This window comes from Spea bombifrons, chromosome 2 (assembly GCF_027358695.1).
Source record: "Spea bombifrons isolate aSpeBom1 chromosome 2, aSpeBom1.2.pri, whole genome shotgun sequence".
Classification (NCBI taxonomy): Eukaryota; Metazoa; Chordata; class Amphibia; order Anura; family Pelobatidae; genus Spea; species Spea bombifrons.
In genome coordinates this window covers 125,421,261-125,493,349 of record NC_071088.1, presented here as the reverse complement: position 1 = coordinate 125,493,349, position 72,089 = coordinate 125,421,261, and the positions used below count along the sequence as shown (strand labels likewise).

General features: G+C 38.3%; 3 protein-coding genes across 3 annotated transcripts; 1 reads left to right on the top strand and 2 right to left on the bottom strand.

Moving 5' to 3' along the window:
- Window positions 1-704: 704 nt before the first annotated feature.
- Window positions 705-14,497, top strand: PDX1 (pancreatic and duodenal homeobox 1). Its single transcript, XM_053456398.1, has 2 exons — window positions 705-1,145; window positions 13,507-14,497. Exons 1-2 carry the CDS (start codon window positions 734-736, stop codon window positions 13,914-13,916), a joined length of 822 nt encoding a protein of 273 aa, XP_053312373.1. The 5' UTR covers window positions 705-733; the 3' UTR covers window positions 13,917-14,497.
- An 11,226-nt stretch (window positions 14,498-25,723) lies between these two features.
- CDX2 (caudal type homeobox 2) lies at window positions 25,724-33,154 on the bottom strand. The gene is made up of 3 exons (XM_053456399.1): window positions 32,525-33,154; window positions 28,555-28,703; window positions 25,724-27,175 (listed from the first exon to the last, which is right to left on the bottom strand). The coding sequence occupies exons 1-3, from the start codon at window positions 32,949-32,951 to the stop codon at window positions 26,996-26,998; spliced, it is 756 nt and encodes a 251-aa protein (XP_053312374.1). The 5' UTR covers window positions 32,952-33,154; the 3' UTR covers window positions 25,724-26,995.
- Window positions 33,155-42,555: 9,401 nt separating this feature from the next.
- On the bottom strand, window positions 42,556-55,806 carry URAD (ureidoimidazoline (2-oxo-4-hydroxy-4-carboxy-5-) decarboxylase). Its single transcript, XM_053456401.1, has 2 exons — window positions 55,628-55,806; window positions 42,556-42,966 (listed from the first exon to the last, which is right to left on the bottom strand). Exons 1-2 carry the CDS (start codon window positions 55,800-55,802, stop codon window positions 42,617-42,619), a joined length of 525 nt encoding a protein of 174 aa, XP_053312376.1. The 5' UTR covers window positions 55,803-55,806; the 3' UTR covers window positions 42,556-42,616.
- Between the last annotated feature and the right edge of the window lie 16,283 nt (window positions 55,807-72,089).

Sequence of the window (72,089 nt, the reverse complement as noted above, 5' to 3'; positions counted from 1 at the left end):
TAATAATAATAATAATAATAATAATCCCAATGAACTGAGCTGTAGAATATGCATTATATTAATCAATATAATAATAATAGTAATAATATTGATAATACTACTACTACTAATAATATTTTTTTCAAATCAGGTAAATTCAAAAATAAAAGAGAAATTTAATAGCTGACAGTTTTAACAAGGGGACAGCATGACTAAGTTCCAATAAGAGACTAAAGGGCAGAAATTGTATGATTTTATTTTTCCTTCTGTATCTGTAATATTTTTCATGCACAATAAGATCACTTTCACCAGCAGGTGTATCTCTGATCATGGCAGTAAGAAGTTAGAACTTCTCTCGTTGACAAGGATAGGAATCCTCACTTGAAAGTTCATCTTTTCTGGACCACAACTCCCATCAGATGCAACTAGCCTTCGGCTGAGCCTGATGGGAGTTGTGGTCATCAGAAGGCACCTGCTTCCTAGAAGGTGTAATACAGAGCAGTTTGCCTGCTGCATTTAAAGGTACAGAGAGTAGGGAAATGGTGAAACAGAAATAAGCAGCCAGCCTTATCTTTTTTGACCCAGCCCCTCCCATTCGATGCCCATTGCCAAATCACATGAGTCCCGGATCCACCAATCTGCCTGGAGAAGCAGGCTAGTCCCTGCAAGTAAAGCCTACCTGTCAACCAGGTGAGAAGACTTCTTGGAGAGGGACGCACTGAGAACCTTATGTGTCCCTGATCCACAATCCGCCATGAACACTGAGGAGCAATATTATTCCCCAGCTCAGATCTACAAGGAGTCCTGTGCATTCCAGAGAACCCAAGGACAGGACTATAACTCCAGCCCCCCAGCATGTCTCTACATGGGAAGGCAGCAGCCAGTCCCCTACTCCAACCCCCTGGTCGGTCTGGATCCAGGAAGCCCTCCAGATATTTCTCCTTACGAAGTGCCTCCTATATCGGAGGAACCGGTGCTACCCCACCTTCACCACCACCATCATCACCACCACCACCATCATCCAGGCATCTCTCACCCACACCAGCAATCCATGCCCTTCCCTGAAGACCCCGAGCCTGGAATGCTGGATGAGAGGAACCGAACCTTGTTACCTTTCCCGTGGATGAAATCTACCAAGTCCCACGCGTGGAAAGGCCAGTGGACAGGTGAGCCACACATTCTCCTGCATTCTACTGGGATGTCCCCGTTACACTTTCGCTTTAGCTACAGGCGATCAGCAGGGGTTAATATGTAAAGCTTTCCTCCAGCCTTAATACTAAATGTAACTTGCTTGTACTATTATTATTATTATTATTTATTATTAGTATTATTTTTATTAGTATTATTATATTGAAAATAAATCTGTTTATCTAAACTTGCTGTTTTGTTATATTGTTGTTTTGCAGATTAATCATTATTTTGTTAATAATTATATATGAAAAAGAAATTCCATTATGCCCTAAAATGTGTGTATCTATTCAAATACTTTTCGTTGCATTGTCGTTTTACAAAATTGTGTTTTATAATATGTTTTTGGAGATTATGTTTAGTAAATGTATAATTACAAATATATTTTTCTTTTTTTGTTTTAATGAAATTCTCATTTTACCATGAAGGAAGTTAATCTTTCCATTTTAAAAATCATCTTAAAGTAAAAAATTATTAATTTTAGAAATATAGTAATTTTGCATTCTTGCGCAATGAATCAATTGTGTGTTTAGACACTAAATTTATACTAGCAGGTACATAATATGTTTGAATTGTAGCGTAAATATATATTTATATTATGTATAAATATATATTTATGTTTTAAAAATGAATTTATTATTACTAATTTGATTACATTATTAATATATATATATATATATATATATATATATATATATATATATATATACTATTAATAAGCAATATTCTGATTAAATAGATGGTTATTAATAAATAAAAATGACATACATAAAACTATGACCATGAACCTGCGTGTAGGTATCCCTAGATACCATGTATGATACTTTCAGGAAATGATAAGCGTTATGCAGACATTGTCGCAGTGATTGGCAGTTTTCAGAAAAAAACCCACAATCTGTACAGAAAGTTCAGTTACAGAACAATATTTCTGTATCTTGCTGTACAATGTTATCTGTGGGCCCATTATGCAGCTTTTTTTGTCACGCCTGCAAAGTAAATATTTTATTAATCACTTTGCTCAAACAGACTGGTAAAAAATGTATATTCTAGTAATAATCTCAGAAAATGTTTTAGATATTCCCTGCCCTTTAACCCCGTCCAGACAACAAGAAAAGCACAACAGTACCTGGAAATTTACCGGCCCATTTAGGTAAAGGTTGACGTGTGACGCCGGATGCTGGCCACCGTAAAACTGGAACACGCGATATTTCCGCGTAAGATTTTATTTAAGCTTTACTGATTTGTACGGGGAGCCGGGTATTTTAGGCTTGAGGTCACGCAGTTGTATGGGGTGCAGAATTATTTTATATTATATTTTTATTATATATATAGTTTATTCCATCATAGCATCACCGCATGCAACCTCCTTTTCATTAATTTTTCTCACACACCCCCGGTCAGGGTGAACGTATTTACTGTAAGATCTTGGTTAAAATTCTCCAATTTTTCGTTATTCCTGGCCGTTTACACAGAGCGTGCGTGTAACACATATGAACGCAATAACATTAGACTGTATGTAAAGTGTTCCTGCAACCTTATCGCCCAAATTGTTCCCGGGTGCGTGTTATACCCAGGATTTTACAATGTTCCATGGTCTGGGACTAGAGGATAGACTTCCTTCCAACGCACCTATTTGTGTAACACAACAGGAAATACTTGTTGTGTTACAGTTTTATGAAGAAGTGAATATTTTTGGCTGCTTTATGTTTATCCATCACAGAATATTCCTCCTATAAGGCATTTTTTAGTCCTTTAGCTGTGTGGAGTAAATAATAATAAGTAAAGTTTTCACAGGCGTGTGGCACATACTATTTGTTTCGATTGTGCTACACAGTCGTGTGGCTCTTAAATATTTTTTTGATTGTCTTTTACTTAGTAGAGTTGCAGGGTTTTGTGGTCATACATTTGTGTTGTACACAAAATATTTTTTGTCGCTTGCGTCTCACAAATTTGTTGAGAACTGAATATTTCTCGTTACTTTTGTTTTTAAATTTTTTATAATGTTTTATACATAGCACATTTAGACACAGACTTAAAGAACATTTTAACATGTAAAGAACAATTGAATTATTAACCTGGTACATGTATTACATTTACACATTGTATTTGCATGGTTTTTTGCATACATATCATGCGAAAAATGAAATCTGTTGATATCTGGGGCACGTTGGATAATAATATTACAGAACTATGCACAGGTTCAGTTTCTATACAGAGAGGGCGAATTTTCCTTTTGCTTTATAAAGTGCAAATTTAGGAGCTCAGCACATGGCGAAAGTATAGCGTTAAATTGGACCCTTAGCGTGTTTGCATGTCAATAGCGTGTTCTTACAGTGGAAAATCTACACTATACAGGGAGAGATCAGAAACCACATATTGTTTTTAAAATATTTACAGGGATAAATGAGGGGTGCATATTTACAAATTGAGTTTGCAGTGGTTTATGTCCTGAAGTTTGCGTTAATTACAGCCTCAGATATCATAAAGTCAACTTAAAGTGCAGTTCTTGGAATAGTGCGGTGATGGACATATGTAAAATAGTAAAATGATATATTTATATGGATATATATATATATATATATATATATATATATACGGTATATAGGTACATATAAAATGTTGACATTAGTTATATGGTGAATACTATTCTAATTTATATATATATATATATATATTTCTGCTTGTTTCAATAAACACATCATTAGTTTGAAAGACCACATATGTTTTAACTGTTTCCTGTCCAAAGCACCACTGGAGGATAACACGTTATTTTATCTATAAAAATATGTATACATTTCCACACCAGAAACATTTTTTTTTTTCGTATCATAAAATGTTTGTTTCTAGTGGACTAATAAATAATGTGGTTTTAGCAGCACCCGGGCACTCTGGGCTTCTATTTATCGACAAGATGAGTGCATGACCTTTGGAGATATATATATATATATGTGTCATTTTGTTCATTATTTAGATCACCAAGGTGTACTCACTAAGATATGAGAACATTTCAACTCTCAAAAGTCACCCCGATGAGTTTCCTGGGGAAATTTCCTGGAAGTAATCTAACAGAGTTATACTTTATGCAGGGCCAACTCAACCCTTCTTCCAATTCACCCGAGTGTCTGTGGGTGGAAATGTTCAACTCCCCCCCAAACTTCTCATTTAGTGAATACACTCACACTTTTATTTGGTTCAAGTATATTCTGCATACTCAATAACTTTTTACTTTTTTACTTTTTAATTGAATTGTGCCTCCTAATATATATATATATATATATATATATATATATATATATATATATATATATATATATATATATATACAGCACATCCAAACGTATATATTTGGTATGTCTCCAGTCCTGCTGAACAAACCAAGTAGAGCCAAAATATTGTAACCAGAAAATTCAGAAATTTAGAAAGGCGAGAAATATAGCTTCATCATAAATCTTTAAGGAAGATATTCCGTAGAGTCGCTTCTAATGACCAATACAGTAGGTAAGAGTGCTGCACTCACACTCATTATGAGTCTAAATTGTGGGTCAATTCACTATTGCTCAGGAGGCACAAGGGGTTTCAGAGACGGTGATTTTACTTAAATTTAACAATTTAAATGTCTCAAACTCACCAGGGCAGGTTTAACTAATCTGAGTTTGAATTTATTTTTCCAAATTCCCAACGGGGTCTTCGAATTCTTTCCTAACGCGAATAATCCCTTTATGAGGCAATTTACGGCCTAGCGAAAAGTTAAAAAATCTACTACCTCTAAGCTCGCATTTATAGGGGTTCACCTCCCATCCTTCACCTCTAAGCGAACCTGGATGAGCCACAATCTGGAAAGGCAAGTCTCCGGATTCCTTTTTTTTCCCTACTACGATAAATGAGTTTCTAGGAAAAACATATAAAGAGAATTCTTTAATAGAGATAATTTATCGCTGCTTAGTGGGATTCTAAACAAACCTCCGGTGAGAAAAAGAATGCGTGGATAGGTGGCAAACAACTTTATATCAAATGAGAAGAGAATACACAAGGTGTGCGCTTTTTCCTGGTACTAATAAGTGGTGTCAGCGGGCGTTTATAAGAGTAAACAGGCCAATCTTTCTTTTTTTTTCCCCTAACAGATTACAGGCAGCCTGGAATCTCCAAGCAGAAAACCTAATAGAAAACCAGAGCAAATATTAGCACTGACTGTAAAGTTAGTTTCTGTGAAGGAATATTGGGTAATGAAACAACAAGTTTCATTCGCAAACGTCACTGTAATCATTTTAGTCGTAAAAATTGTAATAATACTCTAGCATTCGTACTTTATAAATAAAATAATACATAAATAGTAGTCTACCGATAAAATGTAATAATGTAAAAACAATAATAGTATAAAAGTTCTGTTAAGGAAATATTGGGCTATTGCTTTTCAGCACTTTATGGAACTTTTGGTGATATAGCGTAGAAAGTACAAAACAAATGAGAATAATTTACTAAACGCACAAAGAATAGTCAGTGAGAGTGGGAAAATATTTCCATGCATTGTAATCTTGATGGCCATGACATCATTTGCGTGAGCAAATGAAAACCGTGATTTCATAGTGCGGCACAATCGCCACCACAAGGACATCTTTTCTGAATCGCCACTGCGGCTAAAGGGACGTTATTGACATGCATATCAGATTTCATGGAGTTTCCATGAAATTGACTTTTTAGATGATGTCACCATAGTGGTCCATTACATATGTGTGCGTTTGGTAATAATAACAGCACCATAAATGATACACAGACACACGTCAGAAAGTATTCTATTGGCTGTTGCATGCCTTAAATATTTTAATATATATATATATATATATATTTTTTTTTATTATTTTTTTTTTAAATATAATATATTTTAATAGTGAGATTTTGGTGTGTGGTTATATTTACGGATTTCGTTTTTGAGAGCATAAAGATATTCTTCAGGAAAAGGCAAACGGTTACTGGTCTCGGGGGTAGGCAGAAACATTCTTTGTGAAGAAGCAATGACTTCTACAAGCCTTGAGACGCGGCACTTTGCCTACCTCTGGCTGATACTGAAATGCTGGAGACAGGATTGTTTTAAAAACGACATATAATAATAATAATGTTCACAGTATGTACTTATCCTGCAATGCGCTTCTACTTAGTCCTAATTGCTAATCATTTATTAATGTAATTATTCAAATGGTGAAGTTGTTATTAAAAGTTTTTGGCAATTGTAGTATGTTTAATACGCGTCACCTTTATATGTTTAATATCTGTTTTTTATGCATACAGTATATCACTGAAAAAATAAGAATAATGAAATGATGATTTTATAGGGACATTCAACCAAGGAAATTAATATAGAATTCTAGTGTGGCCTAGCTCAATTCAGGTTTAGGCATAACTGGTGTATAGTATACTTCTAAACGATATCCACAACGGTTTTCCATTTTTTAGTTGTTTTAGGAAATTTTTAGATGTCTGCGTACAGTAACCCCAATAACAAATACAACGGCCCATGGGAAGTTAAACAAATGAAATAACTGAAGATGTGTGCAGGTTGTTGAATTTTTAGGAATTTACCTTGTTTGAGTATGTTTTTAACTGCCAACATCAGCCATGAAATGTATGTTGATTATTGACAAGTTATATCAGCACAGTATAAAAAAACATTTAAAAGCCCCTTTCATACTCGGACACTGAATCAGTAGAATACAAAAAAAATCATGAGGCTCACAAACAGATTTCATGAAACCTTTTTTGTTTATGAAATCATATATATTACATTTACTTATCTCTAAAGGGAATTTAATTTTTAGGCAAGAAACGAATGCTCATTATTTGCAGTATGGCAAGACCTTGGTTGCTATCAGTTATTCTACAACTCTGTAAGACATTAACATATTTCTGCACTGTAGAGTCTGTAGTCACTCAAGAAACCTGGCCACATTTTCTTTTTTTAATTTTTTTTTAACTAAATTTGGATTCTACATAAGGTTTTTACTGTATTTAATTTGCATTTATTGGTTAACGCTGACTGTGGGGTACCATCTGATGGTAAATGTTCTCAGACGTGTCTTTAGTTAAAATATGGTGATGATATGTAGTGTTTTAAGTAAAACAAAAGCTTAACATGTTCCTTATTTACAAACAACCCCCATATAATTAAAGACTACTATTTTTTTTATACAGAATGTTGGAAAAATAAGCACACCAACCAAAGAATAATAATAAAAAAATATACAGCAGTAGCCTTTGAAATATCCTAATTCACAATTTATTCTGTTACCAATAAAGTATTTATCACCAATTGCATTTTACATTTTAAACCACAAATTTAATTGCCAAAATATTAAATTTATGGACATTTACAATTCTAATATCTCTTAAGATTGTTATATTTATTACAGGTATCATTGGGTTATACTGTGCTGTTTATTTTATGTGTAGTAATTTGGACTAACCTGTATAGTGGGTTTTGGATTGCACGATTATATATTATATCATACTACATGCTTTCAATAAGAGTATGTGTAACCAAACCAAATAAATATGTTGGCTCTGTATAATTATATAATAGTGATTAAAAAGTACTTTAAATATGGGACATGAAATGGAAACTGGAAACCTAGATTTGTGAATCCATTGTTAAACATGCAGAATCCAGGTATAGTCATAGCTAAAGTTGACATTGTGTACAATGATTTTTTTTGTATTTTTTTTAGATTAGGGTTTCTTTCTATCATTGATATGACGGCAGTATATGACCTAAACACAATTTTAAGGCCGAGATCAAATTCGGACTCTGGGCTTTTACTACATCATGGCCCCTCACGTTAAACTCCAGGGTGCCCTCTGTATTTAAAGAAAGTCTGCCACCTCTTCGTCCATGACCTCCCATCACCACCCCGAAGTGAAGCCCCCCATGCCCCCAGTCCAGTCCCTATCTTCAAAATGGTGCATTTATTCATAAATAAAGGGTCCCTTCAGGGGCTGAAACCCATACAGCTGTACTGGCTGTACCCTGGTGATGGCAACACTGCCACCATTATTCCTGGTTACCTACAAGATGGGTAGATACACCTTGGTTACTTAGTGCACTGCAACTGAAGTACCAAGAGTCCCAATCCCTGGTATTGTTTGTTGGTATTGTTAGCTGTTACTTATCTATTTTTGTTTCTTAAATACCCAAGATGCAACTTTTTCCACAAAAAATAAATTGTAAACAAACATCAAGCCAAGTTACCGCTTTATCCTGCATGTTTCAAATGGGTGACTATTTGTATTCTGTTTATTGATTTAATCATATTGCAGGTTTCCTGAATCAGGCCTTGTTTGGATCAAGGTTTTTTTTTTTAACCAACCTGCATAAACAAGTTATTGCTGGGAACTAACAATGAACTAAACTAAAAGGTCCAAAGTCCTAGTACGTGTATTGATCTGGGAAATGTTGCCCAAGGTGGCTACGATGCACCAACTTATTAGAAAGATATTAGACAATCTCTCTAGGTAATATAGTATTCAAGAACTTTGAACGGCTTACTATTGACTTTTTGATATCTTAACATACTTCTAAAAGATTCAGGAATATGCTTGAAGATTTTGGACCTCCATTAAGTATGCACATTTCCGATACTTTCTTAATTATAGCCTTATCCGAAATATATAGAGTTAACATACCAGGGGACAATACTGGACAATATTTGGAACCCCCAAATAGTGACTGTAACATGAATATACACTATTGTATGTTATGTATGGGTAAAACTGTTTAGACTATCCTATAGGAATTACTTCTAGACTTTTTTTTTTGTGGTATTCAGGATTGCTATCTTGTTTAAAGGAAAACCATATTTTAAGCCGACAGAAATGTTTAATATTGATAGTGTCTCTTGTCCCTGAGCCATGGTTACCTGTTCTGGGCCACCAGCAGAAGTTCCGTCTCTCTGCATAATGAGAGACTGGGTAGCAGCGCTGGTAGGGCAGTGTCTCTGCCTGACCATGTGGTAGTGTGAGAATGTAATAAAATTGTAGTAATTTGTATTGTTGCAAAAAAAAAAAATAACATAGAATTATATAACATGGGACGGCCAATAAATGGCGTACATGCAGCTGCCTGCTGAATACTGTACGCTACGCTGTTACATTAATAGATAGCAGTAAAAGTATGTCAGAGGTACAGTCCGACCTCTTCAACCTAAAAGCACAAGCCTCGACTCCAACATATCCCACAACCTATACTGTATATTATTATCATACTGGGGATGGTAGTCATCTTCTATCTGCAGTGGACGTTGAGGCTGGAATAGCAGGGCAGGAAGGCCAACACACAAATCGGGACATCTCTTTGCTGGAGGGGAAGGCAAGAGATGGGGAAGGATGGACCTCAGGAGTTGGTGTTGTGCAGTGTTGTGCAGGGCAGTGTTGTGCAGTGTTGTGCAGGGCAGTGTTGTGCAGGGCAGTGTTGTGCAGCGCAGTGTTGTGCAGGGCAGTGTTGTGCAGGGCAGTGTTGTGCAGGGTAGTGTTGTGCAGTGTTGTGCAGTGCAGTGTTGTGCAGGGCAGTGTTGTGCAGTGTTGTGCAGGGCAGTGTTGTGCAGGGCAGTGTTGTGCAGCGCAGTGTTGTGCAGGGCAGTGTTGTGCAGGGTAGTGTTGTGCAGTGTTGTGCAGTGCAGTGTTGTGCAGTGCAGTGTTGTGCAGGGTAGTGTTGTGCAGTGTTGTGCAGTGCAGTGTTGTGCAGTGTAGTGTTGTGCAGTGCAGTGTTGTGGCCACTTGGGAGCTACAATAGAGCTACATTGATCTTACAGCTCTCTGGGCCAGTCGAGGGAGACAAGAGGATCTCCACAATTGGACCGTAATCCCTGTTGCCTACAAAATAATACAGTGGGGCAGCTACCCGGGACAGTGCCTAAAAATTGAGGTATGTACACAGGTGTGACTTCACTGGTGAAGATTACCCTGTGTATTTATTCCTTTTCAGAAGATTTCAGACATTTTTCCAATTACTTACTAATATGGAATAATCAGTTCAGTAATCATTGATAATTCAAGTACTCAAATATCCAAAGCTTGCATCCTTAGAGCAGAAGGTAAGAGAGCCCACTTCTTCTGGAAAAACAAGGCTGAACTGCATGCTATTATAGAATGCTGACAAGGCAGAACTGGTTATTACTATTATTGCCGGTTGAATCATTTCATTCACTTTTAACCAAAATGTTGCCTATTTCACTGGTTAATAATCAGTAGAATCAGTGAATACGATGTTGAGTTCACTTTTAACCAGAGCTTTTCCACTTTCACGGGTTAATAATTAAAGGGCAAATATTTAGGAAGATCTAGCAATAGCATGCGGGAGGTGCTAGAGCAAGCAATAACTTCAGTGACAACAGTAGCTTATTATAAGTCTTGTCGATTGGTAACTGAGGTATTTACAATTGATGGTCTTATCTGTTCCTCATGCGCAAACATAAGATAGCAGCTGGAAAAAAAAATCTGGGATCCGACCAGAGTACCACCTTTGGATAAAGTACCCTCCAGCTCTAAATATCTAAATCTTTCTTAAAGTGGTTATGGTCCATTCAACAACTTATATAGAATGGAAATGTCTTACCTATATTATCTCTTTGATTTATTAAAGTTAAACAGGTGCAAAGTGAAGTTAGAACTTTTTTTCACGTTAAGTCGGTGGTTGTTGTCGTGTACACATCCACGGTCACTATATTAAAATGTATTGCATGAAAATCCATAAATACATACATTCTGTTTTCTTAGTCTGTCAATTCTAATTTTGTCATAACCCTTGAATAAATGGACTCTAAGAAACGCTGCATAAGTTATTGGTGCTATATAGATAATAATAATAATAATAATATATACACTGGAAGCAGGCTATCCAGCATATTGTATAGGTCACATATCTATTAATAATATTCCAGGAACTTCTGTTAATATCCAAATGCACTAGATAGACAATGGTTTAATTTATATTTTTTATGTATAATATAAGTGTCCACCTTAAATCCAAAAGTAAACTGCGTTTAAAGAGGATCTACCTCTTAAAAATGTTTATTAATGTAAGAGGGTCAGTTTAGGCCTCTTTACTAACTCCGTATGCAGTTTAAGATATTTTGGTTGTCAGCTTTTTTATTCAGGTAATGAGGCCTGCTAGGCTTTTCTGTGCCCCTGTGAGACCCTCTAGCCCAATCATACCTGAGTTTGAGGGGTCTGTGCATGACTAGAGCGACCACCACAGACCTCCCCACTAATGTGTCCTCCTTTGTGTTCTGCATGCCACCTGCTGCTGGTAACTAGGGATCTTGGGCACCTGGGCAGTTACCCCTCTTGCCCTATGGAAGTTTTGACTCTGCTACTGGCCCCCGGTATATGACCTCACATATTGACACTCTGCAACAGCAGTTGGTGCTCAGGCCACAAAGACCGCTGCTTGCACAGACCCCTATCTCCAGGCTATGGTGCCTGTGGAGAGTTCCTAAGGGACATCTGCTGTGGGCTCCGAAGATACACCTGGGCCCAGGGCAGTGTCCCAATTTGCCCTACATTAGTTACAGCCCTGTTTGTAGTCGGGAGACATTTCTACACTAGGCTGCATAAGTATTCACCACTTCGATGCCCCCTAGACATTTTCACGATTTATTTACAACTTGGAATTTAATTAGTTATTTTTTGGCTTACAAATTGAGTAGAATCTTCTTTATTGCTTGACCCCTTTTGCACCACTGCCTTCCAAAATCAAATAGATTTAATGCAGAAGCAGGTTTGATTGCAGGTGTTTTAGGTGTGAGGCATATGTATAGCCATACCTTGGCTAACTTGACAGGCCCCACTGCCCGCCCATTTGCCCTTTATATCGGGGTGTTTCCCGCAATGTCAGCGGGACCGCCCACCGACATCAGCTGGACCGCCCACTAATGTCAGTGGGCGGCCCTGGCTGCGTCCTGCAAGGGCAGGCTCCAGGTAGCCGAAGCTCAGAAGCTCCCAGCTATCCATTAACATGGATATATATATGTATAGATTATTATATATATGGAGTCTCAGTTTTACGTATCCTTTTGAACAGAGTTGCTTAATATGATGGCTCTTTATAAATCAATAAATAATGATAATCAAAGGCTGCCCCAGTCACATATTTTAATATAAATAAATGAATGATTTAATTTACAAGTACATATCATTGGTGGGGGGTTGTCTTCAATGTAATTGTTTTGGTAATATTAATTTCAAAAGATAAGATCATGCAAACCCTATTTAGAGTAATTTACTTAAAAAACACCTTGCAGACTATAGGAAGGTACATAGTGCAAGAAAACATAGAAGCATAAAAACGGGTCTCGTTTTGTTGTCGAATTTTACGTTAAAAGACTTTGAGAAGAGCACCATCCTGAGTTGCAGTTTTGCAGAGTAACTGTAATTGTGATTTTGTTGGGTATATTTTCAGTTGATAATGTTTAGAAAAACACTAATGACAAACAAGATATTCATTAAATATTCAATTATATATATATTTTTTCCTTTTTAGGTATTTTTTTTTTAAATGTCATATTTTTCAAAAATTGGATTTGTTTATATGTGTTATACTAAGATACACTCCACTTTCTGATTTAAACATCTCACATAGACGGCACTAACCAAGCCTGAAAGCCAAATTATCTTCAATGGGTCAACATTGGCATGATTCTCAAAATTATTCCACGGCTAGGATTAATTACTCAAAAAACAGGGACAATGATGTTCATGCTTTATGCTTTAATGTATTTATCAGGGTATAAGTAGAGAAAGTTCCCTGTTAATGAGTCAGATTTTTTAATCACTGCATTGCAATCACTCTCAGCGGGTTTATAACATATTTTTTGATATGCCGCGATCTCTGAAATTTATGCCACTCCTGTTACACCCTCTGGTCTGAAATACGGTACATCTAGGAGTTCAATTATTCCCGACTTAAGGACGTTGATACTTATAACCAGTTATAGTATTGTACAAATTGCATTGTGTTTTTAAATTATGGCTATTTAAGACATTGTAAATTTATATTTTTAGTTCAATAAATGTTGTTTCTGTTACATTTAATAATAAGGAGAACATGAATTAAATCCAAACCAATATTCCCATTAATAGCTGAATACACCCAATTTGTTCATGGAATACAAGCTGACTATAAAGAAGTAGAATTATATTTAGGATGGGAGTGCATTGTCCTTTTCTTGGCTTTCATGTTCTTTAATGAGACTGTGAAGTTCATACACATTATGACCTAACCTGCATTATTTTCATTCTGATAGATCTCTACCAATAAGTTAAGGGTATAGTAATCTTATTTGCTACTTTCTGCAGGAAACTCTTACATGATGGAACAGGAGGAGAACAAGAGAACGAGGACAGCATACACGAGAGCCCAACTTCTAGAGCTCGAAAAGGAATTCCTTTTCAATAAGTACATCTCCAGACCAAGAAGGGTTGAGCTGGCGGTCATGCTGAACCTGACCGAGAGACACATAAAAATCTGGTTCCAAAATCGTAGAATGAAGTGGAAGAAAGAAGAGGATAAGAAGAAAGGAAAGGGTGACCCTGAACAAGACTCTGTGGTGTCCTCTGGAGATATTATAAAAGATGAATCTCCGTGCCATGGAAACGCACAGCCAGCAAGAGACTTGATGCTCTCTCCTCCTTTGTCCATCTCCTCTTCGTCACAGACCAATTCTATCCCTTCTACTGGATCCCTGAGGCAGGCAGAGAAACGATAGAGGTAGCCAGGAATATGATAATGAATATGATCACCAAGTATTAGAGCAATAAACTTGTCTTGGCTGTAGTGGACAGAAGAAAAAACCGAGAAAGCCCTCTGTATCAGCCAACGATGTCTTATTATAATCAATGGTTTGTATAGTAGCTAGAAAAAAAATTATTATGTTTTAAATATGTAAACTGCAATTTTTGAAGTATTGATAGTATTTTATTGTATGGATAACGTGTCATTCTGGGATATAATGTTTCTGTCTAGTATTTTTAGAATTACCTTTTCATTGTTAAAGATTTTTAGATAATATCCACATTAATTATAGAAAAAAAAAGGTAATTATGCACAGAGGGTATATGATTTTAATTCATTTTTCACTTCCTCGCGTGTCTCCGTAACACGCATTGACCAGTCCCACGCATTTATTTTAGTTGACACGAAAATGCCAGAAATGATGATAGTATCCCAATTACTTGTAATTCTTGAAAAGGTAATTTATTTATGACGTTCATACACTCCAGTATTGTACATTTCTTTTTGTATTTTCTTTCTCTGTTTTTATTTAAATAAAACATATCTTTAAAGCGTTGATAAGGTGAATGCGCGCTTGTGTAGGACGTTGATTAAAAAACTATTTGCGTAGGTAGCGCTGACGAATCAGCCACGAAATTGGGGATTTGGATTAGAAATATCGAGGATTATATATCAGTCTAAACTGAATCCAGGTTGAAATAAAATATCACTTAATAAATAAAATCGCAGAATTTGGGCTCACATTAAATGTATTAAATTATTTTAAAAAAAATGAAAACTTTTTTCACAGTAGAACACTGCTTCAGAATGTATTTACTAATAAAATAGGACGTTTTAAACAGTGATGTTTCTACAATAAAAATGTCAGCTCCTAAATTACCGATATATTTGAATGTAAATGACCTTCAACATGTAAATATAAGTGAGGGTAAAAATCACTCATGGATTTAAATGTTGCATCCTTGAAAATGATTTGCGTTTGAGAGACTAGATGTTTGTCAGCTGTATAGAATGAGATTTGTTTTTTGAACTTGCACTACTGTCTGCAGTTGGAGATCGGTGGGAACTTAAATGTATTTTTCTTTTGGTTTGAAGAACCCCGTAGTAATTATGTTTTGAAAAACAATTCTGCTAGAAATGGGATAAGGATGAATACCTAATTGTTGAAGAAACTGCTTTTCTAATATTTATTATTTCTGATTATAGTATGGGTTCTACATTCCTTGTATTCTCGTGTCTACCAAGTTTGTGACAAGCTATTAAAAACACCAGCAAAATAATGCATTTAACCATTAAAAGGGGGCCGCAAATCTTCTCATGTCATATTGGGTTATGCAATAAGGTAGTTGGAAGGACCGTCTGGGCCTGCAGACCCAGATATAACGCAGTTACAGGAGATGAGAGGGGTTGTTAATGCTACTCCATCTCTACATACATAGGCCGTCATACACTATTCATGTAGCTTTTACTAATCCATGTGAGATGCATGACGATAAAGGAGAAAATGTAATGTGTTTCGCCACCATTCGCGTGTGGTGTCCTGAATTAAAAAAAGCTATTTTAATAGCGCAAAATGCCCTTTTCATGTCTTTCCCAGGATAGGGCAGAGTGCTGCCTAAATCCCCACTTGTTAAGTTGCAGGTTGCATTAAGTCAAGGACTCGGAACAAGCATCACAGAGTACAGCAAATCATTATTTTATAGAGGAAGTACAGTTATTTCCAAATTTAATTTTTGTTTTTGAAATCTGTGAATTCCCTTTTTTGTCTTGTCTTTTGACACTCTACCTCCTGCCAAACCACCAAGAATTGTGCCTCAGGATGTCTCTACCTCCTTCCAAAGGTTTGTGAAAGCAAAAGAGAATTGAACAATGGTGGCAGAGTAAAGAGGTATTGGGAAACATTGGCAGTAGGGTAACCCAGCAATGGAAAACATCAGTCATAGAGTGTCTTGGTCTTGTGAAACATCAGCAATAGAGTATCTCAGTATTACGAAACATCGGTATAAGAGTATCTCGTAATTGGGAAGCATTGCTGGTAGAGTATCTCAGTAATGGGAAACATCAGTGATAGAGTATCTCAGTATTGGGAAACATTGGCGAAAGAGTATTTCGGTATTGGGAAATATCAGCGATAGTGTATCACAGTATTGGGAAATATTGACAATAGAGTATCTGAATATTATGAAACGTCGACAGTAGAGTATCTTGGAAGTGGGAAGCATTAGCGGTAGAGAATCTCAGTATCGGAAAACAATGGTAGAGTATCTCAGTTTTAGGAAATATCGGCAGTAGAGTATCTCAGCATTGGGAAGCATTGCTGGTAGAGTATCTTAGTATTGGGAAGCATCGCTGGTAGAGTATCTTAGTATTGGGAAGCATCGCTGGTAGAGTATCTTAGTATTGGGAAGCATCGCTGGTAGAGTATCTTAGTATTGGGAAGCATCGCTGGTAGAGTATCTTAGTATTGGGAAACCATGGTGGAAGAGTACCTCAGTATTGGAAAACATTATTAGTAGAGTACCTCAGTTTTGTTTGAATACACAAAAGAAGATCGGGGACTGACTGCTAATATTCATGTGCCCCAAGTCTATGGGACACCATTAGAAGATGTGAGATGTGTGTAATATACTCCCTATAAAGTTCGATCGATATAGTATATCTTAAGAACAATAAAGCACATTGTGATTATGTCTTTTGTGTTTCTTAATCTATAAAATGCTAATTTTAGCTAATTTGTATTTTATTCAAATTCCCTAATTAGGTGTGCTTAAACGATAAATTAAAATTCATAAAATACACATTTACACAGATAGTACTTTGTTTTGAGCTCTTATCCAAACCTTTTTATGTGCTTCGATATTTAATTGTCCTATTCTATATTAGCCTACTCAGTTCATCATAAGGCAAACCAATGTATTAATTTGGGATTATACTGCCCACTAGTGGCCAGATTGCTCCTCCGTTTTATTGGAACTCTCACCTGTACTGTTGCTTATAAGAAATATTTTCTAGGTTTCAAAATCCAGTACAGGCCAAATTATTGTGTTATCTTTGTAAGTATTTACTATATAACAAGAATATATAATTACAATTATATCATAACATTATATATCATGATTATTTTAAATTTAAAAGACTTGTGTAACACTTGTAAATTGTTCATAATAAAGCATTTTAAACTGTACATAAATGTAATTTAATGGGAAATAGTATTATCCACCCCTCAACAATTCTGATGTTGTATTAACTTAGTGCAAAGACCTCATACAGTGCACTATGTTTTACACCTGACTGCCTGGTCAGTTTTAGAAACAGATTATTAAACCCTTTAAACAGCTAACATCACCAAGGTACCCTATCCGAAGCTAGACCCTTTAAGAAATGTTTCTGGTTGTATACATGGCTGTACCTTGTCCTGAATAGTTAGTAAAACATGACTATTGATTCAACCTATCAGAAATCTTCCCTGGCACTTTAAGGCCAAAGGCTAATATATAAGGGATGTGTGCACCTGCCTGCTGTATAAATGCTGTACATAAACCACCTGAGCTGATGAAGGTGAGTTGAAGGAACTGTTGGACAATGGCCAGTCCTGGCCTCCAACCTATTACCTACAAGGAACATGCATACTGGAACAGTTACCAGCTTTTTGCTGAAAAAAGTCCCATGGACATGAAGGTCTTTTGAATGCCGAAGAGATCGTGTGAACTTCTAGCTGGGTTTCAGCAGCCAACTTATTCCAAGAACCAACTGGGTTGCCAGCGTCAACCAAGCAGGCCACTATTACAAAATCAGTGGTTAACGTCACTATGACCATGCTTTTTCTGCCCATTTCATTTAATGTCTCAGAATACTCAGGTTTGATCATTTAAGACAATAACAGTTTTCTGGAAAGTGTTTTGTGGGGGAGATTTAGGTAGCTTCTTTTAGGTCTTGAATTAAATGAAGACATGCAGTACACCTGTTTAATATGTTTAACGTTTTAAAGTGCTGTTAGTATTTAGTAGTAAGCTTCACCTGTACACTCCTGGAATAAACATCTAAATCCTGGGTCCCAGATTTACCCCTGTATGTCCAGGAGAATGCTGAGCCGCTTGTCATGTTAGTCCACATTCTGCAGACTAGGTAGCCTTTGGGCAAGTGAAAGTGTCAGAGCCCTGGACCTCCTGTTGAATGGGAATATAGAGAGGGAATGTACAGCATCGATGAGGGAGATCATTGACATGCTGATGCGCAGGAGGAAGCTTGAGTAAAAGTGTCTATACATTCTGTCCCCAATACAATACATACTCCGGTGGCCCTATGTCGTATTGCAAATAAAATACTCAAGAAAGAAAAAAGTTCATGGTAAAAATCATAAAAAAACAGAGAAGCCTAGGAGCTTTGCTTCCTCAGTCCTCCATTGAATCTCATCTTGCAATAATCTATAATACCGTATTTGCTCGATTATAAGATGACCCTGATTATAAGACGACCCCCCAAAATCAAAATATTAATTTAGGAAAAAAACAAAAAGCCTGAATATAAGACTACCCTATAGGAAAAAAGTTTTACTAGTAAATATTAATTCATGTAAACTATATTTTCATATTTAATAAAAGCTATGATTGAGAAAAATATATATTTTTTTATTTCCTTTTATTTGCCAACCTGCCCCCCCCAGTTATGCACATCTGCCCCCAGGCTTGCCACTCTGCCCCCAGAAATGCCTTATACCCCCCTATTTGCCACTCTGCCCCATGATGTGCCTTTTCACCCTCTATATGCCACTCTGCCTCCAGAAATGTCTTATACCCTCCTATATGCCACTGTGCCCCATGATATGCCTTTTAACCCCCTATATGCCCCTCTGGCATATAGGGGGTTAAAAGGCATATCATGGGGTTGAGTGGCATATAGGGGGTTAAAATGCATTTCTGGAGGTATATATATATATATATATATATATATATATATATAACTGCTAACAGCAATCACACTCCTATCAAGCCAAGGCAGCCAGTACATGCTGGAACCTGGGGATGATAGTAGTGTGATTACACCCTCCCTATGCCATGCTACCACCACCACCCCCCTTACACATCCATGCTATCACACACACACTCATTCACAAACATTTAAATACTCATTCATTCCATTAATCACACATACTTCACACATTAATCACAAAAACCCTCCCCCACCCCCTTACCTGAACTGCAGATCTCTCACTCGAAGACTTCTGCAGGGGCCCGGCTGTGCGAGCAACTTCTCTGGCCCCGCCCCCAGAGGAAGGAGGGGGGAGGCAGAGTTATGTGAGGACTTTGTAGCTTCCTGTTCTCCTGCTGCTAATAGCATATAGACGCTGCTCACGACCAAAGACCGGTAAGCGGCCTGGCCCCAGCAGAATGAGGTCTGATTAGAAGACGACCTCGATTATAAGACGAGGGGTATTTTTCAGAGCATTTGCTCTGGAAAAAACCTTGTTTTATAATCGAGCAAATACGGTAATAAGTGTTCTATTTCAATAAGTGTCACTGATATTAAAGCATGTGTTATATTGCTACCCTCCTCAAGTCAAGAATCCCTAATTATAATATATACAATAATAAATGAGCTTAAAACCTTGCCAGAAACTGTAAAAATTCAAATGATCCACGTTATCAGAGAAACATTTCCAAAAACTGTACAAATTAGCCAAAAGATAAAGGAGGTGCCTCATGTTGGCTCATCTAATAAATATTTATAATTTTATTATTATTATTATTATTATTATAATTTTATTATTATTATTATATTTTAATCATGTAGCACTGCCATCTACGCAGCGCGTCTTATAGTAAATACGTTTAAAGGGTATGATAAAACAAGAAGTGACAGACTAAGACAGATCGATACATTAGGTAAAGAGGGCCCTGCTTGCCACCTTACAATCTAGAGTCTTCCTTAATTTAAACTCATGAGTGCGGCCAGGGCTGGCCCAAGACATTGTGCTGCCTGGGGCGGGAAACTCATGCTGCCACGTGAGAGCTGACCTCCGATCACGAAGGAGAAGACGCTGCGCGCAGCGTGCATTAGGTCCATAGACCGCAGGACCCCAGACAAGCTAATAATAGCTAATAGGCTGCGGCGTCCAAAAGCATTTCTTGGGGCGGCAACCTGCAGCAGCTGGGACTAAAACTCCCATCATTCTCAAAATGCCAGACTCACGCGTCTGAAGGAGCCAGCGGATTTGAAAAGGGAACAGATGATATCCCCGGGAGGTTTCCCTGTGGACCTTTGTCCTTTTTAGTGCCCATATCATAACAGCGCTTTTCCCACATAGCTTCCCTTTGAATTTAGTAGCATATCAATGATACCTTATACTAGGAAATGGCATTGCTGTGTTACTTTCAATGCAGGGGTCATAAATTCCAAATGGTTGTTTACCATCAATTACACCGAGGAACACGCGGCCAAATGCTGTTTTCTTACATGGCTAAATGCTGCCATCTACCGCTAAAATCTGGAAATATACATTTCAAACATTATTATGCAATCATTTATAATTATTATTATTATATATTATCATAGATTATTATTATTATTATTTATTACTTGTTAACAGTTCTGTAAAATATAAATATGGGATGGTTAACATATACATAACAAAGATACACTTACAGATAAAACACTTTAGGACCTGTGTGTTTCCAATCATTGAGGTTTCATATAAAGTTCCTGGAAAGAATGGTGGGCTTCGTTGACATAGGATGTCCGTCTGTGAAATAGCCAAGCCGATTACTGCAATTCTTTTTAGATGGTTTCATGATAAAATATAAACTTTGCCAATCTTCCCCATGAAACTTAGAAACATATTTGTGAACTAAAGACTCTCTTTTCTTTTGGGGTAATATTGCAATTAGAGCAGGTAGAATGGATTGGGTTTATGTTCCAGGGTCCCCACGATACGCTAGTGACCCCTATACTAGGCAATAGGCATAAAATAGTCATGGTTTGATGAGACATGGAAGGAAAGTGAGTGGGATTTGGTCAAAAGAGAGGAGTGTATAGACATGCTTACTCCAGGGTGAAGATGACGACGGGTACACTTCTTTGGATCAAATAATAAATCAATATCACTATATATTCTGCTTCATGTGAATTTAACCCGGACACTCCTTTTAAGAAAATCATCTTCCTATAACTGCTCCAGTCAGTGATGTATCCCGGCCTAGGCTGACTAGGTAGCAGGTCTAGGGGGCAGCAGGTCTAGGGGGCAGCAGGTCCAGGGGGCGGCAGTCTCTCTAGTAAGAAAACTAGGGGGGTAGAGCGCACTCTCGGGCAATGAAGCCCCCCTCAGCGTCCTGCTAAAAAATAGGCTGGTTACAAAGGAGATCATTGATCTCCCCAACCAACATTGGGGTACGCTATGGAGGCTGTGTTGGCTCAGCACAGCTTTCATAGACTTCATTAAAAGGCGCTAGGCCAGTGTAAGGAATGGTGTCATATCCCGACGCTCCATTTCTTAAAAGCCCCTTATAGTGTACAAGAGATCTGACCATAGGGGCAGAGATGACTGGGGATTCTGCCTCAGGTTAGGCCTAGGGTGGCAACTAAGGTATATGGTAAATATACAGTATATATATATATATATATATATATATATAGTGATAAATAATAAATATAGTGATACATTATACATATATATATATTTATAACCTTCAGGTTCTAATGCAATCATTTTTGGCTTCTACTTCTAAAATTGAACAAGACTTTGGAAACCATTCCTTGTACATTAGCAGGGCAAAGTTCTGTATTTTTCTAATTAAACTGCATTATGTTAAATACGTGACAATCACGCGGAAAGGGTGGCCACAACCATGAAAAAGGAAAAATTGCAAGAACAGCTTTGACCCTAAAAAAAGGAAAGCGAGCAACTTTTCATGTCCGTACTTCAATGTAACCTGCTGATTAAGGGGAAAGAACAGGTCAAAATATGCACGGAGCTCATAAATGTATTTTCACGCAGAAGGACTTGCGAAAGAATGAAATACAGTTCACACAGGGAATACTTAGCATTCCACTTCACCTTCACATGGTGAATGTTCTATATACATATGAATCATTGACTCTGCCATGCAAGGTGCACATGTTAGAGGTGCGGCGTCTGGAATTTTATTGCTTTACTTCGGAAGATAAAACAGCATGAGATCGCTGTAATTCTCACTCATGTATAAAGTATCTTTGCAGACAAGGTCTAATGTAATGTTCAGTATGAGATGAACTGCGGGGTCCGGGGAAGCTAGAATGGCATCTTGAGCGGCAAAGCTTTTGGTCATGTTCCAATTAAGCTGAGCCACCATGCAGCACCAAAACCAAGAAGCAGACTGACCCACGGTTTAATATCCTCAGGGATTTGTGCCGATTGTTTTTGTACGCTTACCTTTTACCTCTATTACTGGTTCTATACTGGTAGAGGGAAGTGGTGAGAGTAGTGCTGAAACCCTGGCAATGTAGAAGAAAGAAGTAATGATACCTGTCTTCCTGGTATATTCTGTGATAATTCTGACAGATTCCACTGCTCCTTTATGTTTAATAATCAAGATGATGGGTGCAAGTTATAGAGCTGCCTGCCCCTCTAGGACTCCGGGGCCAAATAACTGTTTTGGATGCTGGTTCCATAACTTAACTCTGCGCCAATGCTACTGACTCATTGGTCTTAATGGGAAAATACATCATGGAACGTTTTAAACTGTACTATTTAAATTTAACTACTGTAGTTTAATCCACTTCTGGCCAAGTTAACGGAACCTGTGGAATCCAAGCCAATTTAATACTATGTGGATGAATCTGTAATCCTAATTCTAGATATGCGGGAAAATATAAATATTTCATCCGCATCCCTCCCAAGATTCTTTCGCTCACTTGTAATTTTCACTTACTGGGATTTGTGCTATTTATTAACCAAAATTCTTAGGTAGGGCCGGTAGCAGGTAACCTTTAGCCTTAGTCCTTGTAAAGCTCAGACTGTTAGCACCCATCCTCCTTTGCTGTTATAAGATATCTGAGACAGCCCTTAAGCAATAGTTTTGGTTATCTCAGGTTGGGATTTGTGTAAGGGACTTTTTTCAGGTCACACCTATACTCGCCAGCAGCCCCACCAAACTAGGCAAAGGTCTAGGGCACCAAGCAGAAGGGGATGCCACCGCCAGGTGCCTGCATAGAGCAGGGCTGTTGGGGAGATCGCTAATCTCCCTGCCAAATTCACTTCACAATGAGAAGAGGTCCGTGCCATAGAGAACTTTCCTCCAGCAGTCTCGCTCATTATACCGGCTGGTGATGCCATGTAACAACCACTTCATCCCAGAAATCCCCAATTCACATGAAGCAGAACATAGTGATTATCACATGAAGTCATAAGCTCTCCATTTTTGCTGAGGTGGCTGGACATGCTGCAGGACAATGCTGACTTTTGAACCTCCAACCACTGTGCAAACAAACCCTCTGCTCCAGTCTGCCATGAAACTGGTTTATTGACAGTCACTGGATAGTGAGCCATGCCTAGCAACAGCTAGCAAGAAGGAGATCCAAGAAAGGGGTCAGGGCATAACACCTATTACCCTCATATGGCTAATACTGCCCCCTAGTGCTCAGAGGCAGTTTTCATGCGATGGCCTTGTTCCTGGGAACCTATATTGACTCAACGTGTTAAAATAGCATTATGATCAATAGATATATATTTTAAAACATTTTTTTTTTTTTTTTTTTTTTTTTTACTATTCATTGTATTATTGTTGCTATTGATAGAAACAGTTATGGGTTGGAATTGCTACCCAGGGGTTGATTTACACTCTGCAGCCATTAAAATGTATCATTTCATCAGTTTAGTCTCAGCGATAAGGTTATTTTGCTTCTAACAATTTAGCGTTTTAGCATGGTTAGTAGATAAGTGGAACAGCCTCTCGGCAGAGGTGGTAGAGGTGATGTAATTTAATTTTTTAGGTTCATACATTGAAATAATGTTTTTATAATGATAATACAAATCTAATAAAAAAACGATTCTTCCTAAATAAAATGCAATCAGATTTATGTCACCTATATCCCCAGGGCTGCTTTCTGTTTCCTAGACAGGGCAGATATCTGTCTCTAAACCCCCATCCCAGTAAACACAGACAGAGCAAACAACTAACTGTGCTCCAGGGACGAGTAATTGCCACACTGGTTAGGGATAACATTTCATTCATTTGTTTTAAAATTAGATAATTCATTGGCTTTGATGACATATTCATTACTTACCTTAAGGCACTCTAATGTATATATCATTTCGAACAAAGTCTGTCTTCCTTGACATTTAGTATATATATATATACATATATATATATATATATATAATTTAATAATTTAATATGCAAATAATACCTTAATGCACCTTGATTTACAGCATTGTCTCCTATTTATTTAATATTTTTCTATAGCTTTTTTTCTAAATAAACTGTTTGCGTTTGCATTGGTACATACACACCCAGGCGCTGTCAAATATTTTTAATTCATACAATTATATGTATATCATTTGTTTTTTTACATTTTATAATTTCCCCTAAAACGTTACTGTGTGTAGTATCTTCATAGGATCAAATGTTACTACCCCTAGAAAGCTTGTTATTGACAGAAAAATACTCAGCTTCTGCTTTTCAAAGTAAAATGTATGGATAAATCATTTAAAACCAAATTTGATGCCAAAATATGAATTAATAATTGACTTCAAAAATAGCTGATGGCAGATTAATTTTATGCTGTGAGATATTGAACGAATACTTCTACTTCACCTCGCCTATGTGTTTCTTAGCACGTGACCTCCGTGCCTTGAGTGTATTGCTCGTCCGAGCATGTATGGAGTAATGGGGAAATCTAACCCCCAGAGCAGGAATTTTCCTGTGAAGTAAGCAACTCGGTTTAAAATATTCTATAATAAAAAATTGAATTTTTATTCAATTTCCCATTGGCTTTTAAACTAACCGACTGCTGCTTTATATAAATTAAGAAAATCGTGTGGGTTAAAAGTATTATACAAGATATTTAATTGCGTATAGAATTATTCATGAGAACGCAATAGCGGTTGTTTATTATTAAATATTGTAAAATAATAGATTATCTAGTGATAAAGCTCATGTATTTGTTCTAAATGTAATCACTCATATAATTAGTAGCCAGATTGTGCGGGCTCTATGAATAAGGTTGAAAACATTAAAGCCAGACAACGACAGAATATAAAGCACATTTTTTAAATAAGATTATATTTTCATTAATAAACTGGTTATAATAGCTAATGTAAAGCCTGGTTAATATTATTATTACCACGTTTTTGCTTGTTAAACATGACTGGATTTGTAGCTGCAGATTTGTAGCTGCAGATATTTTACAGGACTTATAAATTGTGAAAGCAATAAAAAGTAAATTCAGATCCAACCAGATGTGTGTTTTATTTGGAAATATTTTTGAATCTAAGTGTGCAAGGCACAAACCATTTCTTCACCTCATAAAAATAATTATGATATTCACTGTTTTGGTAATGTAGGTTTAATGTAATTAATGGTATTGAGGCTATTTCTGTTCAGCAGCATTGATTTTTAACTAATATTTCACAAAATATTTAAAACACTGCAGCCATTTCTTCTAAAGCTTTATCATCATTGGATGCATTGAACCATCTAGCCTCCCTTTTACTCTGGTTACTGCCATTTAAAAGATGCCAGCTTGCCTCCTGAAGGTTTGGTTCACTATTAATAAATTAATTAGATATGTAGATTTTTTTTAAAAAAATTTGGTGCTATGAAACTTGCATTTTGCCCAAGTGGAGTGCAGAAACAGAAAGTCTTTTTATATCCACATCTGCTACCACCATTGATGTATTGCTTTAATTCTCACTTCTTAACTATGATTTTTCCCCCCAGCTAATTCCACTTAGTAAAGAAAAATAATTTTTGTACTAAAATATTTGTGGAACTGAATAATCTCAGGGAAAATCTTGTATTGTAATAGATTTATATCACCTATTTCGAATGCTGACATATTCGTTTGGATATTTTTAACTTTATAATTGTACTATTTTTCCCCTGCAATGTGGATGACGAATGGATATTAAGATAATGCTACAGATCCTGACTGTAATAGAGTTACATTTGTTGGTTACTGTTTGGACTGCAGAAGGCAAAAACATGATCATTAGACCCGGATGAGACATAGTTTGTAAATAAGTAACCACTTTTTGGATACCAGGTAGTAATTGTTAATAAGAGGAATTATAAAATGTCCATTTAACCCCTTGGGTCTCAAGGTTATCGTTTTCATGCACCTTGGGGTCATGCAGTAAGAGTCTCCAAGACAGCAACATAAGATACCACTTTGTGCTTGGTACTGTTTCCCAGCAGTCTACGTTGCATGATCAGAAAATGGTTTATTTCTGTACTTTTCTTGAAATACATAAAAAATAATTTAAATTAAAAAACTACATTGAGGCTGATAGGCAGGACCAATTACTGTGGATTTCCCAAATACTAATAAAGAAAACAATGTAGAAGGAGGGTATTGTATCAGATTTTGAAAAGTACATTCCTTCCATTCAGGTTCAGACACACACCCTACAAAAATACTCATCCCCTATCAAATACAGTAAACATTTGCATTATTGCATTAAATTGAGTTATTTTAAAGTAATTAAATCCCTGAGGAATACAACATCAAATATCCCTTTCAATTCTATTTACAAATATATTAAAATGATCTTGTTTGAAGCTTTTGCCCCAGACCAGCTCTGTCTCGAGGATAATTTCTTGAAAAAAAATGTTTTTTTTTTTCCAAATATATTATTGTTTCAAGGTCTGAAGATGTCTCCATGGGTTGCATAAAGTGCTAGCCCAAGCATCTTCCAGGGGTGGATTCCAGCAGACAATGTCCAGAGTATCTTCTCTGGTCACTTAGTCACCAAAAACATGGATTGTTCCACAACTTTTCCATCTCCACCTTGTCAAGGAATCCAATGGCCTCCATTGTCAGTCAATATGATTCCCTACTATATAATCACTGGTGGTAACATCATTGTGTGACAGTATTTGGCAAGGAACCCACACTGCTGCCAGGTAAAGGTATCATATGACTAACAGAAGACACTGGGCTGAGTCCCTCAGGTCCAGGTTGACCAGGCTGAGTCTGCTGAATCCTCTTCTTGTTAATTTTCCTCTCCTTTGCTCTCCTATTTTGGAACCAGATCTTCACCTGTACATAGTAAGTGAACAAGTCAGTGACAGCCTCATATTGTTATCATAATGGCAAAGAGATATAGGAATATAATAATATATATAATTTAGGAGACGTCATAAAATTTAAATTTCCTTTCACAAATAGCAAACATTATAAACGGTTTATAGAACTTTTAAAAGCCTGACTTCATCCACTTTTTTCTTAATAAAAATGTATTTTATTTTCAGAGGAAAATGGTGCTTCAGCCCTCCAGAAGGCTTAAGTCTTTTTTGTACATGCCAAGGCCATGCGATCTTAACTATCTATGCTTGGGGATAGATAGCCAGGGCTATCCTTTGACCTCTGACTTGCCCCAAAATACTATCTTGAACAAGACAAATACCACCTTAAATACTAGTTTATAGTCACATACGGACTTTATTATTTGCACCAGCTTCAGTATGTCTGAATAATGGCTGTGCTTTATTATACCTTTCCATATAAAGCACCCACTTGTTGCTGCTACATAAAATATAAAATTAAAGATTTAAGAGAAGAAAGAGCAAAGTTTCAAATCGATGTGTTCAGCTTTTACTCTTAGTAACATTGCTAATTACCAAAAGAGCTGAACAAAATCCTTATAAAATCTAGTGGTATAGTTAATATTTTCCTATATTATACTATAAAAAACCCTTCCTAGAAATGCTTTTCTTACATAGAATAATATCATAATAACACAGTATACAGTAACCCATTACCCTTAACCCAAAGTATTTGAATCTACATTTTATTCCAAGATGAGATATGTATTACAAATTAATTATATAGTAATTATATATATATATATATAAATATTAAAAATTAAATACCATATATATTAAACGTTATATATATATATATATATATATATAACATTTAATTTTTAATATACTACATATATACATATGGATTTGCCGAAGAAGGTCCAGAAATGGTTAAATTAGGTAAAGAATTAGGTAAAGAATATCTTGCTCTGCCTTTGATCTGCCCCTGCATAATAAGAATAATTTATATCTATGTGTATATATATATATATATATATATATATATATATATATATATATATATATAAGCTATATGTATTACAAATGTCATATATATATATATATATATATATATATATATATATATGTATATATTTATAACATTTAATTTTTAATATATTACATATATATTTAGAAGGACCAGAAATGGTTAAATTAGCTAAAAATCCCTTGTTCTGCCTTCGATCTGCCCCTGTAAGGGCCTCCTGATTGATGCCGTTTTGATTCCCCTTTACAGACAGCTCGTGGCCCTTATGAAAAGGTCATGGGCAACTGTGCCGAGAAACGCGAGCGATATATGAGGGAGCGCCGCACATTCCATCCCGGTCCTACCTGCCGCTCGGAGAGGCCCAGGCTCAGAGCCAGCTCTGCTTTACGCCTTATCGTGATATATCGACTGTAATGGAACTCCTTCTCCAACTCCAGCCGCTGGTGGTCGGTGTATACGACGCGATATTTATCTTTCGTCCTGGTTTTAGTTGCTGAAAAAATAAATAAGAACGTTAACTATATAAGTTCGGTATATTTCGTTATATTTTGGGTCAGGCGATATAACATAAGTTACAGGTGATCAATATCTATGCAATTTGACTTCAAATGTTTATTAAATATAATTCTTCTTATTTACTTCTTGTAGTGGTGTAATAATAAATGGACAAAATTAACACTAGAATCATTTTTCCTTAAATTCTAAAAACCGAAATCTGTGCCAAGTTGTGAGCTACAGATTTTACAAATTAAACGGATAATTAACAACTAAAATCCGTCTAAAATCGAGAGCGACTTATCGCCTGCTTTCTGTACGAGCGAAAGGTGCAGCGAAGTAACAAAATTGTAATTGCAGAATATTATTAAAATAATCAGTATTTTTCGCGCAATATTAAACTGCGCTATGTCCATTGAATCTACCTATTAAATAATTATGCAAAAAGCATATTTTAAATTATCTAATTAATAATATGTGTCATTTTCGAGGTTTCAATTGTCTCTTATTTGAGCAAATGTAAAAAAAAATATAGCATCGGCCTTTGTGGTCATAAATTTAATTTGATTTGTTTTTTAGATCGCCCTTAAGAAAGTATCCATTGTATCCAAATTATCCATCCATATCCACTCTACTTGTAATATATATGTATATATATATGTGTGTGTGTATATATATATATATATATATATATATATGTATATATATATATATATGCCATTTTTAATTTCATATAGTTCTTACATATTTAAAGCATACTGCTGAAATTGTAAATCTCCTTTTCTGTTTTGATTTGCTGCAATGTCTGCTTTTCAGTAGGTTATTTAAATAGCACTCATTCTGCCACTAATCATGTTTAATATGATAGGTGCCGTAAAAGGGACAATTAGCGCTCGATTCATCTCATAACCTCTAATTTACAGGCAGCTCATATTGTCTGATTCACTTACAACTCAACTATTACACATGGAAAGTAGGGTTCGTGGTGGTACACGTCAACCTATAAACATATGGGTTTTTTTTTTTTCATTTTATTATTATTACTTTGCAAACCCCAGGAAATTATTGCTCGATTTATAGCCCCTTTACCGCATCTGCCGAGATCATGCATCGGGTATCTACTACTTTTCCATAAACAACAGGTTTTTACAAACAATATACCCTTTTCTCACACTGAAACCAATTATCCCTCGAGCTACTAACTCACCATTCTCTCTCTCTCTCTCTCTCTCTCTCTCTCTCTCTCTCTCTCTCTCTCTCTATCATTACATAAGTAATACCCATATATATATTTATATATATATATATATATATATATATATATATATATATATATATAAAAGGAACTTTTAGCTTTCACTTACGTATATATAGCCAATTAGCCAATATATTTGGGATATGAGTGTATGGTACAGTTATATGATATGTAATATTTCGCAATAGCCTTATTTAATTGTGTGAGTGGTTCGTGGTGATTGTCACATAGTTATGCAGCAAGGCTGCTTGTATGAGGCATATCTGATCTACAAGGTGTTTAATGGCTGCCAAGCTCACTTTGTTCAGGTAAAGCTTACAATCGACAACAAAGCCCCCCCAGCAAAGATACAAGTCTGATCAGAGATGGGCTGAGCAACATGAATGGAGTACACAGCCTCAAACAATGAGCTACAAGAGATCTTATCAAAGAAAAGCCTTTGTAACTTGTACTTCTGTTTGAATTGCTACTACTGAGCAAATGTCGGTCTATGCTTTCATCCCAAAGCGATTTCTATTAACATAAACACCCATCACACCAGCAGAATTTCAATGGGAGACACAGCCTCTTATGCAGACCCCCCTCCCAAATTCAAATATGTAGACCCACCAAGAAGGTCATCATATGGTCCTTATGTTATGTTACTCCTAGTAAAAATACAACCCATAAACATTTCAGATTATTGTTTATTTTTTTTTTATTTTGTTTCAAATAAAATAAATACAATATTTCAACTATTTGTGATCTGACATATAACTCTTGCTAGACCAGGGAGAATATAAAGGATGAAATATATTGATACACTTTTTTTTTTTACATTAATGCCCAAAAATGCCAGGGGGTGGCAAAGGAGCTTAAAGACTTCAGTGGGGAAACAAGTTGTGACAGGAGGTCAGATTGTTCAGAGAATGCTAAAAATCTTTATTTACTGCTATGTGTCCTATTCTTTCCGGTCACCATGAGAAACAATGACTTACAAGGTGGATATCAAAGAGAAGGGGCAGATGACAGATTGGTGAGGGCAGAATTAGACAAGATCAGTCTGCAGCTCAAAGGGGACATTAACATGACAAGTGGCCAAGCGCCGAACTTTCTCGCCTTACTCTTAAGACATCAGAAGACCCTGCTTATAAATCACACAGACCCCTCAACTTTCTCTCCTCAACACAAAAGTGGCCTCCACACCCACATTCACCTTAACTATTTCATCTGCCAATACTGTGATTTACCTAAAATAAAAAACCCAAACATTAAGAAATTATAGAAATAAAACCTACGTTCCTTTATCTGGGTATTTTGTTTAAAAATATATCACAGTTTATAATAAATAATTAAATAACTAACGATAATTTAGCTCAGATAAACTTGGATACAAAAATGGTGAAGCGAATTTAGGCATTTAGATCATCAGATAAGAACCAATGTGATCTCTATAGTTGCATGAAATAATAATGTGATATAAGAGTCAATAAATCAAACCCTCGTGATATATATATATATATATATATTCTTATACATATTTCACATATAGCAGGATATTATTCAATATGCATTTATGATACCAAATCCATATAAGCGTAAAGGGCATTCTCATCTTTGAATCCCAGCGCTGTGTAAATGTATTTACCTAATCTACCTTATTGGTTGAGAGATATCTGTTTAATGGGTCAGAAACTAATGTAAACGACCCTGTTGAGGATTTATATGATTGTAATTGGTTATAAAATCTTTAAGTGTCAGTAACTGGTGACAAGACATTTCTCAAGTGTTAACTGGGAGGCAGGTGATTTCAGCAGAAGAATAATGAACGAAACAAAAATCCAGACGGCTGATCTAAAAATAAAATATGAAATGCTATGTAATAACATTTAATTTATACATTTTTAAAAGTAAAATTTGTTTGTCTAATATATTGAATTAAATTCATTTTTAAATAAAATATATCTGTCTTGCTGCACATATTCGGTAAAACATCAATCAATCATTTTCTTAAACTTTGACCATTAGACCTGCTTACTAAATCAGAATTCGGGTTTGGTTTTGAAACATATCTCTTGCAGTCAAATATGTAATGACCTCATTAAAACACACTTTATTTGGAAACCATTCTCAGATTAATCTGCATCATAATGAATATATTTGTACAGAAACATGACTGCTGAGTTTTGCTGCCACTCCTGTTTAATATTTTCCACTAAAAATTCTACTTTTATATTTTATTAAATAAGGCTAATTTAAATCTCAGCGCTTCATGTGCTAAATGTTGTTGCATTTTATGATAATGATTTAATTCAAGTTAATACGTAATCTAAAAAAAGGTATGTTTCGCTTTCACTGAGCGAATGAAAAAGTTGTGTTTTGATACATCTAGTGTGACTCCTATTCACCACTTTTGGTATACTTAATATTGTCTGAGGTGTGGATCTTTAAAGAACATTTATAGTTTGCATTCTCTAATTCGACTTAATTAAAGTGATGTTGATTGTGAACAGTGACATCACCCATACAATTCACAGATCTATGTAGAATGGCTGGTAGCCCTCCTGATATTACGGGTAACTTACCAGAGCTCCCTTGAGGTGTTGGCTTTCTCATCCATTCATAATGATGTCTCCTGTGCCCCTCTGAAGACCCTGGAGAGAGCTGAGGTTGATGTCCACCGGGCAGCAGCCCAACACAAGGAGGTCCTTGCACCTGCCCAGGTGGGTAGTCAGGAACAGGACTGTACCCCAAACTCCCCCCTGGAGAAGGATTGATGGGAGTGTGCCCCGAAGAGTAGGCTGAATGACTCCAGTCTTCCCTTGGAGCTCCATAGGGACTGATCCATGGAGAGGATCCTGAAGAAGGCGCAGCAGATTCTAAACTCAGTCCATGATAACCCCCGTAATCTGTATACTGAGGGCCAGCGGGGTAGTTTTGTAGCCCATGATGGCTACGCATATGTCCCGGGTACATGCCAACGTCCTTTTCCAGAAGGTAACTCACGTACATGATGGCAGATGGTTGCCAGCTAGCTTCATAATACAGTCATCCCTTGCCTGTAGCACAGATTCTTCTTCGTGAAGCCTCCAGTGCAGTGCTTCTTCCAGCTTGTTTGCTAATCAAAGAAATTTCCCTGACTCCTAAAGATGTGTCTCCATTGGCCAGCACTTACATGATTAACCATTGTTTACAAGCCTCTATTAGTAATGGCACACCAATGGTAGGTGACGTCAGATGGGGGAGAGAGATTCCCCCCCAGCACTATTTGCATGTAAAGAGAGATAAGGAGAGGGCAGCGACCTGATCAGAGAGAAATACTCAAACCTTTATTGTCTAAGAGCTTCCTCCTTCCACTACAAACCACTGCACTTTAACCTTCAATCGTGGGTTCAAAGAGCTCAACAAGTCAATAGACTAACAGCCCAAACCAACATGCAAGAAAACCAGCCAGGAGTACTTACTGCACAAGAAGGTCCCATCAGTGGCACCTAATAGTATTATCCAATAGCAGGTTTGGAGTAAGACATGATCGGCATGATTTACATGTCACCCCATTATTTGAAAGCTTTGGATGCTGTGTATATACAGAATCCCAATCCTGCCCCACACCCCATGTACATTATCTAATCTGCATAGATAATTTGCCTATTTTTGGTTAATAAAACTGATTTTATATATATATATATATATATATATATATATATATATATATATATATCTTTTATACATTGTTGTGCTAAATTGAGTCTTATATTGTCATTAGAGGAACCCTGTAATATGCGTTAACCAGCTAAATGCCATATACTTGTATTGCAGCATGAGCTCCATGCATGGTCATTTCTGTACTTAATGGTTTCCTGAGTAAAAGGGAGATCTGCCATCTGATCCAAACATTTTCTCTTATAAATATATGGGATCTTTGCATATTTTACACACCTATAAAGACAGCTGATTCCATGCATCTTTTTTTTCTAAATAGATGGATCCATACATTTTTCCAATCAGTATAGCCCTAACTTTGCATATTTTACATATATATATATATATACACAGCAGGATCACATTCGGACTGTTGGATCCATAGATAGTTCACACCAATACAACCAGATCCATGCTTATTTCACATTTCTATAGCCAGATCCTTGCATATTTTACATTTATACATCCAACTGGGTCCTGCTTTTACCCATTTCTGTTTCCACAGTGAACTGAGCAAAATGTTGTTAGCTTAGGGTTTTTATTAAATGGCAGACACTAATATATACAATATTCTATTAGCCACACAACTCATAAATCAGACTTCAACGAATTTCCTAATGGTATTGATTTTTTCACAATGGCATCCAATTAGGAAATTCAGGTTTGTCACTAACTTCACTCCTAGCTGTTTAATATTTTACAATATAGCTTTAGAACTTTCTGAGCAACCCCCCCGCCCCCAATTTATACTATTTTACACAAAGATCTTTTCAGTACAAATGAGACATTCACTCACATGACATAAAGCAGGTGCCTTCTTAAAATCTGGTCTGTTGACTTAAAAAAAGTCAAATCACTTTCTTGACAGGTAGATACTACTCAATATATATATGGGAGCATTTTAGGATTTGGTCTCCCCATAGACCATTGCAAGGGCTGAAAATGGGAAATGTACCCTAACCATTGTAGTGTCTTTTGGGTTAAATTGGAGAATCTCTTGCAGCAACTAATATAAAGAGTATCTAAATGAAATGTAAACTATTCTATGATCCAGTGAAATTGAACAAGAGGAAAACAGCAACAACATTATACAAAACACGATATAGAAATAAAATAGCAGAAAAGGCTAAATTATAATTAGGAAGCAATATTTTCTTCCTTGTGAATAGTTTGCTGTAATAAATCAAAGGTGTGTTTGTCTACAGCTTCTATGATCTGTTTGCCTTCTAAAAGTAATTCTAATTGCCTGGTTAATGACACACACTATGTGAACCATTTTTTTTTTAAACTGAAACCCAAATATTCTACAAATCAAACATTTAATGTTCTAATGAAACATTTTTTGGACAGAATTGGAAGACTGAATATGCTTCCATGGCACTCAGTTATTTGAACACTTTGTACTCATTCCACATTTCACAAATGTATTTAAAAAGTACTATGGAAAGAATATTTTCATTTAATCAGTGTTTTCCCCCTGTAATTTCTTCTGGGTAAACATAATATCTGAATTTACACTATTTATAGGTGAAAAAAGAAACATATGTATTGCCTTCCAAAAGGTTAATGTAACAACAGCAGTTAGATCTGTTAAAATAACATTTAAAAGTAAAAAAACCTCTCATAGTGTATTAATATTCAAAGGTGGTTTTAAAGGGAAATCAGCCAGTTAAGCACAGTGTCTGATGACAACAGTTTATTTATGAATCAGCTTGCAAAATGTTTTATTATTATTATTATTAGTTTATCTTTGATTTTTATAGCACCAGCATGTTATGCAGTGCTTCGTACAGTATATATATTCAAGGGGAATGGCCAGACTAGAATAGACAGACGAAGACAAACTGATGCTTTAAGTAAAGAGGGCCCTGCTCCAAAGCTTACAATTTTGTTAAAGCCAATATATTTATTTTACAGTTTTAAGTGTAATAAAAGGGAAGGTGCAATAACTATATATATATATATATATATATATATATACATACAGACATTTTCATTTATTTTGATTCTAGATTGTAATCTCTTCGAACATGCGTGGTCTTCACCTTTTGTTTCCATAAATCAAAATTGTTATATTATGTACTACTTGCTATGTCCTGTTTACCCATTGCATAGCTCGGTGTAATATGATGGACCTAACATTAATCAATAAATAATGATAACTGCGATACAATGGATATGAATCTATAAATAAACTAGCGATAGAGTGTTCATTAAAGATACCAAAGCCTGGGTGAAGTAAAGCAGCACTTTTGATAATACTCTTTCATTTTATTTAGCTGATTTTAGCAATATTTTATAAAAAGGAATTTTTTAGTAGTGATCAATTGATCACATGGCATTGTAACATGCTACTTATTTATATAGCACATAAATATAAAGTATTCAAAACACGTGTAACAGACTTTTAGCAGTGCTTTTAGCTTTTAGGTTAGAGCGTCATTCTTGTTCCCCATTCTAAAACAATTTCGTTTTGTCTGTGTACCCAACTGGGGCATAATGGGAGATTTTTGTTCATGCCCCACCAGGAAGTAATGTTTACTATGCCGTATGTAAACACCCCTTAGCATCCTGACTTTTATTTTATTGCTTTTCAGTATTTGCTGTTCTTAAACAAATCCAGTCAGGCTACATTTTATTTTAGACATCTGCATGTGAAATTTTCTGGCTACCTGTATTCCAATGTACGATGCTGTATGACAGCACCCATAAAAAAAAAACTAGAAGAATATGTCTGAAACTGCCACCCTCTAGTCTACTAATTAATGGTAAACACATCATTACCTTGTAGTTGTGAAGCTTACAATTGCCTAACTTACCCTTGGAATCCAATATAAGAAAAAGGGACATATGACACCATTTTCTTTAAGTATGATTAACAGTAACTAGAGAGATCATAAAGAAGTAGGAGTATTATCTATGAAGGTAATGGAAGTAAAACTGTGATAATTGAAAGGCCAATATAATCCATAATGGAAGAGAGATGAAGGCAGGCATCACAAAAGTGAGTACACCCCTCACATTTTGTAAATATTTTATTATATCTTTTCATGCGACAACACTGAAGAAATGACTCTGCTACAATGTAAAGTAGTGAGTGTACAGCCTGTATAACAGTGTAATTGTGCTGTCCCTTCAAATACAACTCAACGCACAGCCATTAATGTCTAAACCATGGCAACAAAAGTGAGTACACCCCTGAGTAGAAATGTCTGAATTGGGCCCAATTAGCCATTTCCCCTCCCTGGTGTCATGTGACTCATTAGTGTTACAAGGTCTCAGGTGTGAATGGGGAGCAGGTGTGTTAAACCTCACACTCTTCCATACTGGTCACTGGAAGTTCAACATGGCACCTCATGGCAAAGAACTCTCTGCGGATCTAAATAAAAGACTTGTTGCTCTACATAGAGATGGCCGAGGCTATAAGAAGATTGCCAAGACCCTGAAACTGAGCTGCAGCACAGTGGGCAAGACCATAGAGCGGTTTCACAGACAGGTTCCACTCAGAACAGGCATCGCCATGGTCGACCAAAGAAGTTGAGTGCACGTGCTCAGAGTCATATCCAGAGGTTGTCTTTGGGAAATAGACGTATGAGTTCTGCAGAGGTTGAAGGGGTGGGGGGTCAGCCTGTCAGTGCTCAGACCATACGCCGCACACTGCATCTAATTGGTCTGCATGGCAAGATAAAGTGGGCCTCCATGAGTGCTGCCGGCACTGGGGAGCTACAGTTCATTGAGGGAACCATGAATGCCAACATGTACTGTGACATACTGAATCAGAGCATGGTCCCCACCCTTCAGAGACTGGGCCACATGGCAGTATTCCAACATGATAATGACCCCAAACACACCTCCAAGACCACCACTGCCTTGCTAAAGAGGCTGATGGTTAATGTGATGGACTGGCAATGTCTCCATACTTAAACCCTATCTGTGGGACATCCTCAAACAGAAGGTGGGGGAGTGCAAGGTCTCTAACGTTCACCAGCTCCGTGATGTCGTCATGGAGGAGTAAAAGAGGACTCCAGTGACAGCCTGTGAAGCTCTGGTGAACTCCATGCCCAAGAGGGTTAAGGCAGTGCTGGAAAATAATGGTGGCCACACAAAATATTGACACTTTGGGCCCGATTTGGACATTTCCACTTAGGGGTGTACTCACTTTTGTTGTTGCCATGGTTTAGACATTAATGGCTGTGTTGAGTTATTTTTACACTCACTACTTTCCATTGTAGCAGAGTCATTTCTTCAGTGTTGTCACATGAAAAGATATAATAAAATATTTACAAAAATGTGAGGGGTGTACTCACTTTTGTGAGATACTGTATATCTACGCAAAGAGGTGTTGGCTTGTGCTGGACTGCAGTCGTGGTTGAGTGCCTGCCAGTCCACCTAGTCAAGAGTAAAGGCTCAAAAGTCTCCTTTTGAACATTAATTTGCTCCAAACGTGTGCTTACATTATGAGATGAGTATGGTTAAACTTGTGGAGTGTCACTTTAACAATGGTTGATCACTCGATCAACACTGATTGATCACCCTATTATGTGTAAGGTATCATCGGTGTTTTTGATTATGGGGATTATGTATAAAGACAATTTTTTGATGCAAAATGGTAGAAGCAAATACCAAAGAAAAGCTGTGATAATGATTGGTCTACTTTAGGGCCAGATTGGGGATGACAAGGCGGACACCAAATGACATAAATGCAGCCAACAGCTGATATAAGGCTGCACTTTATTTTCACATAGCATACAGCCGGTGGAGCGGGTGAGTATGGAGTGATGTCAGCGAGTGGCCCACCTGGTATTTGCCCGTTGTGCCAGATGGCCAGTCCAGGCCTGATCTGCATTTATTACTTGCACCGGAGTTGCATAACAAATCATAGCCTGAAACTAGAGGGTCGGAAGCTGAGATGTAATAGAAGGAAGATTTGCTTCACAGATTAGGCGGTAGATAAGTGGTGTACAGCAGGACTATATGGTCGTCTAAGGCTCAGCACATTTCTTTTCCGTGTGAGTTCCCATTGTCTGGGCATCATAAGTCACAGCCCAAAGCAGATGGAGTATCAGAGTTTGCCTTTCCCTGGCTGCAACAATATACTTCATTTTAGGACCTGAAGGAACTTATTTACAATGGAAAGGAAGTGTTCAGTGTAAACAACGGAGACCTGTTTGACCAGACCATGCTCAGAACAAAACACGGTTTATTTAATAGTATCTGAGACTTTGTCTCCTGACTTACCCACTAAATACCAACATAATACGCAGCTTGTTGAAAGCTCAGGGTCAGTCGAAGTATTTGGCTAATAAAACAGTAAAGAAATCTGTTAACATATACCAACTATTATTTTCTTTTACAATTTACCTCACGTTGAACCAAACAGGAATTGTACATTTTATATATTTTTTTCTTTTGAAAAAAATGGAAAAAAAAAATCATTAAAACTATGTATATACAATATATCAGCGTCTTACATGTTTCGCCCATTGGGGTTTAATCATAGATTTTAATCATTTTGTGCTTTTAATGGAAGCATTGGTGTTATTACGTATTTTCTTCATTTCTCGTATCTTGGGGGGCTGCACATCTGCTCGGCTACTTTTTCTTTGATTTGGTCTGGGACATCTTGTGATTTATTATGAATTATTCTGTCACTTTTGGCAATAGTGATTCTATAAATGCCTTTAGATATAGTATATAGTTAATAGTTCTATATATTAAGTAAACATAGGTGATGCGTCTTTCATAGCAATTAAACCAAGCATTGCATACAGATTAAGATTCACCTGATACCGTTATACCACAGGAGCAGTCATTTTAACTTCCTGTTCTCTAGATCTACATGATTATTCCTCCCCACTATATTATCTTGGCCTTGTTGTTCAATTGCTGCTCCTTTGTAAAGGTGTGTAAGGAGAAAGAAGAGAACTTTAGGGGAGAAAACCCAGCCACTCTGGCAACAGATCTCAGCTTCCTGGGGTAAAATTGCCCCTTATTTTTATATTTAATATCTTCATATCTCTGATGGACAAACAAAAAGCACAAGCTGTAAGAAATAAAGTTATGTCAAATACATATATTTAATTATATTTGATGTTCATTTTTATTCTGCATTGTATAAATCTAAAGAAAAAATGTTAAAACCGGACATTACATTTTTAAACAATTATATTTTGAGCAATAAGAGTTGCCACTTTTGTATTGTAAATAGATCCCGAGCAATCCTGGTTTTGAGCAGAGTGTTAGTAATGTCGCTTTTATTCAATTCCACTATTTTCCCCTATTTTCGAACACCGCACCTGTCTTAGACATGAGTAATGAAATGAGATGTTCTATCTAGTTCCGTAGTTATGAGCTCTGTTTTTCCATATCAGATATAGTAGGTACAGCCATATTTCCGCAGCTAGGATCCTATGAGAGCGATTTGTCTTTGGTTCAGGAGCCATATGTCAGAATCAGCACAGGAATGTATGGACGAGGTTTATTTTTTTCCTGAAATGCATAAATGTAAGATCATTAATAGAACCAGGGACTATTGGATTGACCAGTAGATTGAAGTTGAGGAAGGGAGTTAGCACAAGCAAGGATGAGTCCGTCTTTGAACTTGAGCCTGGCTTGAGCCCACACTCACTTGCTCAGCATTGGTTTAAATATTTTACTTTACTAGGTGCCATGCGTTTATTTTTTTAAATGAAGGTGCACTTTAATTTGTTGGTTGAGCTTGGTCTTCAGCGAACCAACCCCAACAGCTCCTAGAATAGACATTGAAGAGTTTTTCTAAGTGCAACATAGTTGAGGATATAACATTTCCCGATGACCCCTGATGAAGGAAGCACGTTAGGGGTTTGAAAAGAGTTTGTTTCATGTCAGACATTTACTCAAAGACAACTAGAACATTTCCACCAATACAGCTGGTGGGATGAGGACATTTTGAGATCAGAAGAGATGGATCAGTTACATTGGCTCTAGATTACTTTGTTTGGTTTTCTAGACAGGTGCAGGCTTCAGATCTACCAGCTTGTATGTTATATCTACAAATATTGAGTGTACCTCCACCAAGTAGAACATGTGACTATGGACAAAGCAAAGCCCTATGAGACAATACCTTGTTGTGTAAGGTTGGGATATGAAGTAAAACAATGCGAAAGCATACAATACATTGAGTTGAGGTATGTATCCTATTTTGGATCTAAACGGTTGTATCTTGGTATATATATGTTATTGGATGCATAAAATCAATTTCATTTATGCACATTTATATTAAGGGGCAAGCAAGACACTGGGAGAAGACACTGGATAGTATAAAAGATCACACGATCCACACAAGCAAGCAATTTAATGCCGAGGGCTCAATTTAGTGCGCATATGTCATAATCATAGCCCAGTGCGTGCTAATTCCACGTCCTCGCCACTGCAGATTAATAAGATCAAAGGAGCGCATATAATTGACGTTGGTGCAAATGTCGTTGCCAGAGCAAACATAAAAGTATGGTAGTCAGTGCTGCGAGTACTTTAAAGTTTGCTGATGTTTGTTTACCTCTGTGTTAAATTAATACTTTAATAATTGTATTCCACTGATAATGTGTATTAACCGATTAACCATATTACATTTATGTGTCGCATATGGTGTCCTGGGGACTGTTGGCGTTTATACGCGTTCTTTGCACACTGGGGTAGGGGGTAAGGTGTGAGTGGCGTTGCTCTTGGTATTAAACTATTTATTTCTGGCTTTTTGCCATGTGGCATTCCCATTTCTTTTGCATTTAATGATCGATAGGCCGTGAAAGGTGGATTTAATGATTTTCAAAATAAATGAAATAAATTAAAAAGACAGACCTTACAGATCCCCATAAACAGTAGGGCTAAAATAATAAAAGCGACTTATCTTCCACAAGGGGCCTCAGTATTTAAATAAATTGAATCATATTTAATACTTAGCACCAACTGGAGCACAAACTCCTAGTAATGGATCTGAAAAAGAAGAAAAACACATTTAAAAAATGGACAGCACTAATCCGTTTTTTTATATTTGGGATTATTAACTGCTTGTGATGGTATTATGAAGGACACTATTGTGTTGGATTTTTGAAAATATATGTTTGAAAATGACTGCAAATGCCATGTACTATGGGTAAACAGAATATGACAAGTGGCATAGTGGCATTAAAAGACGGGGGGGGGAGTATAAATTTTTGTGCCTGTCTGCGCATGTGCATATTTCATCACTGTACTGTACACAGGAGATCTTTAGAAATGTCTTTTGGATTTTTTAATGGTCTGAAATGTACCTGTTATTTAAATAATGTGCAATAATTATATATTTCTGTAAATGTGCAAGAATGGGCGAGTCAAAAGGATGTAACCACAGAAGCATTCAGGAACTTAGAGTTTATGTCTAAAGACTAAATTCTTTTTGGAAATGTCCCTACATTTTGGACATCTTACAATAGACCATATGAGGCTGCTTATATGGTAGCAACGTCTCTGACTGCAAAGCAGACATTTGTAGCGATCATAGATCATAGATGCCACTTGAGTTCACTGTGAAAAACTCAATGCTATGAATGGTCTTTAACAGACAGGGCTATAGAACATTTAATGCCGCTAGCCAACTAGCACATGAAAGGTAAACATTAAGGTATAGCTCGTTGACTTGATACTTGATGATTTCTTATGATCCTCAGGCTATCAAACCACAAACTGCCCATTGGTCTCCATTTGTGTAGTTAAAACTTTATAAACTCCCCTCCATTTAGGAAAATGCAAACACGTTACAATGATTTATTTACACGTTTTGGTAAAATAACAATAAACGGTAACACCTTTACGCATGGTCTTTCCATCTTTTTAATCTATTTTTTTCCGTGAAATTTTCTCACATGTTGGATATTTGACATTGGCTTAGAAACATTTCAGATGGTTTTAACAGACAGTTTAATAAAATGAGACAGTAATTATGAATGTATAATTTTCAGGAATTACAATTTTGTAGGTACGGCCTTGACAAATATATCTTGCAATCTGAGATGGCAAATCTTTTTAACTTCTGCTATGCCTGTCTGAAGTTCCTCATCCTTTTCATTTTGGAGCCGAGAGCTTAATTCCTCCATTATTTTATTTCTGTCTGACATTTTTGCACATATGACAAAGGGGAAGCCAAACTTTTCCTTGTACTGGTAGTTCAGAAGAGTCAGCCTTTCTCTGTCTGCTTGGCTGAGGGACGTGAGACCAGCTTGCCTCTGCTCATGTTGTGATTCCGAAGTCAGTGTTCCACTCATCAGCTCCCTTCCAGCCAAATCGGGGTGGCATCTCAGAATACCCTCCTTCCCTGTTGGAAAGAAAGCATGAAAAAGGTGTTACTTTTCATTTTCTAGATCAGTTCTCCTCTGGAGGCAACTACAGAAAGATTTGGGGCACTAAAGTCCACCTTGATTCTCAATGATATTTGCAGTCATCATAAAGTCAAATAAATGTAAAAGTAATGACCATCAAAATGTACGGTTAATAAGTTGTCTTCCGCTCCCACTCATATTTGTTGTCATACCACTAAGGATCACCTTCAATGGTGGGCCACTGGTTCTCTGCAGTTTGCACAATGTTTGGTAATGTATATCCCAAACAGTATTTTACAATGAATTATTTACTAACATTTTAATCCAAATGCCTTGAATTTATTATGGAGTGCAGCCTAGTGAGACGCTTCATTTATAAAAGACCTTAGAACTTCATTTATAAAAAGATCTTTTGTTCTGGGGATGTGATTGTATGGTAATAAAAATGTTTGGTGATTACGCTGGTTAACCAGGAGAATAATGCAATAACATTGTGGAATTTATGGCTCCCCCCAAGCAGAGACAAGATAAGAACCTAAGGATATCTCCAACCTTTTCAAGCTGAGCTGTTCACAGCCTTTGATGTTTCTCACCCTATAGAGTCAATACATTCTCATTCTGTAGTGCTTGGGGAAAATGAAACTATTGTTAGCTTATATTTCCTAAAGTAACTGGCTCATTGTTACACTCTCATATCCCAAAAGGTCGTTTATGGGGTTATAGTGTTTAACCTTGCCAGATCTACCTCAAAAAAATCACATGGAAACCAGATTAGGTCGTTTCTTGGCCCAGTTTTATCTCCATCGTGTAAATATTACGGAATGTTGAGAAAAGCTGCTACATACAATTAATATTTATAACCATTTCTGATAACATTTGTATCACTGGGAGGCGGAGAGGTGCTACTCTTAGTATTTAATGTCAATTGACCTGCTGGCAATAAGCGCCACGGGGAGCCACAACCTAGTGCTGGAGTGCAAGCAATAGTAAACTGAACTGTTCAATGCAGCTTAGTAATAAATATAGTAATACATATTGATACTTTATTTTTATACTTGTTATAAGTGCAAAGGAATATTCATAAGTAACTGTATAGCGAGTAAGCTATGCATGTGAGTAGCTAAATACTAACAAAAGAAATATAAATCTACATTTTTGCTTCCGATAGGATAACTGCCACTTTTTAAAGGACAACTTGGGTAGCCTATTACTTTACGTGTCTTTATTTGCAAAATGCAGTGTATAAAACAGTAATTATTGGGCTTGAAGGCCAAATGCTTTTGGAACCTAGCAGTATATGTATGTTGATGAAGAAGCAGGGGACTATAGTGAGGATAGAAATGTAATAAACTGCGAACTATGAAACGAAAGGAGCAACAATGGGAAATGAAATAAGGAGGGGGTTGGATAAAATAAGAGAAGGTTAGTGGGGGGGTCAGGAGACACCTATGTTATTAGCTTTGCACCAATATATATTCAAAAAAAAAGCTCATTTAATGTTATCAGTAAAATACAAACATCTCAGATCATTGTGATTACAGGATTAATACAACTGAAAAGGTTTCATTAAGAACTAGTAAAAACAGGACATCCAAATGCTCTCTGATCTTCATGAACAATTTATAAACAATTTTGGTGTGACTGTTTGGGACTTGATTGCTGAGAACATGTGCAGGTGGATTATAGGACTTATCATAGTCAATTTAACATCCATACATAGATGACACGCTCGCTGTTATAGTTCTGACACTATCATCGGGAGGTGTCCCTGCAGTGTCATACATCTATCCACCCATTGTTAGTTTACCACCAACAACAGAGATCACTAAATTAATAATGTCATAAAACTGACGGGCGTTTTAGACAATTCCGGATGTCCACATCTGGCTGCCGGCCACCAGTTGGACAAGAAACTTCTACATCAGTAGGCACCAACGTGCATGTCCTAGTCTGCACTGACTGCAGGGCAATCATGATAAGCAGGATGTCGGGCTCTGAAATGTGCCACAAGCCAAGTCATGCTCCTCTCAGCTTCCCTTTGATATGCACAGATCCTACAGATCACACACTGAGAAAGCACACATACACTTTCACATTTACAAACAGGTATTTCCCGAACTTAAGTTAGTACATTTTGGATTATAGGGGTTTCTGTGTCAGTGTCACATGGGAGACACATATATTTGGGGGATCACACAGCACTGTTTAACAGGGAATTAATCTCCTGCTAAAATATAAAGATTTTTTTTACAGAAAATATACAGACTAAGGCGAATCAATACATTAGGTAAGGCTGGCTCTCCTTGCAAGCTGATGAACAATAATAATACCTATCAGCAATATAAAAACTGTTTAAAAAAATAATAATACAAAAATAATACAAAAATATTCACAAAATATCATGTATTAAGTATAAAAAATACCAATTATTTTGTGATTCAGGTACCAGATTCAAAATGAATTGGCTTCTGAATATAACACAAGCCCCCAACAGTATCAGGGTTGAAAATAAACCCCCTACTTGTGTCAGCAGAACAAAATGCAGCAATGGTTTGCATCTTGAATATTCTCATGGCAGGAGGGGAATGGTCAGTAGAATCCAGTAAAATCAGTGTAAAATTCAGGAGTGTGCATTGTCATTGTTAAACATGTCAGCTGCCGGGACAGTGGGTTAATTCAGGAGAAGACCTCTCCTACAGGAAGCTGTCTTGAGTCTACTTTCTTTCATCCTGCTCAGTTTCCCTCCTCTTTTGTGTTTAAAGATACTTTCTCTTTATTCTCCTTCTTCCTCTGTGCTCCTCCTCTTCCTAATCTGTTACTAATTCTTTGGAAAGGAGACCTATTCGGTTGTGCATGCCTAATGTTGGTCTTTGAACCAGTTGCTAACAGTGTGAATCTACGCCTTCCTGTAACTCCATGAATGTGAATAGAAACTTGTAGATTATCAGGAGTAATATTGTAGCAGAAGCTAATATCACTCAAGAATTTGAGTGATAATATTTAAATAATTAAAAGGGTTTATCTGGAAATAATAATACATTTTGCCTGTTTGTTCAACAATTTTGGCACTGTTCTTTTTGGTGTGATATACCAGACAGACAGACGGTTTGCCATCTCTATAAAACCATATCTAGCACATTTATAGCTGGCCTTGGTATCTTCAATCAAATTCGCTAATATAGGGCTATATTTATTAAAGCAAAATTGGCCCAATTTTGGCACATGCTGCAAATTCAGAGCAATTCACTGGAACATACTCGGCGTTTGGTTTCCATGGTGACTGATTCTAATGCAGAACCTTACTCCTGGACTGATCCATTTTTTCATTGATGAAAATGGTTTACAGAGTGAAAAAGCTCAAGTCAGGTCCTGCACATAAATCAACAAGGAATTGTAGCGTCTCTTGTCTATACCGCAAACGCTAATGAAGTCATCAAACTCTTCCTAAGCAAATATATCCTGGCTACCAACTTCAAGCCGCCCACAGGTCAAGGGTCAAGCAGTGCTTCAGGGAGAGTTGCAGCAGAAACATTGGTTTTAGGTACATAACTGATCATCAAGTAGAATCCTAGCTCTTCGCCAGGTGGTCTCTGAAGGTCAGCACAAGATCTCATGATACTGAAATACAATAATAAAATAACAAATAAAATGTGCACTAATTGAGCTTGAAACAAAGTAATATGTAGCTCAGAGTACAATATTGTTCCAACGAATTCCTAAAACACTACTAAAATATAATGTAATAGTCCATGGTAGGTGCCCTCATCTTTTGGAAAATATCAGTGCCCTTACTATAAAGGTCACAGGAAGTGCAGTTACAAATATGCCTTGTGGTCAAAGGTTTGAGGTAGTTTTGCACTTCATGTGAACTTTGAATAGCGAAGATACATCTTTCTTGGCATAGAGGATATGATTAAAGACATGGCAAGGAGTCTAATGTGAACAGCCTAGGACAACAGGTCTGCAGGGTGGCTGTCCCTCTACGGGATAACCAGGGACAATGTGGCTCCCCTGTGCACCACAGAGATCAGAGATCTGTCACATTCTGACGTTCCTTTACTTCTAATGTACCAAACAGACAAATTATGGTAGGGACAGTCCCAAGACTTGTTCTGAATATTTGTGACAACCGGCATCATTTAATGAACAGTACACGATTTCTGAAAAATAATTGTGTGTGTGTGTTTGGCTGATACTGGCGAGTAGCGTTAGTTGAGATCTCATAGGTGCTTTTTTAATATAAAAAATATTTTGACATGGAGTGCTAACTATTCTAACAAGAAAATTAACTCATACGAGGCTCAAGTATCACCGATCAATGTGACCTTGGGGAAACGTGCGTTTCTGGGTTTCTAGGTATGGACAAGATCCTTGTAAGCATTGTACCAGCAGTCATGTGCAGGGACCTGAAGAGTAAAACAAAGCAGAAGGTAGGAAGGAAGAATGGCTTTCTTCTCTTTCTTCAGTTTTTTCCCCCGCCTGACAAACATTTCCAAGGAACAATGTAATTCAAAATGAAAATGACTTTGCATAGCCACCATTCTGCGGGCTGAAACAGAATCCATTTCATGTCTGTTTCTTTTAATTAGAAAAACAACAAAAACACAGTCACTTATGTTAATAGTAAGTATGTGGCTCATAGGGCCGTGTCAAAATGTTTTTTCTTCAGTATCTATTCATGGCTTAAAGTTCTTCCAGTATAGATCTTTTTCATGCCGTGCATACTAATCCATAATATTTGAGTGACAGGGTCCTCGTTAAATTACAAAACAGGCATATGAAAAAATATCAATTTACTTGAGAGCCCCATCATAAACCCACTAAATGGAATGGGAATTTCCAATATGTTGCAACTGGGAAAGTTTGAGCTAAAATCAATAATCAGTCATGTTAAGGCATGCTAAATCAACCTTTATTCTATATATATATATATATATATATATATATATATATATATATATATATATATATATACTATACATCCATACATTAACATACCCTACCGTTCAAGAGCTTGGGGTCACTTTTTTGACTGATGTATCAGATATACAGTGGAGACATTGTTAATGTTGCAAACGGTTATTGTCATGGAAATGGCTGTTTTTTAATGGAATATCTTTATAGACGTACAGAGGCCAACCAGCAATCATCACTTTCATGTTCCAATGGCCCATTGTTTTAACTAACCCAAGTTTAAGTTGAAGATGTACCTCCACCTTTTTGATTATGAGTTCTGCCATTGACTCCTTGTTGTTCTGTGGACACTGTGTGTGTGTGGCTGGGGAGAGGAGCAGTGTGTACTCTCCAGGGGAGGAAAATGTGGAGAAAACTGTGGTCTAGGTGGTACTTTAAGCTGCACCCAGTGTGATAGGCAATTCCCATCAAGGTCAGGTTATTTTTAACCTCTGTCAGGTTTTAGACTTCTACATACAGTGGTGAGCCATGGGTTTGTGGCGACTGGGTGTAGTATGTCTTTGGTGACCCCTCTAGCTAAAACACATGAACATGCAAACTAGCCCTTACACCCATTAACACCATACAGCTACACACACAGTACATACACATACTTTTCCCCTCCCTCATTTCAATTGTGCTGCTAACCCAAGACTCACCTCTGAGACTCTAGCATCAGATGCTGACACACACAATCATGCTTATACCATACACACATGCTGACACCTTTCCCTGAAGTCCAAACACATGCACACAAAAATACATGCACACACTACCATCATACAGTAACACACACTCAAGCTAATACCATACACTCACACACACATGTTAACAACATCCACTAATACACACTCACTCTACCACCATTCACTTACACAACACATGCACACTCTCCAACACCATACACTAAATCACACACAATTACAAACTCTAACATACACATACATACATACATATATACACAATCTCTCTTTTTCTCTCATTGGGTTTTGTACATTATAATGCACAACACAGGGGACGAGTTGAAACTGCATATTTTCTGTATTTTGTGCCAGTAGCAAATGTAATTATATGATATGTAAGTATTAAACAATGATTTTTCAACTCCCCAAAAAACATTATACAGTTTTTAGAAGTCGGTAGTTAAGCATTCTTCTATATTTGGAACACTTACTTGACCTCTGCAGGTATTTTAGAAATATGGAGCATTATGTTTTTGCCTCATAGGGCATCTGGACCAGAAAGTATGTGGACACCTGATCTTCACACCTATATGAGCTTGTTGGACATCCCTTTCCATAACCATGGACATTAATATGGAGTTGTTCCCCACCTCAGCTTTGGAGCTATAATAGCATCCATTCCTCTATGGAGGCTTTGCACAAAATGTTGTATTGTGTCTGTGGGAATTCATGCTTAGTTAACCAGAAGAACATTTATGAGCCACTGTACCAAAGTAGCCAAGCCAAAGCCAGTCTGTCTCCTTTGTGGTCACATTGGGCTTCTTGCAGCACTAGGGAGCCTGTCCATGACATGCAGAATGAGGTGGGGAAGACTTAGTGTCAATAATTAAATACAAGTTGTCACTGTTATTTGATGTTCCTGCTCCTGTTTCCTGCAAATCTAACGCTCATTATGGAAGCTCCTGCAGTGCTGCAAGAAGCCAGACATGAACACACAGGAGACAGCCATGATGCTTCTGAGAGCCTGTCTCCTGTATGTGACACACTGTTGTTAGATGAGAAGACCTGCTCACTCTTGGTGTTACAATTCATCCCAAAGGCGTTCAGTGGAGTTTAGGTCAGGGCTCTGTGCAGAACATATGAGTTCCTCCACACCAAACATTACTCTTCACCAGAACTGTGTGGCTTAGCCCAAACCCTGGAACAGCCCCAGACCATTATCCTTCCTCCACCAAACTTTACAGTAGGCACCATGCATTCTGGTAGGTAGCGCTCTTCTGGCATCCGACAATCTCAGATTTTTTCAGATAGTGAAGCATGATTCCTCCTTCCAGAGAACACATTTACACTGCTCCAAAGTTCAGTTCTTTATACCACTTTGACCGACACTTGCACACAGTGATCTTCGGCTTATGTGGAGCTGTTCAGCCATGGAAACCTATTTCATGAAGCTCCCAACGCGCAGTGCTTGTTCTAATGTTTCTTCCAGAGAAAGTCTGGAACTCTGTAGCAGGTGATGCTTCAGAGGGCAGGTGTTTTTTATGTGCTATACGCTTTAGCACTCAGCAGCCCCACTCTGTGCCACTTCTTGTTACTGCTAGACTCTTACTTCACAATAACATCGCTTACAGTGGACCAGAGCAGTTATAGCAAGGAAGAATTATCACATACTGACTTCTGGCAAAGGTGGCATCCTTTAACAATGCTATGTTAAAAGTTACTGAACTTTCTGACCCAAGATAGTGTTAAGATAAATGCAGTTTCCTGAAGAGGTGATGCTAAGACTATGCTGAGAGGTGTATTCCAAGTGACATAGCCCATTTCTATATATTTCACATTGCATAGCTTAGTTTAAAATTACTATTACGCTTATTTTGATTTATTGCACAATGGATAAACAGGACAAAAGAACTTCTGCATCACAGACCCATTTTGGACTTCCAGAAACCAAAGGTGAGAATGGCCCTTCAAACAAGCCTACAATCTTGAGCTGCGGGTATAGTAGTGTGCTGAGAGCCCAAATCCAAAATGGAGACAGAATAGTCAGTGACATCAGCAGCCCTCATAGCGTAACCAGAGTCACACATAACATTGAGACGTGATGATGACACAAAAGAACCGACTGCTCTACTTAGTCTGTCCTTTTTGAATTAATCTTTCCTTTTCCTTTTCTAGAATTAATGTAATGGGTTTTTCTGTAATATTTCCTCTGGGAGTACGTTCCAGATATCTACAACCCTTGTAGTGTAATCCTTAAGGTCTAAGCCATTGGAAAATGAGGATGGAAAATGAGGATGTTGGCCTGATTTAGAAAACTGTCAATAAAACGGAAACTCTGGGAGATAAGGGTTTAATACCCTTATCTGAGAATATTATAGAAGCGTTCACCTTCTACACTACTCCTGGAGCCTCAACTCGGTAGTGTTAGCGTCCAGTCAATATTTTATTGGTATGCCAGTTAAAACTAAGCTTCATTTTAATATGAAGTAGTTGCAGGCAACAGTGTTAGCTGTAAAAGTCGCTGGCCTTACCGAGAAGGCCTGTTCTAGACACAGAGCCACGCGTGCCATATCACAGATTTAAAGAGGAAATAGATCATTCTGTTACGTATCTTAAGTTTGTAAGGTGGAGTATGGTAATTGTCAAGGCACAATAACCTGGCTGTGTGTGCGTGTGTATGTACACAATTCAATTATTGCTGTACTCCATATCTCTTATGCTGGAGTTTTGATATGGAGAAAAATAACATTAATGACATAGCTCAAAAAACAACATAGATGCAGCCGTTATCATTAAGGATTTGCGTTGTTTGGAGATATGGATCTGATTATATTGTAATGCAGCGTGTGTCTTATCTCTTCTTCAGTGTCATTTTCTTTATGTATAGTACATGAGTTAGTATAGATAAGTGGGACAAAGTTGTCTGACACCTGGTGGGTGGCATCTGCGTGTGTGATAAACAACCAATAACATACACACCAAAGATGTATACACGGTGCTCACCATTTAAAGGGGGACTCCTCTTATCATATACTCTTTAATGCAGCTGACAGCTCAGAAATCACTTAAAATTTGTGACTGGACCTTTTTTTGAAATATCTTTAGATACCATAATTGGATCATGTCATAAAATGTATTTGCTTTAAAAAAAAATATGAAGACGGTGCCAGCGCCCAAGACAACTTTTCACTGCAGGGCCGTACTGGATGTTGCGGAGAACATATGGCTCATATAAATAGGACAAGAGCGCCATCTAGTGACCAGGATTGGGATCTACACCATCATGTTCATTTTTAAAAGGAAGATTACCTCGTTTCATATAACGCTAGTAACATACACATCAAATTACCTTTTATTATGTGATAGGATTAACATTTTAATACTGTTCACAGAAAAGTGTTTGTTTTTTTCCCTCAGAAATCTTGTAGGGCTGGTTATAACTGAGAACATGCACATATCTACCCTTCCAAACTCAAAATCAGTTTATGGGTATTTGGGAATGATGAATATTTTGAAATAAAATAAGAAAAAAACGAAAACAAAATAGTACCTGGGGCCAGTTTTGAGGCCATCTAAGTATACGGGTGGCTTTTATTGATTTTTGAATCACATAAAAACAACAGAAAAAACTGTTAAGAAACATTTCCAGCTGCTATAGCAACAGCATCTCTGTGTGTGCTCACATGACACTTATGTGTTCCCAGAAAACAATATAAAGAAGGCACATTTTTACTTGGTTAAAGATTGGTTTGGTCATCTAGCAGGACTAGGAATGGTGTTTCTAATGCTGCATTTAGTTAGAAATGTGTTAAATTAAGCAGCTTTATGGTGTCTGCAGAAGAAGCACTCAGGGTCGATCCCAGACTTGTGTTTATATTACATTGGATTCAGGTAAATTTACTGTATTCATTAAATATAGCTATGGGAGTTGGAGTCCCTGGTGTTCATGATGTCCTATCACCATAGATCATAAAGACTGATAGAATGATGATGTCATGGTAATGAGGTAGAACAATGGCTTAGACTCTCCACAGTGTTCTGTGACTCTCAAAAACAAGCTCACAGGTGCATCTCAGGCATAACTCTCAGCTGTTAGCAGTTGAAACGTCTTGTTGTTGTTGCCAAATACTACATGGCTTCTCAGGAGAAAAAGACAGGGAAATCGCTCAAGAGGCGCTCTTCGGTCAGCACATCAGACCCGCCCTTGAAGAGGTTTCTGGCTCGGTTTTTGAACCAGCAGCCAGAAGACAACGAACCGACCAGCAGCGGCCAGAACACCGTGCCCGGTCCCAACAATTTACCATCACAACGGGACCTGGAGCCGGCTGATACCATCAAGGTGCTGCATTGGTTTGGTAGATTTATCTGCGGCAGGTGTCCTATGATACCATCTCTCAGTCCCATGGACCCTGTGCGCTGGATTGTTAATGTGGACAGAGCCCTCTACCTCCAAGGATGGCAGGCAGAGCCATTCCTAACACCAGCTACCGTCACCTTTCTTTACTTGGTGTGTAGAGAGGCCATCTCCAGCTGTCTGGTCAGCAAGCAGGAGTTAAAGGCAGCTCTCATGGCCTGCCTGTATGTGTCCTATTCTTACACGGGTGCGAGGACATCATACCCCTTCGGGCTCTTCATTGCAGGCAGCGTGAAGGAGGCTTTTTGGAATAGATGCCTGGCTATCGCCATAACAATGAGTGGAGAAATGCTGCGCATCTACAACGACCCAGCATACTTCGCTGAGACCTTCGCGGATCTGAAGGCTGAAGGCGACTGGGAGAGGAGCTAAAGACAGACCGGACTGATGAGGAAATGACATCTCCTCTGTTATTTATAATGCTGGATACAGCATTACTTTACTTATAGAGTTACTTGTAGATTAAAAAAATTATAAAAACCCCAAAAGGAGTCATTTCTATTAATAGCTGAAAAGGGAAAATGGAATCTTTGGTTGAAGATGTGGTTTTATTAAGCCTAACTAGATAAAGCTACCGAGAGACATGAGCTTCCAGGACCTCGGAGGTCTCTTCTTCACATTAATCTGTGTGTTTCACTTTCCAGCACATCCCATATTTCATCGTATTGTAACTTACTTTGCGGATTTATTTGAAACTTGTGCGGTCCGTTTATATCTTATCACCCACTGTCACTGTATACGCTGTCAGCCATTACTGTCACATAATTACCAATGGAATTTATCAGACATCAGCCCCATCAGTGAGCTTCACCTCTCCAAATTCACTGCGTGCTATGAACAGCCAGCCCCCGCGGGGTTCTCTTGCAACAAGAGCTGGGCTGGCCCCTCAAAATGCATTGATAAAGCACAGAGACATCTCGCCAGCCCAAGTCTGGTCATCTGGCACATCGGGCAAATACCTGGAGGTTCAGTAATACAGAGTCCAGAAACATTTGGCTAATGACAGCAACAATGCTTAATAGGCACAACCCGGTTTTGGACGATACACATTCACAAAGAAAACAGAAAATCCCTAAAAAGAGCCCAGAAAAGACACAGGCTGTCCCAAGCCAGGTAATTCTAGATGCCTTAGTGGCTGGATGGGGAGCTGCATGTGAAACACATAAAAAAGGCTTCAGACATTATATTACATAACTTGAAAATAAATCTGCCTGGAAAAAAACCTGCATTTATTCTGCATAATAATAATATTTTATATCAAATTACAGTCGTGTATGGCGAGGGCAGAATAACAGGGCAGATATTCAAATCAAAGTTTTGTGGAAACATTAATTAACCCACTAGTTGCCAAAATCTAAATTGACTATCCTTGCAGCAGCCTTGCCTAAGCGTATGGTGTTAGAGTACATGTGTAGAGTTTGCATGTTAGTATGTGTGTGTTTTATTTAAGGGGTTAAAATACTGCATAACTATTAGTTAACCCCCGAATGAAACAACTAGGAGTGATAATGTAATGGGGAGGAATAATCATGCACCTCTTGAGAAGAAAGTTAGACGGCTGTTCCAATGGTGTGCTCACAAGAAGTGTTTTATATAAAGTAGATGTTACCTGCTTTAATTTTGAAATAGTTACATATGCCAATTTGATGTCAAGATGTGTAAATGTAAGGTTTGGTTTAAGTAATTTGAAGAGAACAGAGCGAGAGGAATACGTTGTTAATAGTAGAGTTGGTTGACTGAGAGCAGAGTAGACAGAAGTCACCTGCGGGCAGTATACGTTATCGTGCCAGGAAAGGGCAGGCAACATGCACACTACATGTAAGTCCAGCCAGGAGCCCCCAAATAAAGCAGCCCAATGCATGTTTGCACAAAACATATTATAAAGGTGTTTCCGGTACAAAGTCAGGGGAAAAGACAAACAAAATTGAGGTATTGCCAATAATACTGGAATCCAGCAGTCACGCTGAAAAGTAGATCTGTCAATCAAATGGTGGCCTTTATAGATGCAATATATGTTTTATCCATTTTAGGATTTACTCTATACATCAGAAAAACATCTATTTGTGGAGCATTACTGAAAATAGAACCTTTCGCTCTGGCCAATGCCCCCACTAAGGGCCATCCTACCCTTGCCTCCGAGCAGTAGTGCCACACCAGGGATTAAACATCATTTCACTTAACTGCTTGGTGCAGGACCATGTTTCTATTGTCTATGGTTTGGATATATATATTCGGGTGAATATTCAATTTGATGATAATATGAGGGTATGGAATATATATATATATCTATATATATATATATATATATAGATATATATATATATGTTTTTTCCCCCCTGGATTTATTCGTATGATTATGCAGCAAGCTCAGTTTTAGGCTTGCACATGTACTTTTATACATCACCCAAAGTGTTTAGCAGAGATCACTTTAGCAAATCTTAACAATTATGTAAACTGATTAAAATCTACAATAATTCATGTTTCATTGGTTATCGAGATGCTTGCTCCATAATACATAGCAAAATGCTGAGTCTTCCAACAATAAGGGATTTGACACAAACTGGCACAACATTAAAATACGTCTAGAATTTTGCTCCAAATGCTTACCAGATGGTGGAAGAGAATCAATAAATTCATAAACACAATTCTCTAGCTCAGGAAAGCTTGAAAATGGATGTTTGGACCACACGGCTCCTGTGATCAGGGGGCATTTCTCTATAATATTGCCAAAAATGTCCATAAAATGCCCGTAACTCATGGCGTTCACAGTATTTAAATCCATGCTGCTGAAGCCGTAAGGGAAGAATGACCAAATTTTCCATGAAAGGGAGTCTATCCGGTTCAGTTAATAGGTTTAATTTTAACAATTTACTGAACTCCGGTTCATTGACTTTCACTGAGTTTGCAAGTTAAAGTCCAGTTTTTGGGAATCAGTTCAGTTATCGCAGCAGGACGTAATTCTGGAACTGTTGTAATCTGGACAAAAAGAGTCAAAAAATTAAACTACCATAATAAGCCCCATCAGAATTTAAATAATGGCGTTATTAAACACTGCAAAATACAATCATGTGTTAATTTAGCCGCAGCATGAAGCATGTAGTGTCATATGGGTTTCAGAGGTAACGGTAACTAAGCTGCCGGCATTTCTCTCTCTCCACTCTCCGGTCCGTTCTTCTGCGGGGTGAATTATGCTTTTATCCCCGGAATACTTTTTGTAATATATAAATTACCACAGATAAGTCGCACAATTTTAGGCCTCCACTCAGCATTAAGAAGGTTACTTTCCTCACTTGCTCGCGGATGTCGTATTTTTGCACACATGAATTTGCAGGAAAAACACTGATGTTCCATTACTGCAACCAACAAACCCAGATAATCAACCTGTCCCCAACCTGCTGAAAACCAACGGACTTTCTACAGCTGGAGAGAAGATAGAAATAGTGACACCTAGTATTTACTTCCGTTGAGCATGTTATGGCTGTGAAAAGGCCCCTCACTCATTGCATAAAATCCTCCATGGCCACATGCACTAACCTTCTAGGGCCCACTGGCAGTCATACTGCCGGTCTGGGGCTAGGGCGACGCGGTACTTTATGTCCTGGATCCCAGGCAGCCTCAATCTGGGATGAGGAGTCTGAGTGAAGGAGGTCTCAGCCAATCAGGAGAGACTTCTCAACTCTCCTGACTGCCTGAGAGTTCAGAAGCCTCTTCTGATAGGCTGAGTTCCTCCTTCACACCAACTCAGAGTAAGATGCAGCCAGCCCCAGGTATGTTTGACTATGTGTGCAACTGTGTTTGTCAGTTTGTTACAGTGTTTGAGTGACTGTGGTTGTTTGTCACTGTGTTTGTCTGTTTGTGTGAATGTGTTTGTTTGTCACTGTGTTTGTCTGTTTGTGTGACTGTGTGCCCTGTCCCCCTATCTACAGCCCCTGTACTCCCCTCTACAGCACCTGCCCCCCAGTACAGGGTGGGAGGGGGGCCCACTATTATATTATTTGCACAGGGCCCACCAGAGCCTTGAATCCGCCCTGGCCACATGGCTCTCCCAGAATCTGTCCCCCTGGCTGGGATCACTTGGTTTGATTCGGAGATTGATGTCAAGACCCGAATTCTCCGGGTCGCGGTAGCGGGGTCCGGACACACTTCACTCCCCGCCCATTTTCCCTTTAAATGAGGGTGTTTCCCGCCGCCGTCAGCGGGAACGCCCTCGACCTCAGCGGGACCTACAGAGTTTCAACAATGTCAGCTGGAAACTACACAATGCTCCTATGATGCTCAGCCAGCCGAAGGGCTTCCATGATACTGGTTGGGCAAAAGAGCAACGGTAGTCACGGCTCAAACCCGCTAGCCATTCATGTTCAAATAACCATATGTTCTCTCTCACCATCATTCTTTTCCACCTTAAAATTTCTATCGCCACCATAAACTCACCAACTATATAATAACACCATATATACCGTATTTGCTCGATTATAAGACGAGGTTTTTTTCAGAGCAACCCCCGGTGCTGCACCTCCTTCCGGCTGCAGCATAAGTTGTCTACGGGAATCGCATAGAGCTCTACACGCTGCCCCGGCTACATGACAGGGGACTCAGAAGCTCCGGTAAGTTGGGGGGGGAGTGTTAAATGGGGGCATAAGGCATTTCTGTAGGCAGAGTGCTCTGTGAAAGGCCTTTTACCCCCTTAATGCCGCTCTGCCTCCAGAAATGCCTTTTTAACCCTCTATACGCCACTCTGCCTCCTGAAATGCCTTAACCCCTTAAAGTCCATTGCCGGATCAGGCACGTCATGCAAAACGGTCACTTAACGACCTATGACGTGCCTGACACGTCATGAGACCTAAACAAGCTTAGAAAGTGATCAACAATCACTTTCTAAGCTTAAACGGTGTTGCTGTAATGCCTCAATGTCGAATGCATTCAGCAACACCGAGATCGGCATCATGGGCCATGTCTGGCCCCTCCCCGGGGGGCCAACATCCGCCATACATTGTATGGACGCCCGTTTTAAAAGCGTTAAGGAGGCGATCAACGATCACCTCCTAAACTTAAATGGTGTCGCTGGAATGCCTCGATCAGGAGGCATCCAGCGACACCAAATACTTACCCCAGGGCAGGGTCTTCGCCATCCGCAAGATGGCAGCGGCCCGGGAAAAAAATAATAAAGTAGAAAAAGTTCGCTAGATGGTCTCCAGACCCTTTAGAGAACTCAAGTCAATGGAGCCCAGCTTTCTAATAACTATGTGATTAGTAAAATATATTAAATATATATATATATATATAGTAGATTATATATTAAAAAAAAATAAAAAAGAAAAAAAGAAAAAGCTTAAAAAAAACATGGTAACATTTAAAAATTATTATGCATCAAAGGAACTATGCAGTTCCAGCAAAATGTAAAAAAAAAAAAAGTCCAAAAAGAGTAAAATAAATAAAAGAAAAAATTAAGTGCTAAAATTAGCGCTGTATCTTCCCAAAAATCCTGACATGGAAAAATTTAAATAAAAGCATTTCAAATACCCAAGGGGTGTCTAATTTAAAAAAATGAATGGTTTGATGGGGTAAATTGGAGTGGCCGGGTTCAAAGATAGGGCATAGGCACAGACTGACCAAAATAGGGAAAAAAAAGCGCACTTCCCAAATGTGGCCTTTTAACCCCAAACAGCAGTGGGTGGTATCACTGTACTCGAGAGATATTGTTGAACACATATTAGGGTGTTGTTTGATAGTGACATATACCTGGAGCTACAAATTTATACCCAAAGTAAAAAAAAATACCAAAAAAATACTACCACAAAGTGTGGCAAAGGCTGGTGGTAGAATCGCATGCATGGAAAGGGTTAAAATACTAGCATTTGAAATACCTTGGGGTGTCTAGTTTTCAAAAATATATGGGTTGATGGGGTAAATTGAATTAGCAGGCTTAGGACATGGGGGCAGAATGACCAGATGTAAAAGTTCCAAGTTAAAAAATGTGCACTTCCTTAATGTGGTGTTTTACCTCCCAAACAACCCGGCAAACCCATGCATGGGGGGTATGACTGTACTCGGGAGATGTTGCTGAACACATATTGGGGTGTTGTTTGAAAGTGATGTATACCAGGAGCTGTAAATCCATAGCACAATTTTAGCGATAAAAAACACAAAATAAATTACTACCACAAAGTTTCACAAAGACTGGTGGTAGAATTAGTGCATGGAAAGAGTTAAAATTCTAGCATTTGAAATACCTTGGGGTGTCTAGTTTTCAAAAATATATGATTTGATGGGGTAAATTGCATTGGGCGGCTTCAAAGATATCCGAAATGGCACATGGGGGGAAGAATTACCAGATTTGGAAAAATGGTTTTGAAATAGCAAAACGCTACTTGTACTTAATGCTCCATAACGTGCAGAAAAAAGCAAAAAAACATAAAAACATTGGGTATTTCTAAACTCAGGACAAATAGTAGAATATATTTAGTAGGTTTTTTCATTAGCTTTTTTGGATGAGTAAAAGATTTTTGGGTTAAAAGTCACAAAATGTGGGTTTTTTTTACATTTTTCATCATATTTTTTTTTTATGGGAAATTAGATAATATGATTAAAACAATGGTATCTGAAGAAAGCCCTTCTTGTCCTGAAAAAAACCAACATATAATTTGTGTGGGTTCACTAAATGAGTGAAGAGAAAATTACATCTAAACACGAACACCGCAAAAGTGTTAAAACAGCCTCGGTCCCAATGGTACAAAAGGTAAAACACAGCCTGGTCCTTAAGGGGTTAAACCTCCCTATATGCCACTCTACCCCATAATATGCCTTTTAACCCTCTAAATGCCAGAGTGGCATATAGGGGTATAAGGCATTTCTGGAGGCAGAGTGGCACATAGGGGGTCAAAAGGCATATCATGGGGCACAGTGGCATATAGGGTTAAAAGGCATATCATGAGGCACAGTGGCATTTAGAGGGTTAAAAGGCATATCATGGGGCACAGTGGCATATATGGGGTATAAGGCATTTCTGGGGCAGATGTGCATAACTGGGGGGCAGGTTGGAAAATAGAAGGAAATAAAACAAAAATATTTTTCTCAATCATAGCTTTTATTAAAAAAAATAGTTTAGATGAATTAACATTTACTGGTAAACCTTTTTTCCTATAGGGTCGTCTTATATTCAGGCTTTTTCTTTTTTCCTAAATTAATATTCAGATTTGGGGGGTCGTCTTATAATCAGGGTCATCTTGTAATCAAACAAATACGGTAATAAGTACCTCACCCTAGCCCCCTCCCTCCACCTACAGTTTGTATCCCCATAAATATATTACAATATTATTGCCACAGCCCAAGCCTCCCACCTCCACCTTATACTCCACATAAATATGATATTAGAATATACAACTGTCTCAGTGCCCTCATCCACATCATACCCTCCACATAAATATAATATCACCGTATATAATTGCTTCACCCCCCACACCTCCACCTAGGGCTGCAACTAACGATTATTTTCATAATCGATTACTTGGCCGATTATTTTTTTGATTAATCGATTCATTGGATAAAAAATAAATGAAAATTTTTCGTTTATTTATTTTTCGTTTATTAGAAAAATGCATTTCTTGTTTTTATTTCTCAACCTGCCCCTCAAGTTATGCACATTTGAGCCCAGGTTTGCCACACTGCCTTATACCCCAGATATGCCACTCTGCCCCCAATATTTGCAACTCTGTCCCCCAGAAATGCCTTATCCCCTATAAGCCTTATACCCCCCTGATATGCCACTGTGCCCTCTGATATGCCTTATACCACTTGATATGCCTTATACCCCCAGATATGCCACTCTGCCCCCCAGATTTGCCTTATACCCCCCCTATATGCCATAGTGCCCTCTGCTATGCCTTAAATCTAAGATATGCCACTCTGCCCCCCAAATATACCGTATACCCCATATATGCCACTGTGCCATCCTGATATGTTGGGTATTAGCTCACGTCTCTCTGTAGCTTTATCTAGTTAGGCTTAATAAAAACACATCTTCAACCAAAGATTCCATTTTCCCTTTTCAGCCATTAATAGAAATGACTCATTTTTGGGGGGTTTTATCTTTTCATTAACCTATAAGTAAATCTGCTCTAGGATGCTAATGGTAAATACATTATAAAACAAGCAGTGGTAATTTCTTTGCATGGCTGCTGCTTCTTTCTCCTTTACAGCAGAGTAGCCGCCGCCGGCACAAACAGATTCCGTTAAGTTCAATGCTAAACCAGCCATCCGGAGAGAAAACAAGGTGCCCTTAGTCAAAACCTGTGCTTTGTATCGGAACGCAGGGATAAGCGGAGTAAACACGGATTCATCCTATTCATTGCCTGAATATTCCTATTACAGATGTGACAACAAGACAGGAGACGTTCATTACAGCAACACAAACATTTACGGAGTGACGAGGGCTGCCCATGATCTGCCGGCACGCAAGCTTCTGCAGGAGCGTGTCTGGTGCTGTGCCGCTAATAGCCTTGGCAGGGAATGTACGCAGCTATATACCCTGGGTAATACATCATACTTATTATTTCAAATTTGAATTGCTGTTTTAATAAATTACTAACCAATAATTGAATTAATTATATTTCATGTAAATTTAGATTTTCTAAAAGTTCTTGCTGCTACCATATAGCAGGTGAAACCTTTTCTGTGCTGCAGAACGTTCGCAGAATATACTTTATTCATTAAAATAAAAGAACAACTCCAGTCCAACATAAATAAAATGCACATTGACTCAACTTATTTGACTTGACTTCAGCAGAAGTATAAAGCGGATATGCATTCATGCGCAGACACAGACTTAAGGCTCATTATACCGTTTCAATGAAACGCATGTTTGTACTTACGTGGGGTAAAAGGTGTTAGAGCGAGCGCAAAGTAGCCATTAACAATGGCATAACCAAAAAAAACAAACATAGAGACTTTGTTTTTATTAATCAGTTTTGAAAATGAATGCCATTTTTGTTTTGAAGATCTTCCATTTGAAAGATTTTTGCTTAGAACTGGAGATCCTTTTATAATGCGATGTCGATATACGTACGAGTCATTTGACTTTGGAATTGAGTGGGATTTTGAACATAAAAATGAGGTAAGAAATCACCATTTGTTTAATTAATTAAAAATGCACGACGTATTCTGCAGCTCTGTGACAATGATCACGCCACTCTCATAATATATATTTTAAAGACATTGTGCACTTTATGAGCTGGGGTGTAATGTAAGGTATGAGGGAATGTGTGCCTTGAAACTGTGATTTACATGTGTCTAACACAAAACAATGACACTGGTAAAAATGTATTGTTCTGTATTATTGTAAAAGACAATAATGACCAATGCTGAGGGCATGCGTGTTTCATGAACATTTACATGCCATGTCCTTCCCTGGAACTTGCAAAATAAAAAGGTCAACCCTACATATATAAATGTATTATTTATTGCATGAGCTGATTAAAAAGCTCCCAAAATACCTGGGGGGAATAGGTAAACCTCCATTCCCAAACCATGACAATTTGGTTGTGTGCCAGTTAATGTGGCGTGAAGCCTTTGGAGAGGCATAGACCCCATCCCATGCCTCACCTCTATCCTTCTCCAAAGTTCAGGTAGGATGAGGTCCGCTGAAAACAACCAATGAGCTTGTAATTGGGTGGAATTTGTGGACATTTGTGATTGTTATATTATTTTATTATTTTGTTCCCATAGACAAAGGATTTATTGATCTAAACACATCTAGGGTAGAGTACAGCATTGACAAGACAGCCGAGTTCTGCTTTGTTGTGGTGTTTAAAACATATCCAGATGCACGATGTGCATGGAATCATGGCTCAGATATCTTCTCATGTGACTTCATTACTGCAGATGGACAAAGGTAAAAAATAACACACCAATATTATGGAAATAGGGAAAAAGCAATGGCTCTTAATAGGGACATACTAAACAGCATATTGGGATGATGGGATGATTGGCTGCAATGCTCAGACCTACCACTAGGTGTCAGTATACTTTTTACACGCATACATTTTAATGAGTCGGTCAAAATACCGTATTGGCTCGAATATAGGCCGCACTTTTTTCCCCCACTTTAAGTCTTTAAAGTGGGGGTGCGGCCTATATTCGGGGTCTAGCGCCCGACGCCTGGGACATGCAGTTCCGGGCGCCGGGCAGGCAGCAGGGTTAGGATACAGATCCCCCGCAGCGGTGCAGGGGACCTGCATCCTACTCTCTGATGCGCTCAGACAGCCTCCCCTGCCATCATTTCCCACGGGGGGAGTGCCGGCACGGGAGGTTGTCTAAGCGCATCGTGCGGACGTTCACCGGCAGCGGCACGTCTACACGATGTGCTTTAACAATCTCCCTTGCCGGGAATTTGCCGGGGATTGTTAAAGCACATCGAGCAGACGTGCAGGCAGCGGAGGTTGTTTACGCGCATCGCCGCAGCCAGTGAACGTCCGCACGATGCGTTTTACCTCTGCCCCCAAGACTTACCAGAGCAGACTCCCGGGTGTCTTGCGGGGGCCGGCAGGGGACATCTACGCAATACGCATATACAACTTCTGGTGCCGGCACATCCGCTGAGTGCCGGCACCGGAAGTTGTATACGCGTATTGCGTAGATGTAACCCGCCGGCCCGGCAAGACACCCGGGAGTCTGCTCTGGTAAATCCGGGGGGGGGGGGGGGCAGAGTGGCAGCATATCTCGGGGGGGGCAGTGGCAGCATATCTCGGGGGGGGGCAGTGGCAGCATATCTTGGGGGGGCAGAGTGGCAGTATATTACGGGGGGACAGGGTGGCAGCATATCTCGGGGAGGGACAGAGTGGCAGCATATCTCAGGGGGGGGCAGAGTGGCAGCATATCTGGGGGGGGACAGAGTGGCAGCATGTCTATTAAAAAAACTTTTTCTTTTAAAAAGCACCAAACTTTTAGGGTGCGGCCTATATCCCAGCCAATACGGTATGTTGTTCTTTTCTGTAGTGCTTGATACTAAGTTCCAAGAAGAAGCTGCAGATGTGCTGACAGATTTCTCCTTGGATCGCAAGCACTAAATACATATTAATTCCTATACTATCATACATAGCCCTTTATGTTCTGCTTCATTAAAAAAGTATTATTTTTTTCAATTTTTCACATTCTTTATTACTTTTACATTTTATTACATTTTAATTTATTCTTTAACTATTTTTTACATTTTTAATATTTTACTATTTTTATGTTTCAGTAAGCAAGGCTCCTTTGCCCTGCATTTCTGATCACTGTGCCTGCGTAGTGGGAGTGTAAGTTTATAGTTTTTTTGCTTCATTTTAATCCGTTACTTGGGGCATTGCTGAAATCGTCAAATTTCATTACATTTGCAATTCATACAAGTCTGAATCCACAAGTCTAATGTCCGCTCTCCAGCAGGGAGTTGCAATGAAGTGCTCATAAAGTACATAAAGTACTTTAATTTGCATTCTTCTGGGGCTCTCTGGGACAAATAACTGTCTCCTAAAGCAATATATTATATATAAAATATTTCATTTTGTAAGTAATTACTGTCCCAAATATATACCATATTTGGTCGATTATAAGACAAGGTTTTTTTCAGAATAAAATGCTCTGAAAAATACCCCTCGTCTTACATTCGCGGCCGTCCTCTAATCAGATCCAGATCCCCCGCAGAGCTGCAGGGGACCAAGATCCTTCTCTCTGGCAGCCTCTGCTGGTTGTTTCTATGATGGATCGCCGGTGTAACATAACCTTCTGATGCTCCATCGTAGAAGCACCAGCGGAAGTGCCGTTGTCTGCGTGCATCTGCTTTCTTCTACCTGGCAGCTGGTGAACATCTGCGCGACAACCTCCGCTGCTGCTGGCACTTCCGTCGGGGCTTCTATGATGGAGCACCGGCGTGACATGACCTTCCGGTCATAGAAGCCCGGCGGAACTAACGGGCTGCAGAGGTTGTCTAGGCATAGCGTGAAGACATCCACCGGCTGCACCCACTACACAGGAGCCTGAAGCACGGGGGACAAGAAAGCATGCTTAAGTCGGGGGGGGGGGCAGAGTGGCATATAGGGGGTTAAACGGCATTACTGTAGGAAGAGTGGCATATAGGGGTTTAAAAGGGATTTCTGTAGGCAGAGTGGTATATAGGGGTTAAAAGGCATTATTATAAGCAGAGTGGCATATAGGTGGTTAAAAGGCATATCTGTAGGCAGAGTGGCACATAGGGGCTCAAGGCATTACTATAGGCAGAGTGGCATACAGGGGGTTAAAAGGCAGTTCTGTAGGAAGAGTAGCATATAGGGGTTAAAAGACATTATTATAGGTAGAGTGGCATATAGGGGGTTAAAGGCATTTCTGTAGGAAGAGTAGCATGAAGGGGTTTAAAAGGCAATTTTGTAGGCAGAGTGGCATATAGGGGGTTAAAGGCATTTCTGTAGGAAGAGTAGCATGAAGGGGTTTAAAAGGCAATTTTGTAGGCAGAGTGGCATATAGGGGGTTAAAAGGCATATCTGTAGGCAGAGTGGTATATCGGGGTTAAAAGGCATTACTGTAGGCAGAGTAGCATATATGGGGTTAAAGGGCATTTCTGTAGGAAGAGTGGCATTTAAGGGGTTAAAAGGCTCTTTTGTAGGAAGAGTGGCAGATAGGGGATTTAAAGGCATATCAGGGAGACAGAGTGGCATATAGGGGTATAAGGCATATCTGGGGGGGCAAGTTGGCAAATAAAAACAAAAAAATCTTTTTTCTCAATTATAGTTTTCATTAAAAAAAATAATATTTAAAACACTTTTCCTATAGGGTAGTCTTACATTCAGGCTTTTTCTTTTTTTTCCTAAATTTATATTAACATTTGGGGGGTCGTCTTATAATCGAGCAAATACGATATTGTTATGGTGACAAATCTAGATGCACAGCTTTTTGTGAACATGATGTCACATGGTGCACAATGCTTTATTACAAATACGAGCATTCGTCCTAAAAACGGGGAAAAGACGGCACCAGAAGCTCCACCATTTTGACCGAAGTTCATGCTGCTTATAATGTGCCTTTATAATTTCAATATTTAGGGACTGAAACTTATATTGAGGACTGTTCGCAGGTATGTAATATAATTATTGTGGCAATACAGATATCACAAGGAAAATATTTGTGTTATTGTGTTTTTCTATTTTTTTCTGCTTTTTTCTCATCTTTATTATGCAGGAAAGATTATTGTAAACTAAATAAACACAATTGTGATGGTGGATAGAAAAATAAATCGGAAAGTGTCCCTCCTGAGATGAGATTCTGGATCCCCCGTGAGGCAGGGCAGCTCCTCTGTCTCTCACTCCTTCTCTCTTTTAAATGTTTGTATCATAGTTTTCTACAACCATCCAACTGGAGTATTTGTGGCGCTCTCCTGCGCATGGCGCGGCCATCACTGTGCAAATGATCCCATACCAACAGAATGGATCAGTATCAGCAAATATGAAGTGCTACCCTGCAGTATGTGGGATGTATACACTCACTGAGACCAATCAGTTACCCAGTTATACATCCCACACACTGCAGGGTTTCACTTTATATCTGCTGGTCAGCAATATGTGACATATATAGAAATATATATGTGTCTCACAAATAATGCCCACATGGCAACCCTATCAGTACAAAAAAATAACCCCCAAATGGGACATCTGGACGGCTTGTGGTTCTGGCTGATTTCTTTGCAATCTCATCCCTCAATGAAGCAAATTGTTTGTAATATGAAGGGGATTTTTCACTAAAGCGGGAGTTTGTAAGGAAATTGTAATATTAGCTCACCAGCTTCACTACGCATTATGAAGAACCGACGCCAATAATTCCCTTGCTAATTGAAGAATGTATAACGCAATCATCATCAGCTCATCCGCTCTTGGAGGAGAAGCTCGCCAGTGTCAGCCCTTCACAATGTATAATGAACTTGTTTAAAGGTAAACACAACTCTGGAGCAACTTGCATGCACATTAGCGCTTCAGTGAATGAACCCTATAGAGGAATATCTGAATTATGATAAAATAAGCAATACTACTTAAATTGTACATTTTCCCACAAAATGTACAGTTTTGAGGACCCCTTAAACAAGGTATGAAGCCACTTTTCACTGCAGGGCCGTACTGGATGTTGCGGAGAACATATGGCTCATATAAATAGGACAAGAGCGACATCTAGTGACCAGGATTGGGATCGACACCATCATGTTCATTTTTAAAAGGAAGATTACCTCGTTTCATATAACGCTAGTAGAATACACATCAAATTACCTTTTATTATGTGATAGGATTAACATTTTAATACTGTTCACAGAAAAGCGTTAATGGTTTTTTCCTCACAAATGTTGTAGGGATGGTTATAACGGAGAACAGAAAATGCACACATCTACTCTTTTTCCGAATTCAAAACCAGATTGTTTGGGAATGATGAATATTTTGAATTAAAATGATAAGAAAAAAACGAAACGAAAATACCACCTGGGGCCGGTTTTGAGGCCATCTAAGCATACGGGTGGCTTTTATTGAAAACAATATAAAGAAGGCAAAATTGTATTTGATTAAAGATTGGTTTGGTCATCTAGCAGGACTAGGAATGGTGTTTCTAATGCTGCATTTAGTTAGAAACGTGTTTAGTTAAGCAGCTTTATGGTGTCTGCAGAAGAATCACTCAGGGTCGATCCTAGACTTGTGTTTATATTACATTGGATTCAGGTAAATTTACTGTATTTATTAAATATAGCTATGGGAGTTGGAGTCCCTGGTGTTCATGATGTCCTATCACCATAGATCATAAAGACTGATAGAATGATGATGATGTCATGGTAATGAGGTAGAACAATGGCTTAGACTCTCCACAGTGTTCTGTGACTCTCAAAAACAAGCTGGCAGGTGCATCTCAGGCATAACTCTCAGCTGTTAGCAGTTGAAACGTCTTGTTGTTGTTGCCAAATATTACATGGCTTCTCAGGAGAAAAAGACAGGGAAACCGCTCAAGAGGCGCTCTTCGGTCAGCACATCAGACCCGCCCTTGAAGAGGTTTCTGGCTCGGTTTTTGAACCAGCAGCCAGAAGACAACGAACCGACCAGCAGCGCCCAACACACCGTGCCCGATCCCAACAATTTACCATCACAACGGGACCTGGAGCCGGCTGATACCATCAAGGTGCTGCATTGGTTTGGTAGATTTATCTGCGGCAGGTGTCCTATGATACCATCTCTCAGTCCCATGGACCCTGTGCGCTGGATTGTTAATGTGGACAGAGCCCTCTACCTCCAAGGATGGCAGGCAGAGCCATTCTTAACACCAGCTACCGTCACCTTTCTTTACTTGGTGTGTAGAGAGGCCATCTCCAGCTGTCTGGTCAGCAAGCAGGAGTTAAAGGCAGCTCTCATGGCCTGCCTGTACGTGTCCTATTCTTACACGGGAGCGAGGACATCATACCCCTTCGGGCTCTTCATTGCAGGCAGCGTGAAGGAGGCTTTTTGGAATAGATGCCTGGCTGTCGCCATAACAATGAGTGGAGAAATGCTGCGCATGTACAACGACCCAGCATACTTCGCTGAGACCTTCGCGGATCTGAAGGCTGAAGGCGACTGGGAGAGGAGCTAAAGACAGACCGGACTGATGAGGAAATGACATCTCCTCTGTTATTTATAATGCTGGAAACAGCATCACTTTACTTATAGAGTTACTCATAGATTAAAAAATATATAAAAACCCCAAAAGGAGTCATTTCTATTAATAGCTGAAAAGGGAAAATGGAATCTTTGGTTTTTATTAAGCCTAACTAGATAAAGCTACCGAGAGACATGAGCTTCCAGGACCTCGGAGGTCTCTTCTTTAGATGTGATTGAACACATTAACCTGTGTATTTCACTTTCCAACACATCCCATATTTCATTGTATTGTAAGTTACTTTGCGGAATTATTTGAAACTCGCTCAGTGCGGCCGTTTATATCTTATCACCCACGGTCACTGTATACGCTGTCAGCCATTACTGTCACATAATTACCAATGGAATTTATCAGATATCAGCCCCATCAGTGAGCTTCACCTCTCCAAATTCACAGTCTGGTCATCTGGCACATCAGGCAAATACCCAACCTGGAGGTTCAGTAATACAGAAACATTTGGCTAATGACAGCAACATTTCCTAATAGGCACAATCCGGTTTTGGACGATACACATTCACAAAGAAAACAGAAAATCCCTAAAAAGAGCCCAGAAAAGACACAGGCTGTCCCAAGCCAGGTAATTCTAGATGCATTAGTGGCTGGATGTGGAGCTGCATGTAAAACACAGAAAAAAGGCTTCAGACATTATATTACATAACCGCATTATAGTAATCAGGGTTTCACTGTTGTAATCTGGACAAAAAGAGTAAAAAAATTAAACTACCATAATAAGCCCCATCAGAATTTAAATAATGGCGTTATTAAACACTGCAAAATACAATCATGTGTTAATTTTGCCGCAGCATGAACCATGTAGTGTCATATGGGTTTCAGAGGAAAGAGACTTCATGAGACTTTTGCCGCCCTGACGGTAACTAAGCTGCCGGCATTTCTCTCTCTCCACTCTCTGGTCCGTTCTTCTGCGGGGTGAATTATGCTTTTATCCCCGGAATACTTTTTGTAATATATAAGTTACCACAGATAAGTCGCACAATTTTAGGCCTCCACTCAGCATTAAGAAGGTTACTTTCCTCACTTGCTCACGGATGTCGTATTTCGTATTTTCACACACATGAATTTGCAGGAAAAACACTGATGTTCCATAACTGCAACCAACAAAACCCAGATAATCAACCTGTCCCCAACCTGCTGAAAACCAACGGACTTTCTACAGCTGAAGAGAAGATAGAAATAGTGACACCTAGTATTTACTTCCGTTGAGCATGTTATGGCTGTGAAAAGGCCCCTCGCTCATTGCATATAATCCTCCATGGCCACATGCACTAACCTTCTAGGGCCCACTGGCAGTCATACTGCCGGTTTGGGGCTAGGGCGACCACATGTCGCAACGGTACTTTAACCCCTTCAGGGCCGGGATTTTGATACTAACGTGTCGCTAAAGGACCAGAGCCGTTTTTGTGTTTTTGCCATGTCTTTCTTCAACTGTAATTTCTCTCTTATCAATTGGTGCACCCACACAAATCATATATTGTTTTTTTCAGCACAAGTAGGGCTTTCATTTGAAACCATATTAAGCTGGGTAGTACATTGTTTTGTTTGAAATAAACTGGAAAAAGTGGGGAAAAAATGAAAAAAAAGCATTTTTTTACAGTTTTGTATACATACAAATTGTACACACATTGAACCAATGGGAAAAAATTATCCCAAATATATTCATTAAGTTGTCCTGATTTGGAAACCACCCATCATGGCCAGGATTTTTATCTATTTTGACCAGTATAGGGCAAATATTGCAAGGCATGCATCACGTTTTTGAAATGCAATTTTTTTCAAATTTGGCATGGTAGTCTAATAACTGCAATAGTTGTCACAGATACTGATTATCCCCCCAAAATTATATGTTTATGAACAGTAGATAAGTCAAGGTGTACAACTAGGGTCATTTTGACACTTTTCAAACAGGGATTTTATCGCCAATTGCTGCCAAATTTTGAGGTATTTTTATATTTTTTTGGGTTTTTTTGCATATGTTGGAATGTTGCTTTAGATTTTATATTATATTTTGTATAGAATATGTGCAACTGCAGAACAAAACACCAAATTGTGTTCACCAACATCCCCCGGTTCCAACAAGGCCTCACATGCATGGTTCATGCATTTTTTGAGGAAGCTATGAGGGCAAAACTGGAACATGCGCATTTTAGTTTTCAAATTTGGAATTTTCAGAAATTGGTTTCCTGGGCCCATATCCCATTTGGGACATTTTGGAAGCCCCCCGCTGTAAATTACCCCATAAAAGTATATATTTATGAACAGTAGACGAGTCAAGGTGTTCAACTAGGGTAGTTTTGACAGTTTTCAGCCAGCCATTTCTTCACTGATGTCTGCCAAACTTCACAGGGAAATTATTTTATTGCATTTTTAACGCATACATTTCAATGTTGCACTGAATTTCTTGCACACCATAAGTGCAACAGTGGAAGAAAACACCACATTTTGTTCACCAAGATCCCATGATTCCAACAAGGCCTCACATGCATGGTTCATGCATTTTTTGAGGAAGCTATGAGGGCAAAACTGGAACATGTGCATTTATATTTTTTTAAATATTTTTTTTATCAGATTACTTGTAAGTGACAGGTTTAGGCCGCTGACATCAATCAGGGAGACCGATCAATAATCAGCGACTTAAAATGTCACCGACAAGTGATCAGGTAATAATTATAATTTTTTTATTTATTAATAATTTGTGTTTTTTCATAATGAACCTAGATGACCCCTCTCTCTTTGTAGAGCAGGGTCATCCATGGGCTGCCATAATGATCCGATCACTCCTATTGGCTAGGAGCGATCTGATCAGCCCAGCATTTGACCTGGAAGCACCCTGGACTTTCAGGTCAGTGCTGTTATTTTTTTTTTATTATTATTATTTTATTAATTTATTTATTTATTTTTTATTTTTTTTTATTTTTCTTTATTATTATTATTTTTTTATTTTTTTTTAACTCTTTCAATGCTGATGCTCCATTGAAGCACAGCATTGACTGATATTTAGTCCCCACAAGCTTGTGGGGACTAATATTAACCCCTGCAATGCTGCGATGGGGGGTCATACACAATCGCAGCATTGAAGGGGTTAATTGAGGAAGAGGGGGGGTAGGGGTTAACTGAGCAAGGGAGAGGGTGGGGGGCTGGTCTCCACACTCATGTGGAGACCAAAGAACCCTGTCTCCCTGTCCCTGAAGCTGCCTCTGGCAGCTGGGACACAATCTCCAATAGACTGGAGATTGTAGGGGAGGAGTCCCTCTGATCAGTCCTACAGGACTGATCAGAGGACTTCTGGGGGGTCGTTTTTGCTGTTGCTGGTCTGCCTGGGCTTCCAGGCAGACCACCAGCAGCAGAGCCCCCTACAAAACGGAAATTAACC

Excerpts from the sequence above, each read along its gene's own strand:
- PDX1 (XM_053456398.1), top strand. The coding sequence starts at position 734 with ATGAACACTGAGGAGCAATATTATTCCCCAGCTCAGATCTACAAGGAG. Across the intron at positions 1,146-13,506 it reads GTGGAAAGGCCAGTGGACAG|GAAACTCTTACATGATGGAA; the intron begins GTGAGCCACACA and ends TACTTTCTGCAG.
- URAD (XM_053456401.1), bottom strand. The coding sequence starts at position 55,802 with ATGGATTTAAATACTGTGAACGCCATGAGTTACGGGCATTTTATGGAC. Across the intron at positions 42,967-55,627 it reads TGATTCTCTTCCACCATCTG|GGAAGGAGGGTATTCTGAGA; the intron begins GTAAGCATTTGG and ends TCTTTCCAACAG.
- CDX2 (XM_053456399.1), bottom strand. The coding sequence starts at position 32,951 with ATGTACGTGAGTTACCTTCTGGAAAAGGACGTTGGCATGTACCCGGGA. Across the intron at positions 28,704-32,524 it reads AACACCTCAAGGGAGCTCTG|CAACTAAAACCAGGACGAAA; the intron begins GTAAGTTACCCG and ends TTATTTTTTCAG. Across the intron at positions 27,176-28,554 it reads TGGGCCTCTCCGAGCGGCAG|GTGAAGATCTGGTTCCAAAA; the intron begins GTAGGACCGGGA and ends TACTATGTACAG.